Genomic DNA, 71,812 nt, shown 5'->3' with positions numbered 1-71,812 from the left:
GCCCCTCCAGAGGGCCCCGGTTGCCTGTCTCCAAGCCCTTCCAGAGGGCCTTCTGACCATCACTGCACCCTCCCTCCTGTCGGATGATGGGGGTGTTGCAGTGCCTTTTTTTCCTCCTCCAGCCCAGGGGAGCAGTGGCCAGCAGGGTTGTCTGTGCCTGTGTGCCCGATGCTGTTTGGAGTTATATGAGCTTGTGTCATGCAGCCCAGGACTTGCAAGGTGGTTCTTGCAGTGAAGGGAAGCCGCTGCAGTGGTGGAGGCTTGCCATATGTGATCTGCGGGTCCTGGCCACTCCGCATTCTCAGAATTCTGCTGCTCTGTGCAACATGAAGAAAGCAGAAACTGTTGGCTGCTACAGCAGAAGCAGGTGCCTCATCTCATGCACTAGCCAGGCCCAGGTAAGGGGGGCACAGTGGTGCCTTTTGGTTATCCTTACTATTGGGATTACTTGTGTGTGGTTTATTGTGCCTTCCTCTCTAGGTGTCAGGGTAAAGGAAGCCTGCTGCTGAAGTGCGCTACAGCTTGGGGGCAGCTTTGCATTGGTGAAAGTTCTCGGAGCTCCTTCCTCTCTCATCTATTTGCGGTTGATTTACCTTGCATGGGGAGCTTGGGTGGTCACATGGCGGGTGTGGGTCAATTGTTACTGGAGCCCACTTAAAATGGGATTGTATTTGTTTCCCTTTGTTATTGTTTAAGGTTAAAGCAAATGGAGCTCTCCTGATAAAAGGAAATTAAGAAAAAAAGCCACTTATAGTAGAACTACAAGCAAAACCTTCTTTTTGTATAGAGTAAGCCCATCAGGGGTGCCCGTGTCAGCCCTTCCAGAGTGCCCGGGTGCCGGTCTCCATGCCCTTCCAGGGTGCCGGTCTCCATGCCCTTCCAGAGTGCCCGGGTGCGTGTCTCTAAGCCCTTCCAGAGGGCCCTGGTTGCGTGTCTCCAAGCCCTTCCAGAGGGCCCTGGTTGCGTGTCTCCAAGCCAAAGAAACAGGGGTTCCCCTAAATAGGACTTTGAAGGCACATAAAAATGGTAAAATTGTATATAATAGAAAAGGTAATAAATTTTATTGAATACAAAAAACAATGGGTTAAAAAGACATGTACAAGCATGAAATAGACAGGGGGACAAAACTCATAACGCTAGAACTATGAAACCCGACATGTTTCGAAGCCAAAATGCTTGCTTCTTCTTCAGGGGTGGTTCAAAGCGGTACTAGAGTTAGGTCATAACTGGGCTTTCATTGCATGCACAAAGGTTAAAAACATCTGATTGGTGTGGATTTATCTGGCAATGTATGCAGCAGTATAGTTTGTGGATTGATCAAATATTTGGAACCCCGGAGGATCAGGTCAGGTAGGTGCCCCACAAATAGCTGGGCATCTGAAGTCCTCAAAGGGAGGAGCCAGGAGCAATCCCTTATGGTGTAAACAATCCAATGGAGGTACTGCCGATCTTGAGGATAAAGTTGGAAGGAAATTGGGTGTCCTCTCCACACAGCAACCGGCAGACAAGTGCCCCAGAGGGCCCCGGTTGCGTGTCTCCAAGCCCTTCCAGATGGCCCCGGTTGCCTGTCTCCATGCCCTTCCAGAGTGCCCGGGTGCCGGTCTCCATGCCCTTCCAGAGTGCCCGGGTGCCGGTCTCCATGCCCTTCCAGAGTGCCCGGGTGCCGGTCTCCATGCCCTTCCAGAGTGCCCGAGTGCCGGTCTCCATGCCCTTCCAGAGTGCCCGGTTGCGTGTCTCCAAGCCCTTCCAGAGGGCCCCGGTTGCGTGTCTCCAATCATTTCCAGAGGGCCCCGGTTGCGTGTCTCCAAGCCCTTCCAGAGGGCCCCGGTTGCGTGTCCTGCAAGCCCTTCCAGAGGGCCCCGGTTGCGTGTCTCCAAGCCAAAGAAACAGGGGTTCCCCTAAATGGGACTTTGAAGGCACATAAAAATGGTAAAATTGTATATAATAGAAAAGGTAATAAATTTTATTGAATACAAAAAACAATGGGTTAAAAAGACATGTACAAGCATGAAATAGACAGGGGGACAAAACTCATAACGCTAGAACTATGAAACCCGACATGTTTCGAAGCCAAAATGCTTGCTTCTTCTTCAGGGGTGGTTCAAAGCGGTACTAGAGTTAGGTCATAACTGGGCTTTCATTGCATGCACAAAGGATAAAAACATATGATTGGTGTGGTTTTTTCTGGCACTGTATGCAGCAGTATAGTTTGTGGATTGATCCAAATATTTGGAACCCCAGAGGATCAGGTCAGGTAGGTGCCCCACAAATAGCTGGGCATCTGAAGTCCTCAAAGGGAGGAGCCAGGAGCAATCCCTTATGGTGTAAACAATCCAATGGAGATACTGCCGATCTTGAGGATAAAGTTGGAAGGAAATTGGGTGTCCTCTCCACACAGCAACCGGCAGACAAGTGCCCCAGAGGGCCCTGGTTGCGTGTCTCCAAACCCTTTCAGAGGGCCCCGGTTGCCTGTCTCCAAGCCCTTCCAGAGGGCCCCGGTTGCCTGTCTCCAAGCCCTTCCAGAGGGCCCCGGTTGCGTGTCTCCAAGCCCTTCCAGAGGGCCTTCTGACCATCACTGCACCCTCCCTCCTGTCGGATGATGGGGGTGTTGCAGTGCCTTTTTTTCCTCCTCCAGCCCAAGGGAGCAGTGGCCAGCAGGGTTGTCTGTGCCTGTGTGCCCAATGCTGTTTGGAGTTATATGAGCTTGTGTCATGCAGCCCAGGACTTGCAAGGTGGTTATTGCAGTGAAGGGAAGCCGCTGCAGTGGTGGAGGCTTGCCACATGTGATCTGCGGGTCCTGGCCACTCCGCATTCTCAGAATTCTGCTGCTCTGTGCAACATGGAGAAAGCAGAAACTGTTAGCTGCTACAGCAGAAGCAGGTGCCTCATCTCATGCACTAGCCAGGCCCAGGTAAGGGGGGTACAGTGGTGCCTTTTGGTTATCCTTACTATTGGGATTACTTGTGTGTGGTTTATTGTGCCTTCCTCTCTAGGTGTCAGGGTAAAGGAAGCCTGCTGCTGAAGTGTGCTACAACGTGGGGGCAGCTTTGAATTGGTGAAAGTTCTCGGAGCTCCTTCCTCTCTTGTCTATTTGCGGTTGATTGACCTTGCATGGGGAGCTTGGGTGGTCACATGGCGGGTGTGGGTCAATTGTTGCTGGAGCCCACTTAAAATGGGATTGTATTTGTTTCCCTTTGTTATTGTTTAAGTTTAAAGCAAATGGAGCTCTCCTGATAAAAGGAAAATGCCCTTCCAGAGTGCCCGGGTGCCCGTCTCCATGCCCTTCCAAGGTGCCCGTCTCCATGCCCTTCCAGAGTGCCCGGGTGCCCGTCTCCATGCCCTTCCAGGGTGCCCGTCTCCATGCCCTTCCAGAGTGCCCGGGTGCCGGTCTCCATGCCCTTCCAGAGTGCCCGGGTGCCGGTCTCCATGCCCTTCCAGAGTGCCTGGGTGCCGGTCTCCATGCCCTTCCAGAGTGCCCGGGTGCCGGTCTCCATGCCCTTCCAGAGTGCCCGGGTGCCGGTCTCCATGCCCTTCCAGAGTGCCCGGGTGCCGGTCTCCATGCCCTTCCAGAGGGCCCCGGTTGCGTGTCTCCAAGCCCCTCCAGAGGGCCCCGGTTGCGTGTCTCCAAGCCCCTCCAGAGGGCCCCGGTTGCGTGTCTCCAAGCCCCTCCAGAGGGCCCCGGTTGCGTGTCTCCAAGCCCCTCCAGAGGGCCCCGGTTGCGTGTCTCCAAGCCCCTCCAGAGGGCCCCGGTTGCGTGTCTCCAAGCCCCTCCAGAGGGCCCCGGTTGCGTGTCTCCAAGCCCCTCCAGAGGGCCCCGGTTGCCTGTCTCCATGCCCTTCCAGAGTGCCCGGGTGCCGGTCTCCATGCCCTTCCAGAGTGCCCGGGTGCCGGTCTCCATGCCCTTCCAGAGTGCCCGGGTGCCGGTCTCCATGCCCTTCCAGAGTGCCCGGGTGCTAGTCTCCAAGCCCTTCCAGAGGGCCCCGGTTGCGTGTCTCCAAGCCCTTCCAGAGGGCCCCGGTTGCGTGTCTCCAAGCCCTTCCAGAGTGCCCCGGTTGCGTGTCTCCAAGCCCTTCCAGAGGGCCCCGGTTGCGTGTCTCCAAGCCAAAGAAACAGGGGTTCCCCTAAATGGGACTTTGAAGGCACATAAAAATGGTAAAATTGTATATAATAGAAAAGGTAATAAATTTTATTGAATACAAAAAACAATGGGTTAAAAAGACATGTACAAGCATGAAATAGACAGGGGGACAAAACTCATAACGCTAGAACTATGAAACCCGACATGTTTCGAAGCCAAAATGCTTGCTTCTTCTTCAGGGGTGGTTCAAAGCGGTACTAGAGTTAGGTCATAACTGGGCTTTCATTGCATGCACAAAGGATAAAAACATATGATTGGTGTGGATTTATCTGGCACTGTATGCAGCAGTATAGTTTGTGGATTGATCGAAAATTTGGAACCCCGGAGGATCAGGTCCGGTAGGTGCCCCACAAATAGCTGGGCATCTGAAGTCCTCAAAGGGAGGAGCCAGGAGCAATCCCTTATGGTGTAAACAATCCAATGGAGGTACTGCCGATCTTGAGGATAAAGTTGGAAGGAAATTGGGTGTCCTCTCCACACAGCAACCGGCAGACAAGTGCCCCAGAGGGCCCCGGTTGCGTGTCTCCAAGCCCTTCCAGAGGGCCCCGGTTGCGTGTCTCCAAGCCCTTCCAGAGGGCCCCGGTTGCGTGTCTCCAAGCCCCTCCAGAGGGCCCCGGTTGCGTGTCTCCAAGCCCCTCCAGAGGCCCCCGGTTGCGTGTCTCCAAGCCCCTCCAGAGGGCCCCGGTTGCGTGTCTCCAAGCCCCTCCAGAGGGCCCCGGTTGCGTGTCTCCAAGCCCCTCCAGAGGGCCCCGGTTGCGTGTCTCCAAGCCCCTCCAGAGGGCCCCGGTTGCGTGTCTCCAAGCCCCTCCAGAGGGCCACGGTTGCGTGTCTCCAAGCCCCTCCAGAGGGCCCCGGTTGCGTGTCTCCAAGCCCCTCCAGAGGGCCCCGGTTGCGTGTCTCCAAGCCCTTCCAGAGGGCCTTCTGACCATCACTGCACCCTCCCTCCTGTCGGATGATGGGGGTGTTGCAGTGCCTTTTTTTCCTCCTCCAGCCCAGGGGAGCAGTGGCCAGCAGGGTTGTCTGTGCCTGTGTGCCCGATGCTGTTTGGAGTTATATGAGCTTGTGTCATGCAGCCCAGGACTTGCAAGGTGGTTCTTGCAGTGAAGGGAAGCCGCTGCAGTGGTGGAGGCTTGCCACATGTGATCTGCGGGTCCTGGCCACTCCGCATTCTCAGAATTCTGCTGCTCTGTGCAACATGAAGAAAGCAGAAACTGTTGGCTGCTACAGCAGAAGCAGGTGCCTCATCTCATGCACTAGCCAGGCCCAGGTAAGGGGGCACAGTGGTGCCTTTTGGTTATCCTTACTATTGGGATTACTTGTGTGTGGTTTATTGTGCCTTCCTCTCTAGGTGTCAGGGTAAAGGAAGCCTGCTGCTGAAGTGCGCTACAGCTTGGGGGCAGCTTTGCATTGGTGAAAGTTCTCGGAGCTCCTTCCTCTCTCATCTATTTGCGGTTGATTTACCTTGCATGGGGAGCTTGGGTGGTCACATGGCGGGTGTGGGTCAATTGTTACTGGAGCCCACTTAAAATGGGATTGTATTTGTTTCCCTTTGTTATTGTTTAAGGTTAAAGCAAATGGAGCTCTCCTGATAAAAGGAAATTAAGAAAAAAGCCACTTATAGTAGAACTACAAGCAAAACCTTCTTTTTGTATAGAGTAAGCCCATCAGGGGTGCCCGTGTCCAGCCTATCAGGGGTGCCCGTGTCAGCCCTTCCAGAGTGCCCGGGTGCTGGTCTCCATGCCCTTCCAGGGTGCCGGTCTCCATGCCCTTCCAGAGTGCCCGGGTGCGTGTCTCTAAGCCCTTCCAGAGGGCCCCGGTTGCGTGTCTCCAAGCCCTTCCAGAGGGCCCCGGTTGCGTGTCTCCAAGCCCTTCCAGAGGGCCCCGGTTGCGTGTCTCCAAGCCAAAGAAACAGGGGTTCCCCTAAATGGGACTTTGAAGGCACATAAAAATGGTAAAATTGTATATAATAGAAAAGGTAATAAATTTTATTGAATACAAAAAACAATGGGTTAAAAAGACATGTACAAGCATGAAATAGACAGGGGGACAAAACTCATAACGCTAGAACTATGAAACCTGACATGTTTCGAAGCCAAAATGCTTGCTTCTTCTTCAGGGGTGGTTCAAAGCGGTACTAGAGTTAGGTCATAACTGGGCTTTCATTGCATGCACAAAGGTTAAAAACATCTGATTGGGGGGGGCGTGGCCGGATGAGGAACATGGCGAACGTCTAGGAGAAGAGCTCCGCCGGCTCCTTGCAATAATCCACCGCAATCCTCTCTCTATCCCCTCTCTAGAGGAGAATCCGCCACTCACATCAACTACCCTAACCCCTGGGGACCAGATAAACCTAAAATTTACAGCGAAAAAGCCGCCGAACACAGCCATCCAGCCGCGGCCTACTCGCAGGAAAAGCCTCGGCCTTTCCTAAAGTAGTATCCGGCCGCATCCGCTCTCCATCCCCTCTCCAGAGGACAATCTACCCTCAATACCGCCCACCCTATCACCCAGGGGACCTGATCAGTAAAAATTTGCAGAGTAGGCTGGAAGCGGACTGGAGAGGAGCGCCGCCGATCGCATAGCTAATCCGCGGCAATCCTCTCTAAATACGGACCTGAGCAGCGCATCTTTGCCCCATCCAGCCTCTCAGGACCCTGGGGGACACGATCATCCAATTATTTTCAAAATCGAGCCACCAGGAGCAGATTTACAATCGCGGCCTAGTTAGGCCTAAGAGGCAATCCACCATAATCTTGCTGCCGGACATCATCCTGAGCCCCATCACTCACCCCAGCTGCCCTATGGGAGCATAGGTATCGGCAGATGCCTATATTTTGCGGGGTTGATTACAAAAAAGGGGTTTGAGCAGGATCGGCAAGAGAGGAGCATCGCCTACCTTACTCCCCAATCTGCAGCCATCCGGCTCCCAGGATCACCTGGGTGGAGAGTCGGTGTACCCACAGCTAATCTGATCCTCCCTGGAACCTTCATCCTGCTTTTTGGTCCGAAATACACGCTGCAGGGAGGCAGACAGGTTTGAGGCCTAGCAGACACTGCATCCAGGACTTTTCCTAAAGGGACGATCCATATATCACGGTGGACTGGGTAGGCACTGAATTCTTCACTTTTTGCCATCCTTCACTTGCTTAAGCCCAGCCTATCCTGCTTTCTGCCTCAGCCACAATCTATCCTAAACAGCGGATCCCTCTCTCCTCAATCCACCTTTACAATTTGCCTTCCTGATCTCATTCAATATCATTTCTGAGCAAGCAGAAATTCTGACAAGCTTCACCCTGAGAGATCATAACGTCCTCACAGACTTATCTATGCCTCTAAATTGCATTCCAAATTAATGAATTACAGTCGATGAAACATATAAGTGATATCTTCTCAGTGCGCATGCGCGGAGCAGCGGAGATGGCCGCTTAGCTCCGAGGCTCCGTCTCGCCCCAGACCATCCGGCCCCATACAGCCACATTGAGCAGCGCAGCCGACACAGGACCCCACCATCCAACTCGGGGCACACCAAGGATCAGTTCTATGGCCTCGGGGACGGTCCGCAGGGATCTCTCCCGCAACCCGGGCTTCGGAGCGGAGGCTCCAGGCCTACACAAGATGGCGCCGCCCGCGCCGGAGGATCAAGATCCCGGGACGGAGGGGATGGAGGACAGCGACGGAGGGGGTCTCCCAACCCCCCATGCACTCCCGGAAGGCGCAGTGAGTACCAGCATCATCGCGGTCCCATCCCCTACCTCCACAGAGTCGCTCATCAGGCACACCCTAGGGGATTTACTCCACACCCCAGTCCGAGGCCTACAGTGCAGCCCCTCAGTATCCAACCTCTCTGAGCTTACTCCCCCTGCTCACTCTTTGGACTTTCATGCTATGATGTCGGCCTTCTCTAAGATGCTGTCTGATGGCTTAGCGCAGACAGCAAGCCAAATCACACACACCATTCAAGCAGACCTACAAAACCTGGGTTCCAGAATTGAAATCATGGAGTCCAAGATGGACCAAACAGTCTCCAGGACGAACCAAAACACTGACCGCATTCAGGATCTAACAGATCGCCTGGAAACCGCCATTTCCAAAATTGATGACCTTGAAAATCGCTCACGGCGTTACAACTTTCGCATTAGAGGATTGCCTGAAGCAGTTCAGGATGTCCATGACGCTGTCCAAGGATTTATTGCCTCCCTGATTCCCAACATCCCAGCACATAGGCTGGAGTTAGACAGGGCACACAGGGCCCTTCAAGCACCCCGGAAGGATAATCTCCCCAGGGACATTGTGGTAAAGCCACACTTTTATAAAGTGAAGGAAGAAGTCATGCGACTGGCCAGGTCCTCTGATCGTCTGGAAATTCAAGGACACCCGGTCCAAATATTCGCAGACTTATCGCCCCTGACGATCCAGAAAAGGCGTTCTCTTAAACCGCTTCTACATGCTTTAACCCAAAAGGCAATCAAGTACTGGTGGTCGTTCCCATTTCGTCTTTCTTTCGCCTACAAGAGTAAGACACTTGGTTTCTCTAGCTTTCAGGAAGGCGAAAAACTCCTTCTACAATTGGGCATCATCTCCCTGGAACTTTCACGTTCTACATCCCCGGCTCCAGCTGGCCCATCCAAAAGGCCTTCTCCAGCCAGCCCCATTGCCCAGGCGTGGGTGAAGAAGCAATCTAAGCGATCCAAGGACTCGCATGTCACCTGAACTGCTTTCCAGCCCCTTTTTTTTGTGTTCCAATTTTTTCTTCCACCTCCTCTCTCTGAGAAATGTTTTCATTTTTTTTTCTCAGATAGGGGACTCCTTGGACTCTTTTTTGAACTCTGTTCCCGGTTAATTTCAGGCCTGGGATCAGGCCGGGTGTGTTAAGTTGGTTAAATTCTTGCTATCTGTTGCTATTTTTTTTTTTTTACAGGTTGGCCGTACATTGAAATCTTGCTGTACGGCTCTTTTCTTGCTCGATATCCCCCATACCTCATCCTTGCGGTGGGAGTCACATTTTTGCTTTGGGGGGTTGGTGGACGACCTAGGGGTCGCATGGTTTTGTTGGCTGACACCCGTTGGGTTGGTATAGCCTCTGCCCGGGTCCTTCCACCACCTCCCAGAGGAAGTAGAGGGATTCATCACTCCTTGATTCATCATCCGGAATCACATACATGTTTGGAGGGTGGGGGGTTTGGGTCGGATGGTTGGCCCTGGTTCTCACCACAATGTTGTATTTAAGTTTATGTTCGTTATCATAGCATTTGGGTTGGGGCCGGGTAGGTCTGGGGTGCGAGCTTTGCGCCTCCCTCTGACCCCGTCCAGTGTAATATGCCCTGGGCGGCGTCAGACGTCTGTCTGCAACTTTCGCGGACAGGTAACTTTTGCTTGTCTCATGGTCTGGGCCTAGGCGGGCCTGGCCCGGACCTGGGGGGGGAGGGGGCTCCCCTGGCTTACATGCCTCAGGGGCCTCTGGGTTGGTCTTCCTCTTCCCCGTCTCTTTCTCTTCTTCTTTGCCTTTCTCTCTCTTATCTGTCTGCTTTCTCTTCAGATGCTGGAGTGGACTCTGTCTCCTCTTCAGACGGTGGGTGGACTGCTGTGATGGTGCTCCGATTCCTCCGACTTCCCGAACTCCTCGGAACTTCAGGTGGGTCCTTCATTGGCGTTATAGCTCCTCTCTGGATTTATGGCGGTTAGTAAACCATCTCTGGCTCCTCTAAAAATTGCATCGCACAATGTTCAGGGGATGAATTCCCCAGTTAAGAGACGGAAATATTTTCAACATGCACACTCCCAAAAATTTGAAGTGCTCCTGCTCCAGGAAACCCACTTCCCTGATACTTATTTGCCTAAATTCATACACTCCAAATTTCCACAGTTCTTCCTGGCTAACGCAGCTAATAAGACAAAAGGGGTTGGCATTTTCTTTTCTAAACACTTGGGCTTCTCCCCCACATCAGAAGTTAGAGACCCGGAAGGGAGATACATTCTGGTGTCAGGGACAATGGAGGGGATTTCCTACACGTTTGTGTCCTACTATGCCCCCAATCAGGGACAGGCTAGGTTTTTCACCAGAATGTGGGCGAAGCTTGAACCGTATTTAACGGGTACCTTGATAGTTGGGGGTGACTCCAACACGTCTTTTGATAAGATGTTGGACAAGTCCAGCCCTAGGCGCCCTAGGGTCTTGGGGCCACCCAAACGTGGTCTCACCATCGCTAAGCAACTTAACTCACTGGGTCTGATAGACATATGGCGGGAACTCAACCCTTCCTCCAGGGAATACACACATTTCTCTGCCCCTCATGGCACATTTGCCAGGATTGACCACATTTTCTTGTCATCGGCTGAGGTCCCTCTGGCCGTTAAAGCGAATATTAGGGAATCACCTCTTTCGGATCACTCCATGGTCATCTTGGACCTCCTGTCCCCTAGATTACGGGATGGGGTGCGCAGGTGGCGTCTGAACGAATCTTTGCTCAGTAATCCCTCTCTCTGCAATATGCTGGAAAAAGACATTACTGAATACTTTCATTTGAACGCTCAAAGCGGGGTCTCACCAGAAACCGTGTGGGCTGCTCATAAGGCTGTCATGCGGGGTAAGCTTATCCAGCTGGCGGCGAAACTTAAGCGGGAAAATCAAATTGATATAGCTAAACTGGAGAAGGAATTCCGGGAAGTGTCTAGGGCACATAAGAAAAAACCAACTCTAGCGTCGCGACAGTGTTTGGAAGCGGGTCGTCTGGCCCTGAACATGGCTCTTACCACCCGGGCAGAGAAAAGTTTACGTTGGTCCTCTGCACAGTTCTATTACCAAACCGACAAAATAGGACCCCGGCTAGCTGCTAAACTTTCCCCCAGGCCCAGATCCTATGCTTTTCCCAAAATTAAGACTTCGGATGGATCCATGTCTCAGAACCCACAAAAAATTATGACCGCTTTTTACAAATTCTACTCTCAGTTGTACACTCCTAGTGAGGGAGCGACCATCCAGGGCAGGACGGCCTTCCTGGATGGCCTGGCATTACCTAGTATTTCCGAGGCTCATATGAAATCCATGGAATCCCCCATCTCGGAGCTAGAAATCTTAGAGGTAATTAAGCATTTGAAAAAAGGTTCGGCCCCCGGGCCTGATGGGTTTTCCTCGGGTTATTATAAAGCGTTTGGTCCAGTGCTTGCCCCGCATTTGGCGCGTTTTTTTAATTCCCTTAGGCAGGGACAGCAATTAGAGGCTTCGGCCAATACCGCATACATTTCGGTTATCCCGAAGCCGGGCAAGGATACTTCTGACGTTAAAAATTATAGACCAATCTCACTGATTAATAACGATTTAAAAATTATGACGAAAATATTGGCCAATAGGTTGGCGGATTTTATAGGCCGCTATATTCACAAAGATCAGGTGGGGTTCATGCCGGGGAGGCAGGGACCTGACCAGATCCGAAGGGCTGTGGACATCATTTCTCTTCTGGGGGCCCCCTGGGATGGAGGGAGACCCCAACAGGGTTTCCTCCTTTCCTTGGACCTCCAGAAGGCCTTTGACACGGTTGAATGGCCATATGTGTTTGATGTCTTGAGCAGGTGGGGTTTTGGCCCCTCTTTCCTAAACACCTTAAGAGCCCTCTACTCTTCTCCTATTGCGCACGTGAAACTGCAGGGCCACTATTCGGACGCGTTTCCGATACACAGGGGGACCAGACAGGGCTGTCCACTGTCCCCCCTCATTTTTGCGGTGGCCATCGAAACGCTGGCTATAGCAATCAGAAGCCATCCTGATATTAAAGGGATTTCATGCGGGGGTAGAGAACACAAGTGCGCATTGTTCGCTGATGACCTTCTTCTTTTCCTCTCGAGACCGCTCATTACTAGTCCCAATCTTCTACGACTGTTGGATGAGTTTGGGAAAATCTCAGGCCTCCAGGTAAATCTCTCTAAGTCAATAGCCTTGAACGTCAGTCTCCCGCAATCAATGTTGCAGACCCTCCGGGAAAATTTTCCGTTCTCCTGGGCCACCACCTCTATCCCGTACCTGGGGGTCAATTTGACCGCCTCCATCTCCTCTTTGTACCAAGCCAACTACCCGCCTCTGTTCGCTAAATTGTCTACCGATATGGAACTTTGGGCCAGAGGGAACATTTCCTGGTTGGGAAGAGTTCATTCTGTTAAAATGAACCTTCTCCCCAGGATATTGTACCTTTTTAGATCACTCCCGATACAGGTAACTAAAGGGAAATTGCAGAGTCTTCAATCCAAGATGGTTCAGTTTATTTGGGGCACCAGAGGTCCCCGACTCCCGCGGAGGGTCCTCTTCAGAAGCCGCTTACAGGGGGGCCTAGGGGTCCCCCTGCTTTGGAGATACTACCAGGCAGCCCAACTGGCACAATTCTCGGTGGTATATGCTATGGGGGGCAGACCGGATTGGGTTGATATGGAACGACAATTGGTCCCTAATCACACCATAGATTACTTGGTTTGGGCTCCTCCAAGTAGGAGACCTCCTGTATTGGCACCTTCCCTCTCTCACTCATTAGCGCTGTGCGATAGACTATATACACATCCTACACTTATCTCGGCTCACAAACCCCTGACACATATTTTTAACAATCCGGACTTTGTTCCGGGACTAAACATAAGGGCTTTTCGATGGTGGACCAACAAGGGACTATTCAGGATAGGACACTTCCTCTCACCTCAGGGCCCCTTGTCAGTCGCACACTGTACGAGTAAGCTTGATATGCCTTCCTCAGAAAAATTTAGGTTGCACCAGATTAGACATTTCCTATCATCTATGGTCGCAGGTTCAGATGTTGAACCCCGGGCCACTTCATATGAATGCTGGTGTGCACAAGCTCAAGTCCAGAGGGGAGGTATTTCGTTGATTTACAGGGCTTTGATCGACTCACCTGACAAGCCCGGTTACGCCCTTTCCTGGGAAAGGGATCTGGAGCTATCGTGGGAACCGGACACCTGGAACTCCATTTTCCGGAGGGCTTTTAAAGGTATCTTGAATATATCTCTAGTTGAAGCTAATGTTAAGATTATTACGCGTTGGTACCTTGTTCCCACCCGTCTAGCCAGAATGTACCCGGGGACTGATCCTCTTTGCTTTCGCGAGTGCGGACATCAGGGTTCCTTGCTCCATATTTGGTGGGAATGCCCGCGTATCCGTAGTTTTTGGAATAAATTGTTTATTCTGATCCGCAAAGTTACCGGGCTTCCGGCTCCCAGGACCCCGGAAGTAGCACTGCTTCTTGGCTCTGGTGTAAAAGGGCCCAGAACCAGTTTGAAGCTCATGCATTTCATGTTGTTGGGGGGGAAGCTTACCTTGGCTCGGGCTTGGAAGTCCCCCTCGGTCTCAATGGGGGCGACCAAACGCAAAATCTCTTGGATCATGACCCAGGAGAAGATGGTCAGCATCTTCCGTGACAAGCAAGCGGAATTTGAAGCAGTATGGGAACCCTGGCGTCTGTACATCTCACCTCCCTCATCCTAATTGTCTGTGTTTTGTATTTTCTCCACCCGATCCCTTCTTGCATCCACTCCAGCATCTCCATCCTTTCTCCTATCCACTTTCTCTTCTTGTGTTCTTTCCTTCTTTTCCTTTCCTTTTCTTCCTTTCGGATATTCCATACTTCCTCCTTTCTTGTGGCTTATAGGGTATCTACCTCTCTCAGGACCTATATCTTCAGAGGGTGATTATATGCAACCCCAGTTCATAAGATTCAGGGGGGGTTCCCCTTCCTGGTTTACAGAGGGCATTTGTAACTTACATGGAGGTCCACGGTTATATTTTTCTGTGCCTTGCTTGCGGGCTGGGATTCTGTTCTGATCCTCAGACGTTTTAGTAATACTGTTTTAGTAACCATGCCTATCTCGTATTGCATTGTTGCCATTGTTATCATTACAAAGTCCCTTCCCGAGAGGGCTCTGTATATGACACATTGTATACCTTTCTTATGCAATATTTCCTGAGATTGTATGTTATTAATCTACATATGTCTTACAAAATAAAAAACTTTTGCAAGAAAAAACATCTGATTGGTGTGGATTTATCTGGCAATGTATGCAGCAGTATAGTTTGTGGATTGATCAAATATTTGGAACCCTGGAGGATCAGGTCAGGTAGGTGCCCCACAAATAGCTGGGCATCTGAAGTCCTCAAAGGGAGGAGCCAGGAGCAATCCCTTATGGTGTAAACAATCCAATGGAGGTACTGCCGATCTTGAGGATAAAGTTGGAAGGAAATTGGGTGTCCTCTCCACACAGCAACCGGCAGACAAGTGCCCCAGAGGGCCCCGGTTGCGTGTCTCCAAGCCCTTCCAGAGGGCCCCGGTTGCGTGTCTCCAAGCCCTTCCAGAGGGCCCCGGTTGCCTGTCTCCAAGCCCTTCCAGAGGGCCCCGGTTGCGTGTCTCCAAGCCCTTCCAGAGTGCCCGGGTGCCGGTCTCCATGCCCTTCCAGAGTGCCCGGGTGCCGGTCTCCATGCCCTTCCAGAGTGCCCGGTTGCTAGTCTCCATGCCCTTCCAGAGGGCCCCGGTTGCGTGTCTCCAAGCCCTTCCAGAGGGCCCCGGTTGCGTGTCTCCAAGCCCTTCCAGAGGGCCCCGGTTGCGTGTCTCCAAGCCAAAGAAACAGGGGTTCCCCTAAATGGGACTTTGAAGGCACATAAAAATGGTAAAATTGTATATAATAGAAAAGGTAATAAATTTTATTGAATACAAAAAACAATGGGTTAAAAAGACATGTACAAGCATGAAATAGACAGGGGGACAAAACTCATAACGCTAGAACTATGAAACCCGACATGTTTCGAAGCCAAAATGCTTGCTTCTTCTTCAGGGGTGGTTCAAAGCAGTACTAGAGTTAGGTCATAACTGGGCTTTCATTGCATGCACAAAGGATAAAAACATATGATTGGTGTGGATTTATCTGGCACTGTATGCAGCAGTATAGTTTGTGGATTGATCGAATATTTGGAACCCCGGAGGATCAGGTCAGGTAGGTGCCCCACAAATAGCTGGGCATCTGAAGTCCTCAAAGGGAGGAGCCAGGAGCAATCCCTTATGGTGTAAACAATCCAATGGAGGTACTGCCGATCTTGAGGATAAAGTTGGAAGGAAATTGGGTGTCCTCTCCACACAGCAACCGGCAGACAAGTGCCCCAGAGGGCCCCGGTTGCGTGTCTCCAAGCCCTTCCAGAGGGCCTCGGTTGCGTGTCTCCAAGCCCTTCCAGAGGGCCCCGGTTGCGTGTCTCCAAGCCCCTCCAGAGGGCCCCGGTTGCGTGTCTCCAAGCCCCTCCAGAGGGCCCCGGTTGCGTGTCTCCAAGCCCCTCCAGAGGGCCCCGGTTGCGTGTCTCCAAGCCCCTCCAGAGGGCCCCGGTTGCGTGTCTCCAAGCCCCTCCAGAGGGCCCTCGGTTGCGTGTCTCCAAGCCCCTCCAGAGGGCCCTCGGTTGCGTGTCTCCAAGCCCCTCCAGAGGGCCCTCGGTTGCGTGTCTCCAAGCCCCTCCAGAGGGCCCCGGTTGCGTGTCTCCAAGCCCCTCCAGAGGGCCCCGGTTGCGTGTCTCCAAGCCCCTCCAGAGGGCCCCGGTTGCGTGTCTCCAAGCCCCTCCAGAGGGCCCCGGTTGCGTGTCTCCAAGCCCCTCCAGAGGGCCCCGGTTGCGTGTCTCCAAGCCCTTCCAGAGGGCCTTCTGACCATCACTGCACCCTCCCTCCTGTCGGATGATGGGGGTGTTGCAGTGCCTTTTTTTCCTCCTCCAGCCCAGGGGAGCAGTGGCCAGCAGGGTTGTCTGTGCCTGTGTGCCCGATGCTGTTTGGAGTTATATGAGCTTGTGTCATGCAGCCCAGGACTTGCAAGGTGGTTCTTGCAGTGAAGGGAAGCCGCTGCAGTGGTGGAGGCTTGCCACATGTGATCTGCGGGTCCTGGCCACTCCGCATTCTCAGAATTCTGCTGCTCTGTGCAACATGAAGAAAGCAGAAATTGTTGGCTGCTACAGCAGAAGCAGGTGCCTCATCTCATGCACTAGCCAGGCCCAGGTAAGGGGGGCACAGTGGTGCCTTTTGGTTATCCTTACTATTGGGATTACTTGTGTGTGGTTTATTGTGCCTTCCTCTCTAGGTGTCAGGGTAAAGGAAGCCTGCTGCTGAAGTGCGCTACAGCTTGGGGGCAGCTTTGCATTGGTGAAAGTTCTCGGAGCTCCTTCCTCTCTCATCTATTTGCGGTTGATTTACCTTGCATGGGGAGCTTGGGTGGTCACATGGCGGGTGTGGGTCAATTGTTACTGGAGCCCACTTAAAATGGGATTGTATTTGTTTCCCTTTGTTATTGTTTAAGGTTAAAGCAAATGGAGCTCTCCTGATAAAAGGAAATTAAGAAAAAAAGCCACTTATAGTAGAACTACAAGCAAAACCTTCTTTTTGTATAGAGTAAGCCCATCAGGGGTGCCCGTGTCCAGCCTATCAGGGGTGCCCGTGTCAGCCCTTCCAGAGTGCCCGGGTGCCGGTCTCCATGCCCTTCCAGGGTGCCGGTCTCCATGCCCTTCCAGAGTGCCCGGGTGCGTGTCTCTAAGCCCTTCCAGAGGGCCCTGGTTGCGTGTCTCCAAGCCCTTCCAGAGGGCCCCGGTTGCGTGTCTCCAAGCCAAAGAAACAGGGGTTCCCCTAAATGGGACTTTGAAGGCACATAAAAATGGTAAAATTGTATATAATAGAAAAGGTAATAAATTTTATTGAATACAAAAAACAATGGGTTAAAAAGACATGTACAAGCATGAAATAGACAGGGGGACAAAACTCATAACGCTAGAACTATGAAACCTGACATGTTTCGAAGCCAAAATGCTTGCTTCTTCTTCAGGGGTGGTTCAAAGCGGTACTAGAGTTAGGTCATAACTGGGCTTTCATTGCATGCACAAAGGTTAAAAACATCTGATTGGTGTGGATTTATCTGGCAATGTATGCAGCAGTATAGTTTGTGGATTGATCAAATATTTGGAACCCTGGAGGATCAGGTCAGGTAGGTGCCCCACAAATAGCTGGGCATCTGAAGTCCTCAAAGGGAGGAGCCAGGAGCAATCCCTTATGGTGTAAACAATCCAATGGAGGTACTGCCGATCTTGAGGATAAAGTTGGAAGGAAATTGGGTGTCCTCTCCACACAGCAACCGGTAGACAAGTGCCCCAGAGGGCCCCGGTTGCGTGTCTCCAAGCCCTTCCAGAGGGCCCCGGTTGCGTGTCTCCAAGCCCTTCCAGAGGGCCCCGGTTGCCTGTCTCCATGCCCTTCCAGAGTGCCCGGGTGCCGGTCTCCATGCCCTTCCAGAGTGCCCGGGTGCCGGTCTCCATGCCCTTCCAGAGTGCCCGGTTGCTAGTCTCCATGCCCTTCCAGAGGGCCCCGGTTGCGTGTCTCCAAGCCCTTCCAGAGGGCCCCGGTTGCGTGTCTCCAAGCCCTTCCAGAGGGCCCCGGTTGCGTGTCTCCAAGCCAAAGAAACAGGGGTTCCCCTAAATGGGACTTTGAAGGCACATAAAAATGGTAAAATTGTATATAATAGAAAAGGTAATAAATTTTATTGAATACAAAAAAACAATGGGTTAAAAAGACATGTACAAGCATGAAATAGACAGGGGGACAAAACTCATAACGCTAGAACTATGAAACCCGACATGTTTCGAAGCCAAAATGCTTGCTTCTTCTTCAGGGGTGGTTCAAAGCGGTACTAGAGTTAGGTCATAACTGGGCTTTCATTGCATGCACAAAGGATAAAAACATATGATTGGTGTGGATTTATCTGGCACTGTATGCAGCAGTATAGTTTGTGGATTGATCGAATATTTGGAACCCCGGAGGATCAGGTCAGGTAGGTGCCCCACAAATAGCTGGGCATCTGAAGTCCTCAAAGGGAGGAGCCAGGAGCAATCCCTTATGGTGTAAACAATCCAATGGAGGTACTGCCGATCTTGAGGATAAAGTTGGAAGGAAATTGGGTGTCCTCTCCACACAGCAACCGGCAGACAAGTGCCCCAGAGGGCCCCGGTTGCCTGTCTCCAAGCCCTTCCAGAGGGCCCCGGTTGCCTGTCTCCAAGCCCTTCCAGAGGGCCCCGGTTGCCTGTCTCCAAGCCCTTCCAGAGGGCCCCGGTTGCGTGTCTCCAAGCCCTTCCAGAGGGCCTTCTGACCATCACTGCACCCTCCCTCCTGTCGGATAATGGGGGTGTTGCAGTGCCTTTTTTTCCTCCTCCAGCCCAGGGGAGCAGTGGCCAGCAGGGTTGTCTGTGCCTGTGTGCCCGATGCTGTTTGGAGTTATATGAGCTTGTGTCATGCAGCCCAGGACTTGAAAGTTGGTTATTGCAGTGAAGGGAAGCCGCTGCAGTGGTGGAGGCTTGCCACATGTGATCTGCGGGTCCTGGCCACTCCGCATTCTCAGAATTCTGCTGCTCTGTGCAACATGGAGAAAGCAGAAACTGTTAGCTGCTACAGCAGAAGCAGGTGCCTCATCTCATGCACTAGCCAGGCCCAGGTAAGGGGGGTACAGTGGTGCCTTTTGGTTATCCTTACTATTGGGATTACTTGTGTGTGGTTTATTGTGCCTTCCTCTCTAGGTGTCAGGGTAAAGGAAGCCTGCTGCTGAAGTGTGCTACAGTGTGGGGGCAGCTTTGAATTGGTGAAAGTTCTCGGAGCTCCTTCCTCTCTTGTCTATTTGTGGTTGATTGACCTTGCATGGGGAGCTTGGGTGGTCACATGGCGGGTGTGGGTCAATTGTTGCTGGAGCCCACTTAAAATGGGATTGTATTTGTTTCCCTTTGTTATTGTTTAAGTTTAAAGCAAATGGAGCTCTCCTGATAAAAGGAAAATGCCCTTCCAGAGTGCCCGGGTGCCCGTCTCCATGCCCTTCCAAGGTGCCCTTCTCCATGCCCTTCCAAGGTGCCCGTCTCCAAGCCCTTTCAGAGTGCTTGTCTCCATGCCCTTTCAGAGTGCCCGTCTCCATGCCCTTTCAGAGTGCCCGGGTGCCCGTCTCCATGCCCTTCCAGGGTGCCCATCTCCATGCCCTTCCAGAGTGCCCGGGTGCCGGTCTCCATGCCCTTCCAGAGTGCCCGGGTGCCGGTCTCCATGCCCTTCCAGAGTGCCCGGGTGCCGGTCTCCATGCCCTTCCAGAGTGCCCGGTTGCCGGTCTCCATGCCCTTCCAGAGTGCCCGGTTGCCGGTCTCCATGCCCTTCCAGAGTGCCCGGTTGCGTGTCTCAAAGCCCTTCCAGAGGGCCCCGGTTGCGTGTCTCCAAGCCCTTCCAGAGGGCCCCGGTTGCGTGTCTCCAAGCCCTTCCAGAGGGCCCCGGTTGCGTGTCTCCAAGCCCTTCCAGAGGGCCCCGGTTGCCTGTCTCCAAGCCCTTCCAGAGGGCCCCGGTTGCCTGTCTCCAAGCCCTTCCAGAGGGCCCCGGTTGCCTGTCTCCAAGCCCTTCCAGAGGGCCCCGGTTGCCTGTCTCCAAGCCCTTCCAGAGGGCCCCAGTTGCCTGTCTCCAAGCCCTTCCAGAGGGCCCCGGTTGCCTGTCTCCAAGCCCTTCCAGAGGGCCCCCGGTTGCCTGTCTCCAAGCCCTTCCAGAGGGCCGCGGTTGCCTGTCTCCAAGCCCTTCCAGAGGGCCCCGGTTGCCTGTCTCTAAGCCCTTCCAGAGGGCCCCGGTTGTGTGTCTCCAAGCCCTTCCAGAGGGCCCCGGTTGTGTGTCTCCAAGCCCTTCCAGAGGGACCCGGTTGCAGGGCCCCGGTTGCGTGTCTCCAAGCCCCTCCAGAGGGCCCCGGTTGCGTGTCTCCAAGCCCCTCCAGAGGGCTCCAGTTGCGTGTCTCCAAGCCCCTCCAGAGGGCCCCAGTTGCGTGTCTCCAAGCCCCTCCAGAGGGCCCCAGTTGCGTGTCTCCAAGCCCCTCCAGAGGGCCCCGGTTGTGTGTCTCCAAGCCCTTCCAGAGGGCCCCGGTTGCAGGGCCCCGGTTGCGTGTCTCCAAGCCCCTCCAGAGGGCCCCGGTTGCGTGTCTCCAAGCCCCTCCAGAGGGCCCCGGTTGCGTGTCTCCAAGCCCCTCCAGAGGGCCCCGGTTGCGTGTCTCCAAGCCCCTCCAGAGGGCCCCGGTTGCGTGTCTCCAAGCCCTTCCAGAGGGCCCCGGTTGCGTGTCTCCAAGCCCTTCCAGAGGGCCCCGGTTGCGTGTCTCCAAGCCCTTCCAGAGGGCCCCGGTTGCGTGTCTCCAAGCCCTTCCAGAGGGCCCCGGTTGCGTGTCTCCAAGCCCTTCCAGAGGGCCCCGGTTGCGTGTCTCCAAGCCCTTCCAGAGGGCCCAGTTGCGTGTCTCCAAGCCCTTCCAGAGGGCCTTCTGACCATCACTGCACCCTCCCTCCTGTCGGATGATGGGGGTGTTGCAGTGCCTTTTTTTCCTCCTCCAGCCCAGGGGAGCAGTGGCCAGCAGGGTTGTCTGTGCCTGTGTGCCCAATGCTGTTTGGAGTTATATGAGCTTGTGTCATGCAGCCCAGGACTTGCAAGGTGGTTCTTGCATTGAAGGGAAGCCGCTGCACTGGTGGAGGCTTGCCACATGTGATCTGCGGGTCCTGGCCACTCCACATTCTCAGAATTCTGCTGCTCTGTGCAACATGGAGAAAGCAGAAACTGTTGGCTGCTACAGCAGAAGCAGGTGCCTCATCTCATGCACTAGCCAGGCCCAGGTAAGTGGGGCACAGTGGTGCCTTTTGGTTATCCTTACTATTGGGATTACTTGTGTGTGGTTTATTGTGCCTTCCTCTCTAGGTGTCAGGGTAAAGGAAGCCTGCTGCTGAAGTGCGCTACAGCTTGGGGGCAGCTTTGCATTGGTGAAAGTTCTCGGAGCTCCTTCCTCTCTCATCTATTTGAAGTTGATTGACCTTGCATGGGGAGCTTGGGTGGTCACATGGTGGGTGTGGGTCAATTGTTGCTGGAGCCCACTTAAAATGGGATTGTATTTGTTTCCCTTTGTTATTGTTTAAGGTTAAAGCAAATGGAGCTCTCCTGATAAAAGGAAATTAAGAAAAAAGCCACTTCTAGTAGAACTACAAGCAAAACCTTCTTTTTGTATAGAGTAAGCCCATCAGGGGTGCCCGTGTCCAGCCTATCAGGGGTGCCCGTGTCAGCCCTTCCAGGGTGCCCGTCTCAATGCCCTTCCAGGGTGCCCATGTCAGCCCTTCCAGAGTGCCCAGGTGCCCGTCTCCATGCCCTTCCAGAGTGCCCGGGCGCCCGTCTCCATGCCCTTCCAGAGTGCCCGGGCGCCCGTCTCCATGCCCTTCCAGAGTGCCCGGGTGCCGGTCTCCATGCCCTTCCAGAGTGCCCGGGTGCCGGTCTCCATGCCCTTCCAGAGTGCCCGGGTGCCGGTCTCCATGCCCTTCCAGAGTGCCCGGGTGCCGGTCTCCATGCCCTTCCAGAGTGCCCGGGTGCCGCTCTCCATGCCCTTCCAGAGGGCCCTGGTTGCGTGTCTCCAAGCCCTTCCAGAGTGCCCCGGTTGCGTGTCTCCAAGCCCTTCCAGAGGGCCCCGGTTGCGTGTCTCCAAGCCAAAGAAACAGGGGTTCCCCTAAATGGGACTTTGAAGGCACATAAAAATGGTAAAATTGTATATAATAGAAAAGGTAATAAATTTTATTGAATACAAAAAACAATGGGTTTAAAAGACATGTACAAGCATGAAATAGACAGGGGGACAAAACTCATAACGCTAGAACTATGAAACCCGACATGTTTCGAAGCCAAAATACTTGCTTCTTCTTCAGGGGTGGTTCAAAGCGGTACTAGAGTTAGGTCATAACTGGGCTTTCATTGCATGCACAAAGGTTAAAAACATATGATTGGTGTGGATTTATCTGGCAATGTATGCAGCAGTATAGTTTGTGGATTGATCGAATATTTGGAACCCCGGAGGATCAGGTCAGGTAGGTGCCCCACAAATAGCTGGGCATCTGAAGTCCTCAAAGGGAGGAGCCAGGAGCAATCCCTTATGGTGTAAACAATCCAATGGAGGTACTGCCGATCTTGAGGATAAAGTTGGAAGGAAATTGGGTGTCCTCTCCACACAGCAACCGGCAGACAAGTGCCCCAGAGGGCCCCGGTTGCGTGTCTCCAAGCCCTTCCAGAGGGCCCCGGTTGCCTGTCTCCATGCCCTTCCAGAGTGCCCGGGTGCCGGTCTCCATGCCCTTCCAGAGTGCCCGGGTGCCGGTCTCCATGCCCTTCCAGAGTGCCCGGGTGCCGGTCTCCATGCCCTTCCAGAGTGCCCGGGTGCCGGTCTCCATGCCCTTCCAGAGTGCCCGGGTGCCGGTCTCCATGACCTTCCAGAGTGCCTGGGTGCCGGTCTCCATGCCCTTCCAGAGGGCCCCGGTTGCGTGTCTCCATGCCCTTCCAGAGGGCCCCGGTTGCGTGTCTCCATGCCCTTCAAGAGGGCCCCGGTTGCGTGTCTCCAAGCCCTTCCAGAGGGCCCCGGTTGCGTGTCTCCAAGCCCTTCCAGAGGGCCCCGGTTGCGTGTCTCCAAGCCCTTCCAGAGGGCCCCGGTTGCGTGTCTCCAAGCCAAAGAAACAGGGGTTCCCCTAAATGGGACATTGAAGGCACATAAAAATGGTAAAATTGTATATAATAGAAAAGGTAATAAATTTTATTGAATACAAAAAACAATGGGTTAAAAAGACATGTACAAGCATGAAATAGAAAGGGGGACAAAACTCATAATGCTAGAACTATGAAACCCGACATGTTTCGAAGCCAAAATGCTTGCTTCTTCTTCAGGGGTGGTTCAAAGCGGTACTAGAGTTAGGTCATAACTGGGCTTTCATTGCATGCACAAAGGTTAAAAACATATGATTGGTGTGGATTTATCTGGCAATGTATGCAGCAGTATAGTTTGTGGATTGATCGAATATTTGGAACCCCGGAGGATCAGGTCAGGTAGGTGCCCCACAAATAGCTGGGCATCTGAAGTCCTCAAAGGGAGGAGCCAGGAGCAATCCCTTATGGTGTAAACAATCAAATGGAGGTACTGCCGATCTTGAGGATAAAGTTGGAAGGAAATTGGGTGTCCTCTCCACACAGCAACCGGCAGACAAGTGCCCCAGAGGGCCCTGGTTGCGTGTCTCCAAGCCCTTCCAGAGGGCCCTGGTTGCGTGTCTCCAAGCCCTTCCAGAGGGCCCTGGTTGCGTGTCTCCAAGCCCTTCCAGAGGGCCTTCTGACCATAACTGCACCCTCCCTCCTGTCGGATGATGGGGGTGTTGCAGTGCCTTTTTTTCCTCCTCAAGCCCAGGGGAGCAGTGGCCAGCAGGGTTGTCTGTGCCTGTGTGCCCGATGCTGTTTGGAGTTATATGAGCTTGTGTCATGCAGCCCAGGACTTGCAAGGTGGTTATTGCAGTGAAGGGAAGCCGCTGCAGTGGTGGATGCTTGCCACATGTGATCTGCGGGTCCTGGCCACTCCGCATTCTCAGAATTCTGCTGCTCTGTGCAACATGGAGAAAGCAGAAACTGTTAGCTGCTACAGCAGAAGCAGGTGCCTCATCTCATGCACTAGCCAGGCCAAGGTAAGGGGAGTAAAGTGGTGCCTTTTGGTTATCCTTACTATTGGGATTACTTGTGTGTGGTTTATTGTGCCTTCCTCTCTAGGTGTCAGGGTAAAGGAAGCCTGCTGCTGAAGTGCGCTACAGCGTGGGGGCAGCTTTGAATTGGTGAAAGTTCTCGGAGCTCCTTCCTCTCGTCTATTTGCGGTTGATTGACCTTGCATGGGGAGCTTGGGTGGTCACATGGCGGGTGTGGGTCAATTGCTGCTGGAGTACACTTAAAATGGGATTGTATTTGTTTCCCTTTGTTATTGTTTAAGGTTAAAGCAAATGGAGCTCTCCTGATAAAAGGAAATTAAGAAAAAAGCCACATATAGTAGAACTACAAGCAAAACCTTCTTTTTGTATAGAGTAAGCCCATCAGGGGTGACCGTGTCGATCCTATCAGGGGTGCCCGTGTCAGCCCTTCCAGAGTGCCCAGGTGCCCGTCTCCATGCCCTTCCAGGGTGCCCGTGTCAGCCCTTCCAGAGTGCCCGGGTGCCCATCTCCATGCCCTTACAGAGTACCCGTGTCCCAGTCTCCATGCCCTTACAGAGTGCCCGTGTCCCAGTCTCCATGCCCTTCCAGAGTGCCCGTGTCCCAGTCTCCATGCCCTTCCAGAGTGCCCGTGTCCCAGTCTCCATGCCCTTCCAGAGTGCCCGGGTGCCCGTCTCCATGCCCCTCCAGAGTGCCCGGGTGCCCGTCTCCATGCCCCTCCAGAGTGCCCGGTTGCCCGTCTCCATGCCCTTCCAGAGTGCCCGGTTGCCCGTCTCCATGCCCCTCCAGAGTGCCCGGGTGCCCGTCTCCATGCCCCTCCAGAGTGCCCGGGTGCCCGTCTCCATGCCCCTCCAGAGTGCCCGGGTGCCCGTCTCCATGCCCCTCCAGAGTGCCCGGGTGCTGGTCTCCATGCCCTTCCAGAGTGCCCGGGTGCCAGTCTCCATGCCCTTCCAGAGGGCCCCGGTTGCGTGTCTCCAAGTCAAAGAAACAGGGGTTCCCCTAAATGGGACTTTGAAGGCACATAAAAATGGTAAAATTGTATATAATAGAAAATGTAATAAATTGTATTGAATACAAAAAACAATGGGTTAAAAAGACATGTACAAGCATGAAATGGACAGGGGGACAAAACTCATAACGCTAGAAATATGAAACCCGACATGTTTCGAAGCCAAAATGCTTGCTTCTTCTTCAGGTGTGGTTCAAAGCGGTACTAGAGTTAGGTCATAACTGGGCTTTCATTGCATGCACAAAGGTTAAAAACATCTGATTGGTGTGGATTTATCTGGCAATGTATGCAGCAGTATAGTTTGTGGATTGATTGAATATTTGGAACCCCGGAGGATCAGGTCAGGTAGGTGCCCCACAAATAGCTGGGCATCTGAAGTCCTCAAAGGGAGGAGCCAGGAGCAATCCCTTATGGTGTAAACAATCAAATGGAGGTACTGCCGATCTTGAGGATAAAGTTGGAAGGAAATTGGGTGTCCTCTCCACACAGCAACCGGCAGACAAATGCCCCAGAGGGCCCCGGTTGCGTGTCTCCAAGCTCTTCCAGAGGGCCCCGATTGCGTGTCTCCAAGCCCTTCCAGAGGGCCCCGGTTGCCTGTCTCCAAGCCCTTCCAGAGGGCCCCGGTTGCCTGTCTCCAAGCCCTTCCAGAGGGCCCCGGTTGCCTGTCTCCAAGCCCTTCCAGAGGGCCCCGGCTGCGTGTCTCCAAGCCCTTCCAGAGGGCCTTCTGACCATCACTGCACCCTCCCTCCTGTCGGATGATGTGGGTGTTGCAGTGCCTTTTTTTCCTCCTCCAGCCCAAGGGAGCAGTGGCCAGCAGGGTTGTCTGTGCCTGTGTGCCCGATGCGGTTTGGAGTTATATGAGCTTGTGTCATGCAGCCCAGGACTTGCAAGGTGGTTATTGCAGTGAAGGGAAGCCGCTGCAGTGGTGGAGGCTTGCCACATGTGATCTGCGGGTCCTGGCCACTACGCATTCTCAGAATTCTGCTGCTCTGTGCAACATGGAGAAAGCAGAAACTGTTAGCTGCTATAGCAGAAGCAGGTGCATCATCTCATGCACTAGCCAGGCCCAGGTAAGGGGGGTACAGTGGTGCCTTTTGGTTATCCTTACTATTGGGATTACTTGTGTGTGGTTTATTGTGCCTTCCTCTCTAGGTGTCAGGGTAAAGGAAGCCTGCTGCTGAAGTGCGCTACAGCTTGGGGGAAGCTTTGCATTGGTGAAAGTTCTCGGAGCTCCTTCCTCTCTTGTCTATTTGCGGTTGATTGACCTTGCATGGGGAGCTTGGGTGGTCACATGGCGGGTGTGGGTCAATTGTTGCTGGAGCCCACTTAAAATGGGATTGTATTTGTTACCCTTTGTTATTGTTTAATGTTAAAGCAAATAGAGCTCTCCTGATAAAAGGAAGTGAAGAAAAAAGCCACTTATAGTGCCCGTCTCCATGCCCTTCCAGAGCGCACGGGTGCCTGTCTCCATGCCCTTCCAGAGTGCCCGGGTGCCTGTCTCCATGCCCTTCCAGAGTGCCCGGGTGCCTGTCTCCATGCCCTTCCAGAGTGCCCGGTTGCCTGTCTCCATGCCCTTCCAGAGTGCCCGGGTGCCGGTCTCCATGCCCTTCCAGAGGGCCCCGGTTGCGTGTCTCCAAGTCAAAGAAACAGGGGTTCCCCTAAATGGGACTTTGAAGGCACATAAAAATGGTAAAATTGTATATAATAGAAAATGTAATAAATTGTATTGAATACAAAAAACAATGGGTTAAAAAGACATGTACAAGCATGAAATGGACAGGGGGACAAAACTCATAACGCTAGAAATATGAAACCCGACATGTTTCGAAGCCAAAATGTTTGCTTCTTCTTCAGGTGTGGTTCAAAGCGGTACTAGAGTTAGGTCATAACTGGGCTTTCATTGCATGCACAAAGGTTAAAAACATCTGATTGGTGTGGATTTATCTGGCAATGTATGCAGCAGTATAGTTTGTGGATTGATCGAATATTTGGAACCCCGGAGGATCAGGTCAGGTAGGTGCCCCACAAATAGCTGGGCATCTGAAGTCCTCAAAGGGAGGAGCCAGGAGCAATCCCTTATGGTGTAAACAATCAAATGGAGGTACTGCCGATCTTGAGGATAAAGTTGGAAGGAAATTGGGTGTCCTCTCCACACAGCAACCGGCAGACAAGTGCCCCAGAGGGCCCCGGTTGCCTGTCTCCAAGCCCTTCCAGAGGGCCCCGGTTGCCTGTCTCCAAGCCCTTCCAGAGGGCCCAGATTGCGTGTCTCCAAGCCCTTCCAGAGGGCCCCGGTTGCCTGTCTCAAAGCCCTTCCAGAGGGCCCCGGTTGCCTGTCTCCAAGCCCTTCCAGAGGGCCCCGGTTGCCTGTCTCAAAGCCCTTCCAGAGGGCCCCGGTTGCCTGTCTCCAAGCCCTTCCAGAGGGCCCCGGTTGCCTGTCTCCAAGCCCTTCCAGAGGGCCCCGGTTGCCTGTCTCCAAGCCCTTCCAGAGGGCCCCGGTTGCCTGTCTCCAAGCCCTTCCAGAGGGCCCCGGCTGCGTGTCTCCAAGCCCTTCCAGAGGGCCTTCTGACTATCACTGCACCCTCCCTCCTGTCGGATGATGTGGGTGTTGCAGTGCCTTTTTTTCCTCCTCCAGCCCAGGGGAGCAGTGGCCAGCAGGGTTGTCTGTGCCTGTGTGCCCGATGCGGTTTGGAGTTATATGAGCTTGTGTCATGCAGCCCAGGACTTGCAAGGTGGTTATTGCAGTGAAGGGAAGCCGCTGCAGTGGTGGAGGCTTGCCACATGTGATCTGCGGGTCCTGGCCACTACGCATTCTCAGAATTCTGCTGCTCTGTGCAACATGGAGAAAGCAGAAACTGTTAGCTGCTTTAGCAGAAGCAGGTGCCTCATCTCATGCACTAGCCAGGCCCAGGTAAGGGGGGTACAGTGGTGCCTTTTGGTTATCCTTACTATTGGGATTACTTGTGTGTGGTTTATTGTGCCTTCCTCTCTAGGTGTCAGGGTAAAGGAAGCCTGCTGCTGAAGTGCGCTACAGCTTGGGGGAAGCTTTGCATTGGTGAAAGTTCTCGGAGCTCCTTCCTCTCTTGTCTATTTGCGGTTGATTGACCTTGCATGGGGAGCTTGGGTGGTCACATGGCGGGTGTGGGTCAATTGTTGCTGGAGCCCACTTAAAATGGGATTGTATTTGTTACCCTTTGTTATTGTTTAATGTTAAAGCAAATAGAGCTCTCCTGATAAAAGGAAGTGAAGAAAAAAGCCACTTATAGTGCCCGTCTCCATGCCCTTCCAGAGTGCCCGGGTGCCTGTCTCCATGCCCTTCCAGAGTGCCCGGGTGCCGGTCTCCATGCCCTTCCAGAGTGCCCGGGTGCCGGTCTCCATGCCCTTCCAGAGTGCCCGGGTGCCGGTCTCCATGCCCTTCCAGAGTGCCCGGGTGCCGGTCTCCATGCCCTTCCAGAGTGCCCGGGTGCCGGTCTCCATGCCCTTCCAGAGTGCCCGTGTGCCGGTCTCCATGCCCTTCCAGAGTGCCCGTGTGCCGGTCTCCATGCCCTTCCAGAGTGCCCGGGTGCCGGTCTCCATGCCCTTCCAGAGTGCTCGGGTGCCGGTCTCCATGCCCTTCAAGAGGGCTCGGGTGCCGGTCTCCATGCCCTTCCAGAGTGCCCGGGTGCCGGTCTCCATGCCCTTCCAGAGTGCCCGGGTGCCGGTCTCCATGCCCTTCCAGAGTGCCCGGGTGCCTGTGGTATGGGTCTGCACTTGAAGCCCCCTGTGTCAATAAGGTTGACCATCGCTGCCTTAAATAATGCTCTTAAAAAGCTGGGGGTCTATTGGATTCAAGCTTCTGGTTCATGTGGTCTCTTCTTCCATTCAGCTCTTTCTGCAGTTCATCCATGGACCATGGCTGGAAGGTGTGTGTGCATGGACTTAAGAAGCATTGAACAAATATTGGCATTGAGCTCTTTGTTTTCATTCAGCATCAGGAATAATTAACCTTTTACACTTCCCCATTCGTCTATCAGGACTGCACCTGGAGAGAGTTGCTGAACCCAAATTCCCAGGAAACACCACAGCAAGCCTTTAAGTTCTACCTCTTCCACCATGCCCTTCTGTTATGGTGTTTCCTCCACTATGGAGGCACTGCAGGCAACTTTTGTAGTGGGGGCTATGCTCTCACTGAAGGGGGAGGGGGGGAGTGTTTTTTTACCCAGGTTTTTTTCTGTTCATCCCAGCACCCCCCTCCTGTCGGATGATGGATGTGTTGCAGTGCCTTTTTTCCTCCACCAGCCCAGGGGAGCAGTGGCCAGCAGAGTTGTCTGTGCCTGTTTGCCCGACGCTGTTCGGAGTTATATGGGCTTGTGTCATGCAGCCCAGGACTTACAAGGTGGTTCCTGCAGTGCAGGGAAGCCGCTGTAGTAGTGGAGGCTTGCCACATGTGAGCTCCGGGACCTGGGCACACCACATTCTCAGCATTCCGCGGCACTGTGCAACATGTAGAAACCAGAAACTGTTGGCTGCTACGGCAGAAGCAGGTGCCTCATCTCATTCACTAGCCAGGCCCAGGTAAGGGGGGTACAGTGTTCCTTTCGGTTATCCTTACTATTGGGATTTTTTGTGTGTGGTTTATTGTGCCTTCATCTTTGGGTGTCAGGGTGATGGAAGCCTGCTGTTGAAGTGCGCTACAGATGGGGGGCTACTCTGCATTGGTGAAGGTTTTCAGAGCTCCTTCCTTTCTCCTCTATTTGCGGTTGTTTGACCTTGCATGGGGAGCAAGGGTGGTCACATGGCTGGAGCCCACTTAAAATGGGATTGTATTTGTTTCCCTGTGTTTAAGGTTAAAGCAAATAGAGCTCTCCTGATAAAAGGAAGTGCCCTTCCTGGAAAAAGCCACTTAAAATAGAACTACAAGTAAAACTTTCTTTATGTATAGAGTAAAGGGGGGGGGTTAACCTCAATCAGATATTGATTCGCCATCTGTCCCATAACCGAGATTTTCCTTCACTTCCTGTCCCATAGCCAAACAGGAAGGGAAAAGAAATTCCTGCAGATTGAGGGACCTCCTTGGGGACAGCCAGGTCACCAAAAAAAGGTGTCCCTATTGGAATATTTCCCTTTTATTTCTTTTATGGGGACCACCCAAACTTTTTTTACTTTCAATGATACCACCTGTGTCCAGCCCCTCAGAGGGCCCGGTTGCCTTTGTCCAGCCCATCAGAGGGCCCGGGTGCCGCCTGTGTCCATCCCGTCGGAGGGCCTGGGTGCCGCCTGTGTCCAGCCCGTTGGAGGGCCTGGGTGCCGCCTGTGTCCAGCCCGTCGGAGGGCCCGGGTGCCGCCTGTGTCCAGCCCGTCGGAGGGCCCGGGGGGTGCCTTTTGTCCAGCCCGCCAGAGGGCGCCCGGGTGCCTTTTGTCCAGCCCGCCAGAGGGCGCCCGGGTGCCTGTGTCCAGCCCGCCAGAGGGCGCCCGGGTGCCTGTGTCCAGCCCGCCAGAGGGCACCCGGGTGCCTGTGTCCAGCCCGCCAGAGGGCGTCCGGGTGCCTGTGTCCAGCCTGCCAGAGGGCGCCGGGTGCCTGTCTGCAGCCCATGCCTCAAAGATTGTGTTAGGGTGTTTGCTTTCCAAAATGGGGTCATTTTGTGGGTGTTTCCATTGTCCTGGTCCTCCAGGGCCTTCAAAAGTGTGATTGGTTGTAATGAAATTAGATGTGCAATTCTCCTAGAACGCCTGAAGGTGCTACTTGGATGTTGGGCCTCTCACACCTGGTATCGCCTTACTCCGGAGGAGTAGCAGAATGTATTTTGGGGTGTAATTTTTGCTGTGTACATGCTATGTGTTAGGAATATCTTTAAAATTGACAGCTTTGTGTAGCTAAAATAAATAAATAAAAAATGTTTATTTTTCTTTCCACATTTTCTAAAAATTTGTGGAAAAAAATGACATAGAGAAAAGACTCATAATGCCTCATAGAGTATACATTGGGGTGTTTTTCAAATGGGGTCATTTTGTTGGTAATTCGATTGTCCTGGTGCTCCAGGGCCTTCAAAGTGTGTTGGGTCGTTATGAAATTGCGTGTAATTTATGCTCCTAGAACACCTGACGGTGCTCTTTGCATGTTGGGCCTCTGTATGTGGCCAGGCTGTGTAAAAGTCTCACACGTGGTATTGCCATATTCAGGAGGAGTAGCAGAATGTATTTTGGGGTGTAATTGCAAGTATGCCTATACTGTGTGTGAGAAATAACTTGTTATTACAATTTTGTGTAAAAAATAAAGTATTTATTTCCTCAAGAATTGTGGGAAAGAATTACAACTCCAAAAATCTCACTATGCCTCTTACTAAATACCCTGGAATGTCTACTTTCCAAAAAGGGGTCATTTTACTGTCCTAACATTTCAGGGCCTCAAGAAATTAGATGGGCCCATCGGTACATCTGATGTGATTAGGTGTGATCAATTTTTAATGATTGGCACCATAGACTCTATAAGGCCCCTTTCACACAGACGGACCGTTCAAATCCGCCTGTCAGTTGTTTTTGTGGATTTGAACGGACACCCCATGCATCTCTATGGGGCATCGGGTGTCAGCGGAGACATGTCCGCTGACATCCCATCAGATCCATCAAATCTGGACGGATGGAAACCCTATTTTCCATCCGTCGATCGGATGGGATCGAATGAGAATGGACCGACGGTCCGTTCCCATCCAATTCCCCCATAGAGTTGCATAGGGACCTGACAGCTGTATCTCCGCACACAGCGCGGAGAACAGCTGTCATCCGGCTGCTCAGCGGGGGATCGACGGATCGATCCCCCGCTGAGATAAACGGAGTCCGTTTGACGGAATCCTAGTGTAAAAGAACCCTAACTGTCACACATAATAATACCCAGTAATTTTGGGTTATTTTTACCAAAGATATGTAGCAGTTCAAATTTATGAGAAAAAAAAATTACTTATTTGCAAAATGTTATAATGGAAACTAAATAAAAATGTTTTTTTTTTTCTACATTTTCGCTCTTATTTTACTTTTTTCGCAAAAAAATTAATTACTCAGTGGTGATTAAATACCACCAAAAGAAAGCGCTATTTGTGTGAAAACGGATAAAAAATTTGGGTACAGCGTTGCATGACTGAGTAATTGTCATTCAAAGTGTGAGAGCGCTGAAAGCTGAAAATTGGCCTGGGCAGGGGGTGAGAGTGCCCTTGTATTCAAGTGGTTAAATAAGAGTTGCTTGTTCAATATTACTTCTGTAACTTTACCATCTGAGACTAAAATGCTGTCTTGCAGTGCATGAAAATGTTTAAATGCAAACAAAGCAATACATGTTCTTTTTGGTTGGCTAGAATTTCATGTGTCAAGGCATCTTGCGGTTTTGATAGAAGTAACATAAGAAAACATGGAGGCTTCCCTCATGGGTTTATTCAACTGGAGACTGCTGATTCTCTTGAAAAACTAAAACTTGCTATAGATGGATCACAATTCATGCAGTTCAGCAGGGACTGGGCTGCATTTTCAGCTAATCTATGGCTGTTCCTATTCCAGAAATGTAGATCTAATGGTAAGACTTCTCTCGAGCCAGCTTGTTCCTTTCAATAAGTGATGATCAGTGTAATCTGACAGCCGAGGAGTCTAAAATACATTAACAAAATTGGAAGGACATCTCCTTCCACCTTGTGTGGATGGGGAAATCTGTTCAGTTAAACAGTTCCATGTATGGCCAGCCTTAAAGTAACTAAACTGTGACATGTATTCAGAAAGAGTTGTAACTTCCTTAAGCTGGCCATACATGGATTAAAATGTGGCTGGTTCAGCAGGGCCCAGCTGAATTTCGATCCATGTGTGGCCAATGTGGTTTACAGAAGTCAGTATATTCCCGCTCGATCAGTGCAGTAGGCTGCAGAGCTGATCTGTATATTTTGACAGCAGGGGAGTCTCCTCGCTGTCAGAATACAATGCCACAGCAGGGAAGCCAGATTTATTATAACAACCATGCAGCAAGCATTTTAGGTTCAAGGCGAAAGTCTTTCTCATGAAATGGTTTACATTTTGTGTTTTTAACCCAAATCTCATATTTCATTATCTCTGAAAACATAGGCATGATGCCGTTGTAAATTTTATCTTTTCCATTAATAGGTGGAAACAATGAACAGCAAAGTGAGAAGCCATGAACACTCCAAGCAAAATGGTAAGCCATGAACACTCCAAGCAAGATGAAATCCCTTTCCTGCGGCATTGGCGGATGGTGGGTATCAATGTAACTCATGGCTTGGGTTAGCCTCTCAATTTTGTGGACTGAAAAATATTTAATGTTTTATGCTGAGTAAGGAAGGAGATGAACTGAGTTATGAGCTTTCATTCTAACTCGTTGCTTGGGTTTAGCCACTCAGTTTTGTGGACCCAAAGCTTAACATACTTTTATTATGCCATTATTATGCCATTAATTGTTGCTCATTTATATGCCCACCCTGGAGCAGTGTAGAATGCATTGCAAATGATTTCCCCTTGCGCATATGCTCTTTGTGGTCCCAACAAAGCAGAGTTCATAGGCAATGCATATAGTGATTGGCTGCTTTAATAGAGCCGTGTTTCATTCATCTGAAATGCAAATGATATGTTGTGTAATCAAGCCCTCTCTAGCATTGTTTGTATACAATGCCAGTAATTCCCCTTCCCTGCTGATTTATGCCCAGCCTCTTTCTAAATCTCTTTGCGGATCAGAATGAGCAGCATGGTTGGGCTCTGGCAAGACTTTGCTGTTTGGGTTAGTTTGGTAAATTGGTAAGCATACAATTTAGTCGTTGGAATATGCAACCTATGTTGTTTTTTATATTTAGAGGAAAATCTAGGAGGATCATGGGATATAAGGAAAGGGTACACACTTTTTTTTTTCCTGCAATAATATGTGCATTTTACGATTTTTTTTTTTTTTTTTTTTTTTTCCACCCTCAAGGTTAAACTTCGCTTTTAATTGTATGTGCGTCCCTTTGGTGGTGTGGGTCTGCACTTGAAACCCCCTGTGTCAAGAAAGTTGACCACCACTGCCTTAAATAATGTTCTTAAAAAGCTGGGGGTCTATTGGATTCAAGCTTCTGGTCCATGTGGTCTTTTCCTCCATTCAGCTCTTTAATAGGTTTCTGCAGTTCATCCATGGACCTCCTATGGTTGGAAGTGGTGTGTGTAAGGACTTGGAAGCATTGAACCAAATTTTGCACTTAGCTCTCCTTTGTTTTCATCCAGCATCGGGTATAATTAACCCTTTACACTTTCCCCAATCATCTTTCACGACTGCACCTGGAGAGAGAGTTGCTCCACCCAAATTCCCAGGAAACACTATAGCAAGCCTTTTTGTTCTACCCCTTCCACCATGCCCTCGGTTATGGTGTTTCCTCCACTATGGAGGCACTGCAGGCAACTGTTGTAGTGGGGGCTATGCTCTCACTGGAGGGGGTGGGGGGGGGGAGAGTGGTGGCCTTACACAGGGTTGTTTCTGATTTTCTGTTCATCCCAGCACCCCCCTCCTGTTGGATGATGGGATTGTTGCAGTGCCTTTTTTCCTCCACCAGCCCAGGGGAGCAGTGGCCAGCCGGATTGTCTGTGCCTGTGTGCCCGAAGCTGTGTGAAGTTATGTGAGCTGGTGTCATGCAGCCCAGGACTTACAAGGTGGTTGCTGCAGTGCAGGGAAGCCGCTATAGTGGTGGAGGCTTGCCACATGTGAGCTCCAGGTCCTAGTCACTCCACATTCTCAGTTTTCCGCTGCACTGTGCAACATGGAGAAAGCAGAAACTGCTGGCTGCTACAGCGTAAGCAGGTGCCTCATCTCATGCACTAGCCAGGCCCAGGTAAGCGGGGTACAATGGTGCCTTTTGGTTATCCTTACTATTGAGCTTTTTTGTGTGTGAAATTGTGCCTTCCTCTCTGGGTGTCAGGGTAAAGGAAGCCTGCTGCTGAAGTGCGCTACAGCTTGGGGGTTGCTCTGCATTGGTGAAGGTTCTTGGAGTTCCTTCCTCTCTCCTCTGTTTGCGGTTGTTTGACCTTGCATGGGGAGCTTGGGTGGTCACATGGTGGGTGTGGGCCAATTCTTGCTGGAGCCCACTTAAAATTGAATTTTATTTGTTTCCCTGTGTTATTGTTTAAGGTTAAAACAAATAGAGATTACCTGATTAAAATGAAGTGCCCTTCCTGGAAAAAGCCACTTAAAGTATAACTACAAGTAAAACTTTATTTCTCTGTCGCTCATTGACAGACGTAGTCTTCTTGATTCACAAGAACTGGGTTATGTTGTCTCTGCAGGAGTAGGACTAGGCAGAAAGAAAAAACGTTCTGGCTCCACCCTGGGGGCAGTCCCAGAGGGTATATCCTCCCTCTCTCTGCTACAAGGCATCAGTTTTTTTCTGTCTAGTCAGGAGTAAGGACCTAAGTTCCTTGCTGGGATCTCTGGTCCTGGCAAGATTTTTTTTTTTAGAAAAAATATTTTTTAGGTAGTTTTTTCTCCAGTGTTTTTTCCTGTGAGATCTTCAAGCAAATACGCCGGACTGGGCGACACTAGTGGTCACCCCAGCCGGCCTACGAGCGCGCGCAGACCATTGCATTGCGCTTGGTCGGCCGCGACACATTCAAGTAAGTATGCAGGGCCGGGTGACGGGCTGGATGTTGAGATCCAGTGGTCACCCCGGTTTCTGCCTACGAGCGCGTGCAGACCAGAGCTCCGCGCTGGGTCGGCCGCGACGGAGTCCCATTGGAGGGACTGACCTTGCGAGTTAAAAGTCTCGCTTGGACACCAGGAACCATAGAGTCGAGGCGTCCGGAGTGGTCCACAACCCCCCACCCCGGTGGAGAGGGTATTGTGAAGAGAGGGTGCCTGTCGGTTCGGTATGGTGAGTAAACGTTCCCTTTTTTCCTCGTTATGAGGCAGTATGAATTATGGGCCCCTCCATACATGGTCAGTATCTGTCTGACACTAAAAGTCCCCCTTGTAAATACAGCATGTGTTTGGTGGGAAGTGGACTTGGTTTGAGAGCTAACACTCTACCCAGCAGACTGTAGTATTACAGCAGACATAGAAGGTATAATCCTACCTTAATTGTAGTGTACCTCCTGCAGATCGATAAACCGCCATTTAGCAGAGATGCAGGTGGATGTGCTGGGAAAAACGATTTCGGCAGTCCGCCGCCATTTTGTCATAGACCGGGTGCATGAATGTCCTCAGATCACGCCGACCGCCATGTTTTTGGAGTCTATTGTCTCCTGTATGGGGGCGGCCATGTTTGATGAGCCCAGCTACCTCGTGGAGAGCTGGGAACGCCGGAAGGCGTACACAGGGGGCGGAGCCACGTCCTTCTACCCGGGAAAACTAACACAGCTCTTTCCAGTCTGTAAAAGACAGACGCTGACTGCAGTTGGTTGGAAACTTCTCTGCATCGGGTGGTGAGCCTTGAGGGTCCCTCTCTCTCTCTGTGGGGATCGAGAAGTAGGTACTCTGAGGGGAGCTGTTGCGCTAGGGGGATACACATAAAAAAAAAAAAAAAGTTTTTGTTTTTTCTGGCAGAGGTGTCCTGAATTAACATGGACCCTGCCACTCATGTATCTCCACCGGATCCCCTCGAGGTGTCTGCAGGATCCTCCAGCACCCCACTGACGGTTGAATCATTGTCAGCTATTATGGAAACTTTTGTGTCCCGGGTGGAAGTGGCTTGTCAGGGACAGGGCGCAAGAAAGCGACCCCCGCCTAACCCCTTATTATCTGAAACTTCGGATTCAGAATCTGAGCCTATTTCTGCAGTTGCAGGTACTTCATCTGGGATTGGTGTCTCGGGTACTGTCTCTTCAGAGGAGGATGTTTCAGCATCAGCCATAGCCCGAGAGGAAGCGTTGGTAAACGCACTCATTGTATCTGTTCAAGAAACCTTAAGATTACAGGGTATTCCGTCGGAAATAGCTGAAACTGAAATCCCCTTTGGGACTAAAAAACGCATCAAAGTAGCGAAGGTTTTTCCATTGCCCAAATGTTTTGGCAATCCAATCAAAGAAGAATGGAGTCTGCCAAAACGCACTTCTGCTATTTCTAAACGCATTAACAGGCGTTATCCGTTTGAGGAAACCCTCATTAAGAAATGGACAGAACCACCTGTGGTGGATTCACCAATTGCTAGATTGAATAAAGCCACGGTTATTCCTTTAGAAGACGCTCCGTCTTTTAAAGATCCAGTGGATCGCAAGATAGAAGCTATGTCTCGCACCATGTTTTCCTTGATTGGATCAGCTTTCAGACCAATAATTGCTATTGGACTGGTTTCGCAGACTGTAACTGAATGGACCAAGTGGTTGCGCCGGGACTTAGAAGAAGTCCCTCAGGTGGTATCAGATTTGTTGGAACAAATGATACAGGGGTTACAGTTTGTGTGTGATGCGGCGTTAGACGCCACTCCATTATTGGCGCGAGCATCAGTTTCAGCAGTGGTTCTCAGGCGTACACTGTGGCTAAAAGGTTGGTTAGCCGACCAAGGTTCCAAAAAAGCATTGGCTAATATCCCCTTTTTAGGAGAGCGTCTATTTGGAGCCAACTTAGATGAGATCATTAAGGATCTCACGGGAGGAAAGAGCACCTTTTTACTGCAAAATGTTAAAGGTAAAGGACCTCGTCAAAGACGAGGGCCTTCTTTCTCTGCTCACAAAAAGTTTTTTCGTCCCGCGGGTGAAAAAATTAAGTCCTCCAAAGCTCCTTCAGGAGGCTTCAGGGGACGTTGGTCGGGCAAGCAAAAGCCCGCCCCCTCCAGACCTGAAGATAAATCGTCCAAAGCCTGAAGGTGCGCCCCCACCCATAACTGGGGTGGGGGGACGTCTTCGCCGGTGTCCCGGATCCATGGCTTTCCAGAATCCCGGACAAGTGGGTTTGCGAAGTCATAAGGTCAGGGTACAAGATCGAGTTTCGATCTCTCCCACCGGCGCGATTCTTTCCTTCCAATATCCGACTATCCCCGGATCCTCTAGAAGATCTACGGAGAGCAGTCACGGATTTACTACAACAAGGAGTGGTAGTCCACGTTCCTTGGACAGAACGTTTTCAGGGGTTTTATTCAAACCTATTTACAATACCCAGGAAAGAGGGCAAAGTGCGTCCAATTCTGGACTTAAGGGCACTCAATTCCTTTCTCAACATAAGAAAATTCAAGATGGAATCCATTCGCACAGTAGCAGCCTTCCTGCATCCAGGGGATGTCCTAGCGTCCATAGACATCAAGGACGCCTATCTTCACATTCCCATTTTCGCAGGACATCAGCGGTTTCTACGCTTTTCCGTAGAAGAGAACCACTATCAGTTTGTGGCGTTACCTTTCGGTCTCGCCACGGCTCCTCGGGTCTTCACGAAGGTGTTGGCCCCAATGAGGCATATCGATTCTAGGTTACCTAGACGATCTCCTATTTCATGCAGAGTCTCCTCAGACCCTGCTACAAAACATAGAAATTACTATAATTTCTTTACAGGAATTCGGGTGGCTGGTGAACCAGCAAAAGTCATTTCTGGTTCCCACCCAGAGGCTCGAATATCTGGGTCTAATTCTAGACACAGTCAGGACAAGAGTTTTCCTTCCGGTAGGGAAACTCCGGAAGATTCAATCAGCAGTCCAGTTGTTACTATCCAACAGCTGGTCTTCTCTTCGAACTTGCATGAGGGTTCTGGGGTTGATGGTGGCTTCCTTCGAAGCAGTCCCATACCCGAATTCTTCAGCAAGAGATTCTTCTCAGATGGAATTGGAATCCGGAATCCCTGGACAATCGGATCCGATTGAGCAAACAGACCAGAGAGTCTCTGGTCTGGTGGCTTCGGTCTCCGATGCTCAGCCAGGGAAAGTCATTTCTGCCAATATATTGGACGATAGTGACCACGGATGCCAGTCTATCCGGATGGGGAGGAATTCTCGGTCAGTTATCTGTCCAGGGACTTTGGTCCCCGGAAGAATCCAGGTTGCCGATAAATGTATTGGAACTGAGAGCAATCAGACTTTGTCTGATTCACTGGACCGAGCAGCTCCAGGGCAGCCCGGTTCGGATCCAGTCGGACAACGCCACGGCTGTGGCTTATGTCAATCACCAGGGGGGCACCAAGAGTGTCCGAGCGGCCAAGGAAGTGGCTTGCATTCTTCGCTGGGCGGAACGTTTTGTTCCAGCGATCTCTGCGGTGTTCATTCCGGGGGTGGAAAATTGGCAGGCAGATTATCTCAGCCGTCAGACTCTGGATCAGGGGGAATGGTCCCTCCATCCAGAAGTTTTCCACCAGTTGTGCCTACGTTGGGGCACCCCGGATGTGGATCTGTTGGCATCACGATTCAACAGGAAAGTACAGAGATTCGTGGCTCGCTCCCGCGATCCTCTAGCAGAGACCGCAGACGCACTGATCGCCCCGTGGGGGCAATACCAGCTAATGTATGCCTTCCCTCCTCTCGGGTTACTGCCAAGACTTCTTCGCAGGATAGAGGAGGAAGGAATTCCAGTAATCCTGGTAGCTCCGGACTGGCCTCGCCGAGCGTGGTACGCCGACTTGGTCAGACTGGTGGCGGACGTCCCGTGGAGACTTCCCCTCAGGGAGGACCTACTGTCTCAGGGACCGATCTTCCATCCTGCTTTACGATCGCTGGCTTTAACGGCCTGGCTATTGAGACCCAGGTGCTGAAGGACAAGGGATTGTCAGCTTCAGTTATTCCTACTTTAGTTAAAGCAAGGAAAGCGACTTCCAGAAAGATTTATCATCGCACATGGAAGTCCTACATTGCATGGTGTGAACCTCTGGGGTTCCGTCCACGGTCTTATTCGGTTAGTCGAATATTAGCTTTTCTGCAACAAGGGGTTGAGCAGAAACTGGCCTTGAGTACTATCAAGGGTCAGGTCTCAGCATTAGCATCTTCTTTCAGAAGCCTTTGGCTACTCATTCCTTGGTGCGGAATTTCATCCAGGGGGTGCGACATCTGGCTCCGCCAGTGCGCGCGCCGTTACCACCCTGGGATCTTAATTTAGTATTGTCAGTTCTTCAGAAACCTCCCTTTGAAGATATTAGGGAGATTCCTCTACCTACGTTGTCCCAGAAGGTGGCCTTCTTGGTGGCTATCACTTCTGCACGCAGGGTGTCAGAACTGGCCGCATTATCTTGTCGTTCCCCATATCTGGGGGTTCATAGAGATAAGGTGGTTCTTCGTCCGAATCCATCCTTCCTACCAAAAGTGGTTTCAGAATTTCATCTGAATGAAGAAATTGTATTACCTTCCCTGTGTCCTAAGCCCAGTCATCCTCGGGAGTTTGCTTTACACTCCTTGGATGTGGTCCGGGCGATCAGGGTATGCTTGAAAACGACAGACTCGTTTCGCAAGACAGATTCACTTTTTGTGATCCCGGATGGACCCAAAAAGGGGTTGCCTGCATCTGCCACGACTATTTCCAAATGGATCAGACAGACGGTGGTACAGGCTTATTCTATTAAGGGTCGGGAGCCCCCGTTCCCTGTTAAGGCGCACTCCACTCGGGCACTTAGTGCGTCATGGGCCTTTCGCCATCAGGCGTCAGTGGTCCAGGTGTGCAAGGCGGCTACCTGGTCGTCGGTGCATACCTTTACAAAACATTATAAAGTTGATGTAATGGCATCGTCTGATGCCTCGTTTGGCCGCAAGGTTTTGCAGGCCGCCATTTGAGGAGACCAGTGGTCTACCTCGAGGGTTTTTTTTTTCCGTTGGAATTTTTATTTGAGTCTCATTCTTTGTTTATAATGAGCCTTTAAAACTTCTAGTTTGGCACCGGTTGGGCCTTCTAGATTGGATTTTGATTTCTGTCAATCCCAGCCCTCATTTGTGGCACTGCTTCTGGATGTCCCAGTTCTTGTGAATCAAGAAGACTACGTCTGTCAATGAGCGACAGAGAAAATCGAATTTTTGTAAGATCTTACCGTAAAATCCTTTTCTCTTAGCTCATTGACAGACGTAGTACCCGCCCCTCTATCATTGAGTTGGGTTGGGTTAAATTCTCTGTTGCTGCTTTGTGACAGAACTGATGCCTTGTAGCAGAGAGAGGGAGGATATACCCTCTGGGGCTGCCCCTAGGGTGGAGCCAGAACGTTTTTTCTTTCTGCCTAGTCCTACTCCTGCGGAGACAACATAACCCAGTTCTTGTGAATCAAGAAGACTACATCTGTCAATGAGCTAAGAGAAAAGGATTTTATGGTAAGATCTTACAAAAATCCGATTTTTTGTATAGAGTAAGGGGGGGGGGTTATATCCTCAGTCAGATATTTTTTCACCATCTGTCCCATTGCTGATGTTTTCCTTCACTTCGTGTCCCATAGCCAAACAGGAAGTTAGAAGAAATCCCTGCAGATTGAGGGATTTCCTTGGGAACCGCCAGGTCACCAGAACTAGTGTCCCCATTGGAATATTTCCCCTCTATTTCTTTTATGGGGACAACCCAAACTTTGGGATTTTTTTACTTTCACTGATACCACCTATCTCCAGCCCATCAGAGTGCCCAGTTGCCTGTCTCCAGCCAAGAGCATGTAACTATTTTAAGCAAATAAAATGCATGTAAAAAGGCAATTGTTCTCCTTTCATCCTTCCAGGACGGCCTACAATTGGGAGATTGTGGCTCCGCCTCACAGGAAACACAACTAATTTGCAGCTGTTTAAAAGGGTCCCACCCATCCTTAGCTCCAGTTCAGTTGGGTTTCCAACCTCACATCGAAACGTTTGTTTTTTTTTAACTAACCTGAGGCAAATAGCTGGCCAAGACGGTACCCCTGGAAGGCAGCTTCGGTCGGCCTAATAGCAGGTTCCTCCCTAGCTGTGTCCTTTGGAAAAATGAGCTTTCAGGTCACCAAACATACCAGGTAGTGCGGTTTGCCTCGTGGAAGGTCCCTCATACCTGAAGTCCTGCTAGTCTCTGAAGGAAGTCTCCTCCATTCACTTCGTTGGGCGGTAAGGATTTCAAATTTCCCGCCGAGCGGTGAGCCCCAAGCCTCGCTATGGAGACAGGAAGTTCCGGCGGAAGGGGCGGAGCGGCTGACTCCCGGAAGAAACCCAGCGTGGAGGAGACGCCGGATCGGAGCGAACTCGGTGATACCATGACTGACTCTCCGACTCCGAGAGGACGAAAGCCCCAAAAAGAGACACAAGCAGCCGCAGTCCTCACAGGGGAGAAAGCGGCAACGCAGGTGGCGACAGGATCGGGTAAGTGATACCGATGGTGGCCCACTGCTGTCTATTTGGACAGGTATGCCATGCCATGCTTTTCCTGTATGTTGCCGTAGTGATAGGCAAGAAGATTATGTTGATTCATGGTGTCCTCTCTTCTTGTTTTTTCATGTGTTGTCACAGGTACACCACCGGCACAGGAAGCCCCTGCCAGACCCCTATCCTCAACTAAAAAATGTGGGGAATGTGGGGTTAGGTTATCTAGGTCTTATACAAAGCCCTTATGCCAGACTTGCATTAACAAATTGGCAGGGCAGGACCTTATGAAAGATTTACTTAAATCTATGAGGGAGGAAATAGCAGCTGCTGTTCAAACCTTTAAGGCTCCAGCAGCCATCCCTCTAGTTCCAGCAATGGAAGGAGCAGACAATGCATCCTCCCAAGACGCTGAGGGGTCAATGGGACCCCCATCCCTCTGGGAAGATAATTTATCCATTCCCTGAACTCAGGTTAGGGAACAGGAGGATCCAGAAGAGGGTTCTAGTTGTTTAAGAGACTCTTCAAGTTCAGAGGATGACTCTGGAAATAACAGTGAAGGGGAAAAAGTTAAAAATCTTTTTCCCTTGGAATATATGCAAAATCTTCTCAAAGTGGTATATGACACTGAAGAGATTCCTATTCCAGCAAAAAAGTCTTCTTGCAAAGACAAAGTGTACAAAGGCTTGGGGAAAGCCCAGTACAGAACCATTCCCATTCATCAGTCATTAAAGGACATAATACATCAGGAATGGAAGGTACCTACACATGCCTTTTCCAGACCAAAAAACTGGAAAAGGTTTCCCTTTGAGCCTCAGGATTTTGAGGGTATTTACAAAAAACCCTAAACTTGAAGCTCCCCTGTCACAATTATCAAAAGGAACAGATTTGTCCTTTGAAAATGCCGGGCATATTACAGATCCCATGGATCGCAGGATTGAATCCGCATTAAGTAAAGCCTGGGATTCAAATGCATACAATACAACTGTAGCCTTAGCTGATACCTGTGTGGCCAGGAATACAGACTTTTGGCTTAAGGAACTATTAAAACGTGTCCGCAGTATGGCAGGATCACAAGATTTGATGAATTCCTTAAACCTGATTAGTAAAGCTGCGTCCTATCTAGCAGACGCAGCTGTGGAGTCATTAGCAGCATCTGCTAAAACAGCAGCATTGGTTAATTCTGCTAGAAGGGCGCTTTGGGTCAAAGCTTGGGAAGGTGATACAAACTCTAAAGTAAGACTTTGTGCCCTGCCTTTTGAAGGTTCATTGCTTTTCGGTTCAGGACTTGATGATACCTTGTCCAGATTCGCAGAAAAAGGGAAAAAATTCCCCACCAAGAGAAAGGATAAATCAGGAAGATATTCCTTTCAAAACTTCCAAGGCAAGAGTCAAAGACCATTTAAAGCCAGGAAAAAAGGCTCTGGGAAAGGAAAACAAGGGGACAATTTGTTGTTCCTTAAACCTGGGCCTAAACCCAAAGAATCTAACTGACGTCAGAGTCAGTGTTGGGGGCAGACTAACCCATTTTGCTTCCCAATGGGAAAACATCTCTGCCAGTCCCTACTTTCTGCATCGGGAAGGGTACCAATTGGAGTTGGTCTCCCAAGTGGTACAAAAATCAACTATGACTTGTCCCTTAAAAATAGAACAAAAGTTCTCCAGGGTGAACATGTTCATGGTCAGAAAAAATCTGTACCAAAATGTCTGTATGACAATGTTGGATGTAAGAAATGCTTACCTACACATTACAATGTGCGGGAAACATCAAGCTTTTTTCTCCTCCTTGCCTGATAGCAGAGCCAAGGATCTTTATAAAGATTTGGATCAAGGTAGTAGGGCCTCAGTACCTACTAGGCAAAAGGTGGGTCCCATCTCTGGACGATATGGGGACTCGGCTAAAATCAGCAGGTCTATTGGGAATCAGTTACCATCTCACCCAACAGGTAGAATGGGAACTGAACCCCACAATAGTCTAAAACCTGGTCCAATAAAATTGTCAAACAGGAGTGGACATGTTTGTCGCACAGAAGAGCCAAAAAGTAGAACAGTTCTTCCTTCTGATGGTACAGAAGGATATGCTGGGCTTGGAGGCCCCAGTACCACCTGGGCCTTTCAAGCAAACCTATGCCTTTCCACTACAAAATTTAATATCAAGAGTTCTGCAGAGTCACAAAGTATGGTCGCAAAAAACGATGTGATTTGCAACCCTGGTGTCTCTATTTGTGACAGTTCTTTGGAAAATACTGGAACGGTCACTACAAGGAACTCTGATTCACCCCAGATCAACAATCTGGATAGAGAACAACAGGTATTAAAAGAAAAAGGATGCTCAGACAGAGGGGTAGATAAGGGAGTGGCGGTGAACACCCTTAAAGTACAGATAGCGGCACTTTCTGTTTTTTTAGACAAAAGGTTAGCCCAAGAACCTTTAATTAAAAGATTTCTGTTCTCGTCTTTACGGCAGCCAAGATTGCCATAGCTCGCTCATGGCGATCCCTGGTAATATTATTTGAACTTCTAAAGGCTAAATTGACATGGATAATGGTGAACGAGCGAATGGTGGCGATCCTCCAGGACAAATTGCCTCTATTCGAGAAAACCTGGGACCCCTGGATGCGATATCTAGCGGGACCTCAGTAGTAAGTGAGGTTCTCCTGGGGAGCTCCCCTGGGAGCGCCTCCCCATGGCTATTCGGTTTCCTTGTGGCGGACCTGGACACCACCCTCCCCTTGCCCCCGTACCTTACTCCTTCTCTACCCCCTACCCCTTCTTTTCCTTCCCAGACTTTCTTATTCTCTCTCTCTGTTTTTCCTTTTTCCTTCCTGAACCTCTGTTGACCCTTATTTTTTAAAGACGCGGCCCCCTTGGGACCCCGTTGGGTTTGTCAGTGCCGCATAGAGCGACCTTACTAGGCACAATAGTTCTCTTATCTGGTATATTACTGTGGCTACAGAGCTCCCCTGAGGCCGGAGGTTGGTGTTCGGCTGGGATCTGGAAGACCGCCCCCCTCCATTCGGCGCAGTGTGTTCCCCTGCGGGGCGCTGGGAGGGGGTGGATCCGGGCCTAGCCCGGACCGACCGGCCGGTGACGTGGCAAACAATGTATCACTTGGAAGTATTGTATGCTATTATGTATCCCTCTGGGGACTGTGTCACTCGTTGTGTTTTAAGTTGTACCCATGTACTCTACAACGGACGTTCTCTGAACTGTTTTATTGTGTATCCTTTCCCTTTGCATTTAAAACAATAAAAATCTATTGAAATTTAAAAGATTTCTGTTGGCCCGGAGTAGGGTATCTCCAATAAACAGAAATATTGTTCCGGCCTGGAACTTAACGCTAGTACTAGAGGCGCTATCTAGTGAAGCGTTTGACCCCTTAAACAAAATTAGTTTAGACATTTTGTCTATTAAATTAACTTTTTTGTTAGCAATCACCACAGCCAGGAGAGTGGGTGATTTGCAAAGCTTATCCATGAAAGAACCCTTTATGAGAATTCTCCAAGACAGGGTGATTCTTAAACCAGATCCACTATACCTGCCCAAGGTAGTGTCATCTTTTCATAAGAATCAAGGGATGGTTCTCCCATCATTTTGTGAGAAACCTAAATGCGCAAAAGAAGAAAAATTCCATTGCTTAGATGTTAGAAGATGCCTTCTAGCATATCTAGAAAGAACCAAGAGTTTTAGAAGATCTAGTCACTTATTGGTTCTGCATTCTTTACCAAGGAAGGATTTACAAGCATAAAAACCCTCAATCTCTAGGTGGATTAAACAAGCCATTAGTATGTCATATAAGGTGTCAGGTACCCCCACACCAACAACTCTAAAGGCACATTCCACAAGGGGCATGGCAACTTCCTGGGCCGAAAAAGCCGGAGCATCCTGGGAACAGATCCGCCATGCTGCTACTTGGTCCAGTCAAGATACCTTCCTAAAGCACTATCGTGTGGAAGTACTGTCGCAACAAGACCTGGCCTTTGGCAGAAAGGTCTTACAGGCAGTGGTCCCGCCCTGAGGTAGGCCTGTATGGATTCCTTTATTATCCTCCCAATTGTAGGCCGTCCTGGAAGGATGAAAGGAGAAAACTTACCGTTAGTTCACCGGTAACGGCTTTTCTCTTCAATCCTTCCAGGACGGCCGGCCTACATCCCGCCCTATGTGGTGGTGAATTCTAAAAGAATATGTATAATATAAATGTATATGTATTTATATGTAGCTGTTTGATTGACTATATTCCTTAAGGTTCGGTTGGAAACTACTTTCCTATTAACTGGAGCTAAGGATGGGTGGGACCCTTTTAAACAGCGGCAAATTAGTTGTGTTTCCTGTGAGGCGGAGCCACAATCTCCCAATTGTAGGCCGTCCTGGAAGGATTGAAGAGAAAAGCCGTTACCGGTGAACTAACGGTAAGTTTTTTAAAGTTTGAAATAATGCTATGTTAATAGGAGCATCTAACAATATATAAAGTACATGTTACATTCCACTTTGGCTCCAAAAGTGGAAATATGCTTTAAGGACTGCTTTACAAATGTTTTGTCTCTAACCCTATACCTCTCCTCTTTTAGCTCCTGCCTTCATTTCAACGAGTCTGCCTAACTGGACTAGCAGTGCTTGTCAGCAAGGTCGAGGTGAACTGCAATCAACGCAAAGATCTCATCTTCATCAATTTTCCCGACTTGCTTCGCAATTTTGTTCTGTAATGTGCATGAAGATGTAGCCCCTTTCTGATGACTTGAAGGACTGTCCTCTACCATTCTTTATAACATGGAGTCATTGAATATAGCTAAAAAATAAATGTTGACCTGATTTTTAAACCTTAGTTATGTCTTCCCATTTTTTCTCTGTGTTTCTAACCTGGATCGTAGTATTAAGATGCATGCACTTTCAGATACCATTTGATCCATCAGAATAAAGCAGCCCATACACAATTTATTTTATTCGTTTCGATCAACTCTTCCCACACACTTAATGTGGATGGGGAAATCACTCCTGCTGAGGTATTGTATTCTGATGGTGGGGAAAGTTCCCTGCTGTCAGAATACACTGATCAGCACTGCCGGATATCACTTCAGTGTTGATCGTGCAGACTTTTTCAAATAGGCTATTGTACAACCAGCCCGCCCTTACATGGGTCGACATTTGGCTGGTTCCTGCTGAACCAGGGCCGGATCCAGGGTGGGGGGGGGGCGCAACTGGGCAATTGCCCCTCAAAAAAGTATTACTCCAGAGTACCAAGTCCAAACTGAGCGGAGCCTCCACCTTCCTCTTCCACCGCACGACTAGTGGGTGTTTGCTTCACCCACCTCCTCCCTTAAGCATCTCAAGGCTCCAGCACTGTGAAATATGAAAACATCTGTGTGATGCTGGCTGCCTCCTTATCTTAGTCTCTATTCCTCTTCCATGGGAGCCCCCCCACCAAAGCACCAAAGTATTACCTATAAGTGCGTACAATAATACATGTCTAATATCACAGAATACAGTCAGGTATGGATGCCATTAGTTATGAAAAAAAAGTGCTGCCCTTTTAGTATTGACATTATTGTCTAGTTCAATCTTAACCACTTAAGGACCAGGTCTATTTCTGACACTTGTTTACAAGTTAAAATCAATATTTTTTGCTAGAAAATTACTTAGAACCCTCAAAACATTATATTTGTTTTTTTTTGTTTTTTTTTTTTTAGCAGAGACCCTAGAGAATAAAATGGAGATCCTTGCAATATTTGTCACACCGTATTTGCACAGCGGTCTTACAAATGCAATTTTTTTGGAAAAAATACACTTATGTGAATAAAAAAATATGAAAACAGTAGTTGGCCCAATTTTTTTCTCTAATGTGAAAGAGAATGTTACGCCAAGTAAATTGATACCTAACATGTCATGCTTCAAAATTGCACACGCTCATGGAATGGTAACAAAGTTTGGTACTTAAATGTCCATAGGCGTTGCTTTAAACATTTCTACAGGTTACCAGTTTAGCGTTTCAGAGGAGGTCTAGTGCTAGAATTATTGCTCTCGCTTAAACAATCGTGGCGATACCTCACGTGTGGTTTGAAAACCATATAAATATGTGGGCGCGACTTGTGTATGTGTTCGCATTTGCGCGCAAGCACAGAGGGACGAGGTGCTTTTTTTTTTTTTCTTATTTTTTCTTCTTGTATTTTTTTACACTGTCCCTTTAAAAAGTTTTTCTCTCCCCATCTTCCAGGACGGCCCAACAGTGAGAGATGAGAGGCTCCTCCTACCGGAAACACAATCAATTAAGATTAGTTAAAAGGCCCCACCCTTCCCTCAGGCCCTCAGTTTAGATTGCGTTTCTTCCTACAAGATACGTGTGTTATTACTAACCTTCAGACTTATGGAGTCGAAAGGGAACCCTGTGAGCCAGGTTCAGCGGAAGGCCACGGGTTCCCCCTGGGGGACCCCACGAGCGGAGCTTTACCTGCTGCCCCGTCCAGGCTTCTCGCAGGTCGCCCAATGTGGTGCAAGCCCTCGGTCACCTGCGGGATGTTTCCAGGTCTTGCGATCCGGTGCCAGCAGCTCTCCTCCACCGAAGGTTTTTGAATTTCCCGCCGGACAGGCACTTCAAGCCTCATCTTCAAAACTGGAAATTCCGGCGCAAAGTCATACACGCGCGACACGGGAAAGCGGAAGAACGTGGAGGAGATGCCGGAGCCACTTACGAGCGGCAAAGCAGAATCCAAGGCTATCGGAGCTCGGATGTCTGCTGTGGAAATGAAGCCCTCCATGACTCATCCTCCGGGGAAGGAAGAGGAGAGGCAGCTCCAGGTGTCGGCAGCCAAACCCAGGCCTGAGCAGGGTAATTGCTGAACATGTAACCCTTATTGGGTCTATGCATTTTTAAAGACTGCTGGTTACCGACATAAAAAATACCTGGAAGTTGTATCATTTCCTTGAACTTATTGGAACCCACCATGTTCTTTCTATGGTCCTCAAAAGTGGACAAGGGGTCCCCCTGGGTTGCGGGATTTTAGCGGTGATACACTTCCACAAGAAAGTAAAATTTAAATAATTTTAGTAAAAAAAATATTAAAATCGATCTGTAAAAGATCTAGAATGTAGACATATTACAATATATACAGAGTGTGTATGGATGTAAAACCAGGACAATAAAGATGATAGTGGTACATATACTCAGTGGCATATGTTTGCTTTGAAGGAAATCCTCCAACCCGACACGTTTCAGGCACGCAGGCCTTTCTTCAGGGGTCTGGATGCGGAGAGATTTTGATTTCCTACATAACATAGCAGATAGTAGTTTTGTAGTTACACAGGTTGTGGTATGTTAAATATATGTTCATATACAGATATAACAGAGTAGTTAATTCCTGATGAAGCAAGTTCTGTGCAATCAGTCTGAGAGAACTTGCTTCATCAGGAATGAGGGCAATATATTCATCTTCCGATACTTTAATAATATAAAGAAACACAACAATAAGTTATGAGGCAGTACATAATGACCAAATAATTTCACTCACATGCCTTATACAATTCCAATTCTTTTTCTTCAAATATTATAACAGCTTACCATTAGGGATGATCGAACGGTTCGGGTCGACCATCGGTTCGACCCGAACATTGGCTGTTCGAGGTTCGGCCGAATTTAGAACTTTTTGAACAAAAAGTTCGGAATTCGGCAACCAGAACCGACCAAAATGCAATGGGACAGCAAGTGGGCTTTAAAAGCCCATGATTGGACCAGAACCGTTAGCAAAAGCCAATTGAGGGGGCAGGAGAATGCTAGGAATGTGATTGGAGTGACTAGGGGGTCCATAGACCAATCATTAGTGAATACGCCCCCCAGTATATAAGATAGCCCCCACCAAATTCCTAGCATTGTTATACAGGGACATGGAAGAGAGTGGAAGCAGTTCGTGGACTACTGCTACAAAGTGTCATTTAGCATTTATTAGTGTGAGGAAAGGGATATCTAGTGTAGTTAGGGTGCTCTTTTACACTTTAGTTAGCTTTAATTTATTCTGTTTCTGTAGGGAAAGTGTTAAGTGTAAGGGGACCGTAGTGTAGTGTAGGGTTATCTGACAGTGACTGCTATGGCAGGGTGAAAAAACCCTTCCATATCAGGGTGACCGCTATAGAGAAAAGCTAGTTTCTCTGAAGTCACTTTCGCTGCAGTAATATGGCTTCGTCCCCGTCAGCATTCTTTTTGGCTGCAGGCGTCTATAGGGATCTTTTGAGCACATGTTTGGAGTCAGACATGACATCTGAACATGTGTATAGGGGGTATATATACACACCCATGTATGTATATATACACCTGCACATATATAGGTGTGAAAGGAGCAGAAAAAACTACTTGCGCTAATGAAATAATTAACACCAATATAGTTACGCTCCTATCACACCTATATTTGTCTAAGTGTAAAATACATATTAGTATGTGTGTATATATACCACTATACACAAGTTCAGATGTTTCACCTGCCTCCAAAGAACCCAAAAAAATGCCCAAAAAAACGCTAGCGTCAAAAAAAAACAAAAAAAAAAACGCCCAGGTGTGTTGTTGCAGGCATTTTTTGGGGGTTTTTGGAGGCAGGCAAAACATCTGAACTTGTGTATAGTGGTATATACACACACATACTTGTATGTATTTTACACTTAGACATATATAGGTGTTATAGGAGCGTAACCATATTAGTGTAAATGATTTCATTAGCGCAAGCATATATTTCTGCTATCACACCTATATATGTCTAGGTGTGTATATACATATAATACTCCTGACGCTGTTCACTGCCCTACTGACATAATCCACTGCCCCCCAGGAGCACTGTGAAAAAAGTGTTTCAACATAAATTAAATAAAAAATTTAATTGTAAAAAAAATGAATAAATAAAAACTACTGACACCACTGTTCAGTGCCTACTGAGACCATCCACTGCCCCCCTCCCAGGGGCACTTTAAAAAACGAAATTACATTATTTTTTGAAAATATATTAAAAAATAAAACTGTAAAACATATTAGAAGATAAAATAAAAAATATATATACTGACACTGTCCACTGCCCTATGGACAATGTTTGCCCTCCCCCCCCCCCCCCCATAGCATTGTGAAAGTAATATTAAAAACAAATTGTAATAAAATTCTAAAAATGTAAAAGTGTAAATAAATATAAAAATAATATAATAAAAATAAAAAACTACTGATACCATCCACTGCTCTACTGATAATGTCCAATGCCCCCCCCCCCCCCGATTTTTTTTTTTAAAGCATATATATATATAGTATAAATTATAGAATTGTTAAATAATAAAAAAATAAAATAATACAATTCTGACACTGTACACTGCTCTACTGAAACTCTACCTTATCCCTATGAATCACTAAGTATGGGGACTGGCATGATAATGCAGCCAGTTCTGACACCCTGCGTGCAGAAGTGATAGCCACCAAGAAGGCTACCTTCTGGGATAAAGTAAGCAAGGGAATCTCCCTGATGTTTTCAAAGGGAGGTTTCTGTAGAACCGACAAAACCAAATTAAGATCCCAGGGCGGTAAGGGCGAGCGGACTGGTGGAGCCAGGTGCCGCACCCCCTGGATGAAATTCCGCACCAAGGACTTGGTAGCTAAAGGTTTCTGAAAGAAGATAGCTAATGCTAAAACTTGACCTTTGATGGTGCTCAAGGCTAGTTTCTGCTCAACCCCCTTTTGCAGAAAGGCCAATATTCGAGTCACGAATAGGTACGTGGAGGAATCCTTAAAGATTCGCACCACGCGATATAAGTCTTCCATGTGCGATAATAGACCTTGCTGGAAGTCGCTTTCCTTGCTTTAATAAGGGTAGGAATAACTGAGGCTGACAACCCTCTGTCCTTCAGTACCTGGGTCTCAAGGGCCAGGCCATTAAAACCAGCGACTGTAAAGCACGATGGAAGATTGGTCCTTGAGACCGCAGACACTCCCTGAGACGAAGTTCCCAAGGAACGTCCGCGACTAGCATGTCCAAGTCGGCCAGACCGGCTTGACGAGGCCAGCCTAGAATTTCTAGGACCACTGGCGCTGACTGGATCTGAACCAGGCGGCCCTAGAGCTATCTGGCCCCGACCATCCGACAAAGTCTGCTCGTTCTCTGTTCCCACACATTTATCAGACACCTGATTCCTGTCAGGAACGGTGATCTCTCCTGGTTGAACCTCAGGGACCGAAGTCACCTGGCTAGAGGCTTCTTGGTCTGTCTGTTCAACCGGATCCGATTCTTGTGGGGAACTGAGACTAATCTTTGGAAAAGGTAAAGAAAAAGATCTGTTCAGGGAACGGTAACTGCCACTCCCTGTAGTACTTAAATGTTGGAAGGGAAGAATCGCACCGGTAGCAGTGATTGATGCTCGATCTAATGCCCTGAATACCGGTGAAGACGTCCCCCCACCCTCAAACCGGGTGGGGGCGCACCTTCAGGCTGTGTAATCCTTTGCTTCAGGTTTGGCTGAGTCGGTCATTTGTTTGTCCGACCAGCCCTTCTTGAACCCTCCTGGAGGAGCCTTGCCTTTCCCACTTGTTCCAGCCGGGCGTACGAACCCTTTATGGGTGGTAAAGAAAGGTCCTCGCTTGTTACGAGGTCCCTTAGCTTTAGCAGCCTGTGGCAAGAAAGTGCTCTTGCCCCCAGTGGCATCCTTAATGATCTCATCTAGGGTGGCCCCAAATAGGCGATTCCCCTGAAAGGGGAGATTCGTCAAGGTCTTTTTGGAACCTAGGTCCGCTGACCAGCATTTTAACCACAGCACACGTCTGAGGATAACCGCTGACATAGATGCATGCCCTAATAGGGGGGTAGCATCCAAGGCTGCGTCACAGACAAACTGTAGCCCTTGTATAATCTGTTCCATCAATTCAGATGTTCCCTGGGGGATATCTTTCCCCCTCAGGTCCTGGCGTACCAATCTAGCCCATTCCGTAAGTGTCTGGGAAACCAGACCAATGACAATTACTGATCTAAATGCTGACCCTATCAGGGAAAAGATAGTGCGGGACTCCGCTTCCACCTTCCGATCCACCGGATCCTTAAAGGACGAAGTGTCCTCTACTGGAATAACAGTGGCTTTATTCAGTCTGGAAATAGGTGGTTCTACCACTGGTGGTACCGTCCATTTCTTAATGAGGGATTCCTCAAACGGATAGCGTCTAGCAATACGTTTGGAAATAGTAAAGGTACACTTAGAATGCTCCCATTCTTCTTTAATTTTATTACCAAAACACTTGGGTACAGGAAAAACCTTCACCGTTTTGGTGGGTTTGTTAGTACCAAAGGGAATCTCTGTTTCAGTTGCCTCTGCCGGTGAAACCTCAAGTCTTAAGGTTTCCCGAACCGCCACAACTAGTGCGTCCACCAATGCTTCTTCCCGAATTATGGCGGAAGTATGAACGTCCTCCTCACTGTCTGAAGGAACTTTACCCGAGACAACAGCCCTTGCAGAGGGACCTGCAGCTGCAATGACCATCTCAGACTCTGAGTCTGAAGTGTCAGATGATATAGGGGTAGACGGGGGTCGCTTTCTTGACCCCCGTTCCTGACAGGCCGCCTCCACCCGAGCCACCATAGACTCCAAAACTGCTGTAAATGCATCCATACTCTGTGCACCGGCGGGTCCCGTGGCCCCCTCGAGGGAAACAGGTGGGGGTACTTGTGTAAAAAAAATTTAAAAAATAAAATAAAAATATAAAACTTTTGAGAAAAGCATTGTTCAACTGACCAATTATTTAAAAAAAAAAAAAAAAAAAAATGACACTGTACATTACTCTACTGACTCTGATGATTACCTTACTGGCACCATCCAATGTCCCTAAAAGCATTTTTTAACCACTTTACGTACGCTCACATTGCTGCTGCTGCAGCAATGTGGCTCGTTATCGACCAGCGACGTAGACCTACATCGCTGGACTCCTCCCCTTGCGTTCAGTCACAGCGGGAGTCGGGCCAGGGGAGGAGCGGCGGTGATCACCGCCGCTCTTCCCCGATCATCGGGGAATCGGGTGTGGAGATCCGCCCGCTTGTGTAAACAAACCTGAACCTGCGATCTGTGCCTGTGTCACTCAGCCACCTCCCCCCACACACGTTAGTAAGCACCAGGCATACATTAACCCCTCCCTCTCCAATAAAATTAACCCCTTCCCTGCCAGTGTCATTTTTACAGTAACAGTGCATATTTATAGCACTGATTACTGTAGTAATGTCACTGGTACCCCCAGTGTCAAAAATGTCAGTCAAGGGTCCGATCTGTCCACCGCAATGTCACAGTCCCGCAAAAAAAAAAAAAAAATCGCAGATCGCCGCCATTACTCGTTAAAAAAAAAAACACCAAAATGACAGAAATTTTGCGCAAACCAATCAAAATCCTCTTATTGTGATTTTTTTTACCAAACATAGGTAGCAGAAAACAAATTGGCCAAAAATGATAAAAAAATTTGATTTTTACATTTTTTGGGGGGGAATTTCATAAAAAAATGTGAAAAATATTGTTATTTTTTCAAAATGTTCCCTCTTTTTTGTTTATAGTGCAAAAAGTAAAAATTGCACAGGTGATCAAATACCACCAAAAGAAAGCTCTGTTTGTGGGAAAAAAAGGACCTAAATTTAGTTTGGGTACGGCGTTGCATGACCACGCAACTGTCAGTTAAAGTCACACAGTGCCGAATCACAAAAAGTGGCCTGGACGTAAGACAGCTAAATCCTCTGGTGGTAAAGTGGTTAAAAATGCAACAAATACAAAATGTAACTATAAAATAAATTAGATTGTAAGAAAAAAAGATTACAGTAAACCCCCCTCCATTGCGGGGGTTACGTTCCGGACCCAGCCGCGAAAAGTGAAATTCCGCGAAATAGAAAAACCCTATTAAAATGCATTGTAGGCATGATTTTTTTTACTGTCACTGTACGTGTAGAAGCATTTTAAGGTCTTTAAACACACTTTTAAAACAATAGAAACTCATTTAAACACATAAAAGATACTTAGAGACAGAGCAAGAGCTATGAAAAACACAAAAATCTTTCATTTTTAATGATTTATATAGTAAAATAACATTACAAAAAAAACCGCGAATTACCGGGACCGCAAAAACTGAACCGCGATGTAGCGGAGGATTACTGTATAGAAAAAATAACATAAAATGAAAGAACAACTAACAATGTCCACTGCCCTAATGACATGATCCACATCCCTAACAAAAAAAAAATGAAATGTAAAAAAAATACATTTGTATTATAAATAAAACAATTAAATGACAATTAAAAAAAATACTTACACTGTCCACTGCCCTACTAACATGATCCACTGCCCTTTAAGAAGCACTATAAAAAAGCATTTAAAAAAAATGAATAATAAAATTGAAATTTAAAAGAAAAAATACATTTGTAAAAAAAAATGAAAAAATGAATTTACTGACACCATTAACTGCTCTACTAACACTGCTAAGTGCCCGGCTAAGGCTATCCAGTGCACCACTCCTAGAGGCACTGTAAAAAGAAAATATTAAAAAAGAAATTAAAAAAAATAAAAATATAATTTTTAAAAATATTAGAAACTAAAAAAAATAAAAACAGCAATTCTACTGACACTGTCTACTGCCCTACTGACACCCGTCACTTTCTAAACCTCCAATAGCAATGTGAAAATAAATAATAAAAATAAAAGGTAATAATAAAAATTAAAATAGTTAATAATTATAAAAAAATCGAAAACTATTGACAAATATATTTTTTCTACTACTCCATATGCACTGCTCCCCCAAAATGTTTGTGAAAAACTTCAAAGACAGACCGACTGGTCCCAGCACCCAGTCATTGTCATATTGGAGTATGGGACTTTGTAGGAATGGATGCAAATAAGTAATTGAGGTAAGCAAGAGCGATAAAATCCAAAAATGTATTACAAAAAATACATGTTAAAATTCAACATGATAAGGACATGCGTGATAACAAATACAGTACATATCAAATTGGATGAATAACAAACAGATGCCCTTTCATTCACCGCATTTATCAGACTGATTGCACAGAACTTGCTTCATCAGGAATGAGGGCAATATATTCATCTTCCGATACTTTAATAATATAAACACAACAATAAGTTATGAGGCAGTACATAATGACCAAATAATTTCACTCACATGCCTTATACAATTCCAATTCTTTTTCTTCAAATATTATAACAGCTTACCATTAGGGATGATCGAACGGTTCGGGTCGACCATCGGTTCGACCCGAACATTGGCTGTTCGAGGTTCGGCCGAATTTAGAACTTTTTGAACAAAAAGTTCGGAATTCGGCAACCAGAACCGACCAAAATGCAATGGGACAGCAAGTGGGCTTTAAAAGCCCATGATTGGACCAGAACCGTTAACAAAAGCCAATTGAGGGGGCAGGAGAATGCTAGGAATGTGATTGGAGTGACTAGGGGGTCCATAGACCAATCATTAGTGAATATGCCCCCCAGTATATAAGATAGCCCCCGCCAAATTCCTAGCATTGTTATACAGGGACATGGAAGAGAGTGGAAGCAGTTCGTGGACTACTGCTACAAAGTGTCATTTAGCATTTATTAGTGTGAGGAAAGGGATATCTAGTGTAGTTAGGGTGCTCTTTTACACTTTAGTTAGCTTTAATTTATTCTGTTTCTGTAGGGAAAGTGTTAAGTGTAAGGGGGCCGTAGTGTAGAGTAGGGTTATCTGACAGTGACTGCTATGGCAGGGTGAAAAAACCCTTCCATATCAGGGTGACCGCTATAGAGAAAAGCTAGTTTCTCTGAAGTCACTTTCGCTGCAGTAATATGGCTTCGTCCCCGTCAGCATTCTTTTTGGCTGCAGGCGTCTATAGGGATCTTTTGAGCACATGTTTGGAGTCAGACATGACATCTGAACATGTGTATAGGGGGTATATATACACACCCATGTATGTATATATACACCTGCACATATATAGGTGTGAAAGGAGCAGAAAAAACTACTTGCGCTAATGAAATAATTAACACCAATATAGTTACGCTCCTATCACACCTATATTTGTCTAAGTGTAAAATACATATTAGTATGTGTGTATATATACCACTATACACAAGTTCAGATGTTTCACCTGCCTCCAAAGAACCCAAAAAAATGCCCAAAAAAACGCTAGCGTCAAAAAAAAACAAAAAAAAAAAACGCCCAGGTGTGTTGTTGCAGGCATTTTTTGGGGGTTTTTGGAGGCAGGCAAAACATCTGAACTTGTGTATAGTGGTATATACACACACATACTTGTATGTATTTTACACTTAGACATATATAGGTGTTATAGGAGCGTAACCATATTAGTGTAAATGATTTCATTAGCGCAAGCATATATTTCTGCTATCACACCTATATATGTCTAGGTGTGTATATACATATAATACTCCTGACGCTGTTCACTGCCCTACTGACATAATCCACTGCCCCCCAGGAGCACTGTGAAAAAAGTGTTTCAACATAAATTAAATAAAAAATATAATTGTAAAAAAAATGAATAAATAAAAACTACTGACACCACTGTTCAGTGCCTACTGAGACCATCCACTGCCCCCCTCCCAGGGGCACTTTAAAAAACGAAATTACATTATTTTTTGAAAATATATTAAAAAATAAAACTGTAAAACATATTAGAAGATAAAATAAAAAATATATATACTGACACTGTCCACTGCCCTATGGACAATGTTTGCCCTCCCCCCCCCCCCCCATAGCATTGTGAAAGTAATATTAAAAACAAATTGTAATAAAATTCTAAAAATGTAAAAGTGTAAATAAATATAAAAATAATATAATAAAAATAAAAAACTACTGATACCATCCACTGCTCTACTGATAATGTCCAATGCCCCCCCCCCCCGATTTTTTTTTTAAAGCATATATATATATATAGTATAAATTATAGAATTGTTAAATAATAAAAAAATAAAATAATACAATTCTGACACTGTACACTGCTCTACTGAAACTCTACCTTATCCCTATGAATCACTAAGTATGGGGACTGGCATGATAATGCAGCCAGTTCTGACACCCTGCGTGCAGAAGTGATAGCCACCAAGAAGGCTACCTTCTGGGATAAAGTAAGCAAGGGAATCTCCCTGATGTTTTCAAAGGGAGGTTTCTGTAGAACCGACAAAACCAAATTAAGATCCCAGGGCGGTAAGGGCGAGCGGACTGGTGGAGCCAGGTGCCGCACCCCCTGGATGAAATTCCGCACCAAGGACTTGGTAGCTAAAGGTTTCTGAAAGAAGATAGCTAATGCTAAAACTTGACCTTTGATGGTGCTCAAGGCTAGTTTCTGCTCAACCCCCTTTTGCAGAAAGGCCAATATTCGAGTCACGAATAGGTACGTGGAGGAATCCTTAAAGATTCGCACCACGCGATATACGTCTTCCATGTGCGATAATAGACCTTGCTGGAAGTCGCTTTCCTTGCTTTAATAAGGGTAGGAATAACTGAGGCTGACAACCCTCTGTCCTTCAGTACCTGGGTCTCAAGGGCCAGGCCATTAAAACCAGCGACTGTAAAGCACGATGGAAGATTGGTCCTTGAGACCGCAGACACTCCCTGAGACGAAGTTCCCAAGGAACGTCCGCGACTAGCATGTCCAAGTCGGCCAGACCGGCTTGACGAGGCCAGCCTAGAATTTCTAGGACCACTGGCGCTGACTGGATCTGAACCAGGCGGCCCTAGAGCTATCTGGCCCCGACCATCCGACAAAGTCTGCTCGTTCTCTGTTCCCACACATTTATCAGACACCTGATTCCTGTCAGGAACGGTGATCTCTCCTGGTTGAACCTCAGGGACCGAAGTCACCTGGCTAGAGGCTTCTTGGTCTGTCTGTTCAACCGGATCCGATTCTTGTGGGGAACTGAGACTAATCTTTGGAAAAGGTAAAGAAAAAGATCTGTTCAGGGAACGGTAACTGCCACTCCCTGTAGTACTTAAATGTTGGAAGGGAAGAATCGCACCGGTAGCAGTGATTGATGCTCGATCTAATGCCCTGAATACCGGTGAAGACGTCCCCCCACCCTCAAACCGGGTGGGGGCGCACCTTCAGGCTGTGTAATCCTTTGCTTCAGGTTTGGCTGAGTCGGTCTTTTGTTTGTCCGACCAGCCCTTCTTGAACCCTCCTGGAGGAGCCTTGCCTTTCCCACTTGTTCCAGCCGGGCGTACGAACCCTTTATGGGTGGTAAAGAAAGGTCCTCGCTTGTTACGAGGTCCCTTAGCTTTAGCAGCCTGTGGCAAGAAAGTGCTCTTGCCCCCAGTGGCATCCTTAATGATCTCATCTAGGGTGGCCCCAAATAGGCGATTCCCCTGAAAGGGGAGATTCGTCAAGGTCTTTTTGGAACCTAGGTCCGCTGACCAGCATTTTAACCACAGCACACGTCTGAGGATAACCGCTGACATAGATGCATGCCCTAATAGGGGGGTAGCATCCAAGGCTGCGTCACAGACAAACTGTAGCCCTTGTATAATCTGTTCCATCAATTCAGATGTTCCCTGGGGGATATCTTTCCCCCTCAGGTCCTGGCGTACCAATCTAGCCCATTCCGTAAGTGTCTGGGAAACCAGACCAATGACAATTACTGGTCTAAATGCTGACCCTATCAGGGAAAAGATAGTGCGGGACTCCGCTTCCACCTTCCGATCCACCGGATCCTTAAAGGACGAAGTGTCCTCTACTGGAATAACAGTGGCTTTATTCAGTCTGGAAATAGGTGGGTCTACCACTGGTGGTACCGTCCATTTCTTAATGAGGGATTCCTCAAACGGATAGCGTCTAGCAATACGTTTGGAAATAGTAAAGGTACACTTAGAATGCTCCCATTCTTCTTTAATTTTATTACCAAAACACTTGGGTACAGGAAAAACCTTCACCGTTTTGGTGGGTTTGTTAGTACCAAAGGGAATCTCTGTTTCAGTTGCCTCTGCCGGTGAAACCTCAAGTCTTAAGGTTTCCCGAACCGCCACAACTAGTGCGTCCACCAATGCTTCTTCCCGAATTATGGCGGAAGTATGAACGTCCTCCTCACTGTCTGAAGGAACTTTACCCGAGACAACAGCCCTTGCAGAGGGACCTGCAGCTGCAATGACCATCTCAGACTCTGAGTCTGAAGTGTCAGATGATATAGGGGTAGGCGGGGGTCGCTTTCTTGACCCCCGTTCCTGACAGGCCGCCTCCACCCGAGCCACCATAGACTCCAAAACTGCTGTAAATGCATCCATACTCTGTGCACCGGCGGGTCCCGTGGCCCCCTCGAGGGAAACAGGTGGGGGTACTTGTGTGGCAGGGTCCATGATAATTCCAGTTACTACCCGGAAAATTCAATCCAAAATAAAACTTTTTTTTTTTCTTTCAGACCCCCAGCGCCACAAAGCCCCTCAGTGTTACCTGCTAGGGATCCCTATCGAGAGAGAGAGAGAGAGATAGACCCCCAGGCTCACCACTTGATGCTCAGAGTTCACTGCAACTAGTCTCAGCACTGTCTCGAACAGACAGGAAGTCTCTTGGCTGGCTGCCCGGGAAGAAAGGAGGCGGCTCCGCCCCTCTGTACGCCTTCCGGCGCCTCCCCTAGCTCCACGAGGTGTTTGGGTCACCTCAAACATGGCCGCCCCCATGCTGAAGACACGAGGCTACGCCAAAATGGCGGCCTCGTGCGATCTACAGCGGTCTGTTACAGAATAGCGGCATGACTGCAGAGTATCTCGGCATCACAAAACTTTCTCTTCATGGAGATCAGCTTGGCCGGCGGTACCGGACCCTGGCGGACCGCGTGGCCGTCGGGAGGCATGCTATAGCTGGAGGAATGACCTGGAAAGCCGCATACATGTCCTGTGGCTTCTGACAGGTAGGATACTTTCTCTTATCACAGTAAGATTCCAGTACTGCCACTGATTACAATCATTTAAACATACTTGCAATTAGATTGTCAGCTCCCAAACCAAGCCTCCTGGCTTTTTGTACAAAATAGGGGGATCTGTGCCATGTTATAGGATAGAGGGGAACCCATCCTTACCATACAGAGAGGGGCCCGCGTTCACTACAGGACCCGTCAGGGGAAATGGGGGAACATACTACTCACCGTACCGGAACCAGGCGGGCGCCAACTCCTGACAGTACCCCTCTCCACCGAAGTTGGAGGGCTGTCGACCAATACGGGCGCCGTGACTCATGGTCTTTGGCGTTTCAGCGAGACGTTTAACTTGCAGGGTCAGTCCCCGTCCAGTGGGACTATGTCGCGGCCGACCCAGCGCGGAGCTATGGCCTGCACGCGCTCATAGGCTGAACTGGGGTGACCACTGGATCTCAACATCCCGCCCGTCGCCCAGTTCAGCTTTCTTGCTTGAAGATCTCACAGGAACACTGGCGAAAAAAAGCTGTCTAAAAATCTTTTTAAGAAAAAAATCCTGCCAGGACCGAAGATCCCAGCAAGGTATCTAGGTCCTTACTCCTGACTAGACAGAAAAAAAAATGATTTGCTGTAGCAGAGAGAGAGAGAGGATATACCCTCGGGGACTGCCCCTAGGGTGTGGCCAGAGCATTTTATTTCCTGTCTAGTCCTACTCCTGTGGAGGGCAGCATAACCCGAGGGTGTTGAATCACCGAGGACTACGTCTGTCAATGAGCGATAGAGAAAATCATTTGTGTCCGGATAGAATTGAGGGACAGGTCAGAGTGTGTTAGGCAGGGCGAGTTGTAGGGCATTTTAGGGCGAGGCTGCTGATTTTTAGGGTCAGTGTTCTACAATCGATATTGCTGTGTGTGTGTGGGGGGGGGGGGGTTTGCAGTGACCGATCTTATCAATCCTTTTAGGGAGAGGCTGGAGATAGGCAGGTGTCAGTGGTCCACATCGATTTTGCTGTGTGTGGGGTGCAGTGAACACAATCTTTTTTTGCCCACTGAGGAGGAGGGAGAAAAGTCTTTTTCTATCAGTCACTGTGTGCAGCGTTTTTCCTTCAGTGCTGTGCTGTGCTGACTGTGATAATACACTGCTGTGTTCAGTGTTCACATGTGCTATTATTGAGAGATTTCAAAAGTTATACACTTTTTTCTATTCCACTATTCAATATACACCCTTGGGTTAAAAAAATTAAATTGTGGCATAGTCTGTACTAATCTAGTTAAAAATTACAAACTTAAAAGGGGAATTTTTTATTTCCCTCCATAGCCTGCAGCAGAGCTGAATGATATAAGACACTGCTGTTCACATGTGTTATTGATAAATCACACCAATTTTATATCATATTTTCTATTCCGCTATTCAATAAAAACCTTTGGGTATAAACAATTAAATTGCGGGATAGTCTGTGTTGGTACATGTGAGATACACCTTTCCAATTTTTGGGGCGCATCTTATACTTCTGAAGATTTGAGGGTGCTGCCTGTTACGAACTCCTCCTACTCATCCTGCCTTTGGGGGTACAAAAAATAGTAATTGGGGCCTAGTCAGGTTCTGCACGTGTGAGATACATACACCTTTTTTTGATAATATTTTCTATTCCGCTATTTAATCTACACCTTTGGGTAAAAACAATTAAATTGCGGGATAGTCTGTGTCGGTACGTGTGAGATACATACACCTTTTGATATCATATTTTCTACTCCGCTATTCAATCTACACCTTTGGGTAAAAATAATTAAATTGCGGGATAGTCTGTGTCGGTACGTGTGAGATACACCTTTCCAATTTTTGGGGCGCATCTCATACTGCCGAGGATTTGAGGGTGCTTCAGTCTGCCTCCTGCCTGTTCCGAACTCCTCCTACTCCTCATCCTGCCTTTAGGGTACAAAAAATTGTAATCGGGGCCTAGTTTGTGTTTGTACGTGTGAGATACACCGTTTTGTAAAATTTGTCCTATTCCGCTATTCAATATACACCCTGTTTGAGTGTAAAAAATTAAATTGCGGGATAGTCTGTATTGGTACATGTGAGATACACCTTTTTAAATTTGTTTCGCGCATCTCCTTCTACCGCCGAGGATTGCAGGGCGCTTCAGTTTGCCTCCTGTTCCCAACTCCTCCTACTCCTCTTCCTCATCCTGCCTTTAGGGTACAAAAAATTGTAATCGGGGCCTAGTCTGTGTGTGAGATACACTGTATTATAAAATTTTTCCTATTCCGCTATTCAATATACACCCTTTTGGGCATAGTTTGCATATTTGACTGTGAGATACACCCGTGCGATACTGTTGTTGTTTTGTTCCGCTATTCAATAAACACCTTTCTAGGGCAAGATCATAAATTACAGAAATATGAGGAGACCGTCAAATAGGGGCCGTGGCCTGGGTCGTGGTGCTGCTGGTAGAGCTCCTGTTGCAAGGAGAGGACGTGGTCAATCTGTGCCAGCTACACGCACAAGTGAAACACCTTCCTCAAGTGTGAGTAGGCGACAGAACCTGCATCAGTATTTGGTAGGGCATCATACGCCTCTAGAAGTGATGAGACCAGAACAAGTAGAGGCGATAGTAGATTGGTTTGCTGCTGACAGTGCCTCCAGTTCCTTCACATTATTTCCCACCCAGTCTACTGCAGAAAGGTCAGAGTTGGCACCTGCAGCCAATGTCCAACCGTCTTTCACCTCACCCCCTTGCAAATCAGGCAAGCAGCCTGAGCCCCAAGCCATACAGCAGTCTCTTCTTTTTGATGACTCTGTCAGCAGGGTTTCCCAGGGCCATCCACCTAGCCCTGCCCCAGAAGTGGAAGAGATTGAGTGCAGCGATGCCCAACCACTTATTTCTCAAGATGAGTACATGCAAGGACCATTGCAGCACGTCTCCGATGATGACGAAACGCAGGTGCCAACTGCTGCGGTGTTCAGAATTGTGGAGACCGACAAGGAGGGCAGGGGTGAAGACTGGGTAGAAGATGATGTGGAGGACGATGAGGTCCTCGACCCCACATGGAATGAAGGTCATGCAGGTGACCTGAGTAGTTTGGAGGAAGAGGCGGTGGTCGCACAGACCCACCAGCACAGCAGAAGAGGGAGCAGGGTGCAGAAGCGGAGCGGCCGTGCCCTACACACTACGCCTGCTACTGCCCAACGCAGCAAGGGAACAAGCGCAGCAAAGCCAGCTCAAAGGAGTTCTCTAGTGTGGAAGTTCTTTAGAAAATGTGCTGATGACAGGACACGAGTGGTTTGCACCCTGTGCAATCAGAGCTTGAAGCGAGGCATAAACCTTCTCAACCTGAGCACAACCTGCATGATCAGGCATCTAAGTGCAAAGCACGAGCTGCAGTGGAGTAGACACCTTCAAAACCAAGAAACGTCTCTGGCTCATCCTGCTTCCTCTTCTGCTGCAGTCTCGGCCACTCCATCCACATCTGTAGTGATACCGGCCGGCACCTGCCACCCCGCAAACAGACGATCTGTCAGCAACACCACCACCTGGGTCACCAACCATCTCCACAATGTCCCGTGGAAGCGTTCAGCTTTCCATCTCCCAAACACTTGAGAGGAAGAGGAAGTACCCCCCTACCCACCTGCGATCCCTGGCCCTGAATTCTTGAGGCCAAGAAAAAGGCCAAAATTCTTGGCCTTTGAAATGCTGTCATTCCGTCTGGTGGAGACGCACAGTTTTAAAAACCTTATGTTGGTGGCTGTCCTACAGTATGTCGTGCCCAGCCGCCACTACTTTTCCAGGCAAGCCATACATTCCCTGCACAACCAAGTGGGGGAAAAAAATCAGGTGTGCACTGCGCAACGCCATCTGTGGCAAGGTCCACCTAACTACCGATACGTGGACCAGTAAGCATGGTCAGGGGCGTTATATCTCCCTAACGGCACACTGGATAAATGCAGTGGCGGATATGCCTGAGGCGGATAGCAATTTGGCGCATGTCCTTCCACCACTGAGGATTGCAGGGCGCTTCAGTTTGCCTCCTGTTCCTAACTCCTCCTACTCCGCTTCCTCATCCTCTACCGCCTCCTCATCCGGACAGCGTAACACCTTCACCACCAACTTCAGCACGGCTAGGGGTAAATGACAGCAGGCAGTTTTAAAACTTGCCTGTTTGGGGCAAAAACCACACACTGCGCAGGAGTTGTGGAGGAGCATGGAACAGCAGACAAATGAGTGGTTGCTGCCAGCGAGCCTCAAGCCCGGCCTGGTGGTGTGCGATAACGGGCGAAATCTCATAGCAGCTCTGGGCCTAGCCGGTTTGACGCACATCCCTTGCCTGGCGCATGTGCTGAATTTGGTGGTGCAGAGGTTCCTTAAAAACTACCCCGATATGTCAGAGCTGCTGCAGAAAGTGCGGGCCGTCTGTGCGCACTTTCAGCGTTCTCACCCTGCTGCTGCTCGCCTGTCAGCGCTGCAGCGTAACTTCGGCCTTCCCGCTCACCGCCTCATATGTGACGTGCCCACAAGGTATAACTCCACCTTGCACATGCTGGAAACACTGTGCGAGCAGCAGCAGGCCATAGTGGAGTTTCAGCTGCAGCACGCACGCGTGAGTCGCTCTGCGGAACAGCACCACTTCACCACCAATAACTGGGCCTCCATGCGAGACCTGTGTGCCTTGTTGTGCTGTTTTGAGTACTCCACCAACATGGCCAGTGCCGATGATGCCGTTGTCAACTTAACTATCCCACTTCTATGCCTCCTTGAAAAAACTATTTGGGCGATGATGGAAGATGATGTGGCACAGGATGAGGAGGAGGAGGAGGATGAAGAGGTAACATTTCCAAGGCTTTCAGGGTAGTCATTCACAAGGGGCTCCGAGGGTGGGTTCCTGCACACACAAACGCCAGGGACACAATTGTCCAGCAGGGGCACAGTTCTGGAGGATGAGGAGGAGGAGCTGGAGGAGGAGATGGAACCATGTTCACAGCAGGGTGGCACCCAGGCCAGCTCATGGCCATCACTGGTGTGTGGCTGGGGGGATACAGAGGACACAGACGATACACCTCCTACAGATTACAGCCTTTCGTTGCCTCTGGGCAGCCTGGCACACATGAGCGATTACATGCTGCAGTGTCTCCACAACGACCGCCGAGTTGCCCACATTCTAACTTGTGCTGATTACTGGGTGGCCACGCTGCTGGATCCCCGTTACAAGGACAACGTACCGTCCTTAATTCACTCATTGGAGCGCGATCGCAAGATGCGCGAGTACAAGCGCACGCTGGTAGACGCGATGCTTCTGGCATTCCCACCTGACAGCGGGGCCACAGTGGAAGCACAAGGCAGAGGAGGAGGAGGAGGAGGAAGAGGTCGCCAACGCAACCAGGGCACCGCCAGCACCTCAGAAGGCAGGGTTAGCATGGCCGAAATGTGGAAAAGCTTTGTCAGCACGCCACAACAAACAGCAGCTCATATGGAACGTCTTAGCAGGAGGCAGCATTTCACCAACATGGTGGAGCAGTATGTGTGCACACGCCTAGACGTACTGAATGACGGGTCTGCCCCCTTCAACTTCTGGGTCTCCAAATTGGGCACATGGCCTGAGCTTGCCCTTTACACCTTGGAGGTGCTGGCGTGCCCTGCAGCCAGTGTATTATCTGAACGGGTATTTAGCACGGCTGGGGGCGTTATCACAGACAAGCGCAGTCGCCTGTCCAGAGACATTAACATGAACCAAGCATGGATCCCACGGGACTTTTGCGTACCTTGTGCAGAATAGCGATGGATACCGACCTAACCCAGCCATTGTTCTATTTTTGCTCTTTCTCACTCTTTTGGGGTGTACCCTCATTTAAAATTTCTGAAAAAAAGCAGTATTGGCTACCTCGTCCTCCTCAGGGCCAGATTAACATAGGGGCTATTGGAGCTGCAGCTCCAGGCCCCTACCTTAATATAGGCCCCGGGTTGGCCATATTCACTGTTACCGCTCTTCTGTCACTTGTAAACACAGAAGTCTGGCTTCTATGCTCGCTTCCCCAGGCAGCTCCCTCAGAACCTCCCCACACAGCACGAAGGCCGGACAAGGAGGGACAGTTGCCGATGCATGGATGTGTTTATGGGCTTCAGAGACAGCATCCCATGTTGAATTAGGCATGCATGGCTGCACCCTTCCTCCTCTGGGTGCATGCCAAGCCACGGCCCTTAAGGCCCTTCAAAATCCTCAGCACCAAGCCCATGATGCTCTTAATCCAGCCCTGGTCCTCCTCCACCGCCGCTTCCACCTACACCGCCCATAGGTGTGCGCAGCCTATTGCATTAGGGTGTGCACCCCAAAGTTTAAATACACATGCATGTGTTTGCCTACATGTACATGGCCCCGATACATTACTCTCCCTGCTGACAAAGTGAAATAGAGCAGAGTAGGTCCGAGGGAGATCTTTCCCATCTCCTTACTGGCAAACAGAGCGATAATGCTATGTGCCCTAGGTGATTGTGCGCACGCCTATGACACCGCCACATCCACCACCACCTCAACCTCCCTCCTACTCCATATGGGCCTCGTCCTTCAGAGATGAAGAACATTGTTTTATTTTTCTGTTTTTTTTTGTTGTTTTAAGTTATTTCCCTATCCACATTTGTTTGCAGAGCACTTGCCATGCTCTTAACTACATTTTGCTGCCATTTGCAGCACTCTTGCCCTTTCCATTGGTGTTTTAGAGCCATTTTAGTGCCTGAAAGTTCGGGTCCCCATTGACTTCAATGGGGTTCGGTGTTCGGCAAAAGTACGGGACACAGACCCGGACTTTTTTTTCAAGTTCGGCCGAACCCGCCAAACACGGACATCCAGGTGTCCGCTCAACTTTACATTGCGCCTTTTTTGCAAAATGGTGAAAAATGAACGTACCCAAAAATTTCTCTAAAAATCTGGAGGTTTTCATAGTTACATAGTTAGTGAGGTTGAAAAAAGACACCAGTCCATCCAGTTCAACCTATGATGAGTGTGTGTATAAGTTACTATGTCAATAGTACATTGTATACCCCTGTATGTTGTGGTCGTTAAGGTGCCCATCTAATAGTTTTGCACCGCTTGTGGAAGAGAATTCCACATCCTTACCGCTCTGATGGTATAGAACCCTTTAGGCCACAGGTGGCAAACAAAAGGCCCGTGGGCTGAATCCGGCCTGCCGGGTATTGTGATGTTGCCCGCGGAGCGGCCGCCAGCCGCTTTCTGCTGTCACGGAACAAGTCTCCTTGGCAACAGGAGTAAACACACTCTCCTGCACTCTCCTCCTCCTCCTCTCCCTGGCTGTGTGTAGCTGAGCGCATGATGCTGTTGATTCAGCATAGTCTGTCAGTGGCAGAGGTACCTGGCGGCTCCAGTGGCTGTGTGTTCTAATCTGCATCAAGCAGCTGCATCTTGAGGGCGGGATTTTGAGGACTTGTAGCAGTAGTGGCCATGAAAGCATTCTGTAAATGCCATCTTAAATCAGGTAGGAGAGAGTACAGATGTGTGGTTTTCTTTGGAAGGTGGGGGGAGGGGGGAGAGCTAAAGAGGTGTATAGAAAGATGTGTTTATAGGTGGGGGGATGGGGCAGAGTGCTGGGTGCGGATGTCCGAACCCAGGATCAGCAGTGGAAATGAGATGTTGCACAGTGGGCACAGCGCACCTCAGAACCCTGCACTCTGTACATAGTAGACCCCTGAACCCTGCTGTCTGTACATCGTTACCCCTGAACCCTGCTCTCTGTACATAGCGCACCCCTGCCCTCTGTACATACAGTGGGTACGGAAAGTATTCAGACCCCCTTAAATTTTTCACTCTTTGTTATATTGCAGCCATTTGCTAAAATCATTTAAGTTCATTCTTCTTCCTCATGAATGTACACATAGCACCCCATACTGACAGAAAAACACAGAATTGTTGACATTGTTGCAGATTTATTAAAAAAGAAAAACTGAAATATCACATGGTCCTAAGTATTCAGACCCTTTGCTCAGTATTTAGTAGAAGCCCCCTTTTGATCTAATACAGCCAGGAGTCTTTTTGGGAAAGATGCAACAAGTCTTTCACACCTGGATTTGGGGATCCTCTGCCATTCCTCCTTGCAGATCCTCTCCAGTTCTGTCAGGTTGGATGGTAAACGTTGGTGGACAGCCATTTTTAGGTCTCTCCAGAGATGCTCAATTGGGTTTAAGTCAGTGCTCTGGCTGGGCCATTCAAGAACAGTCACGGAGTTGTTGTGAAGCCACTCCTTTGTTATTTTAGCTGTGTGCTTAGGGTCATTGTCTTGTTGGAAGGTAAACATTCGGCCCAGTCTGAGGTCCAGAGCACTCTGGAGAAGGTTTTTGTACAGGATATCCCTGTACTTGGCCGCATTCATCTTTCCCTCGATTGCAACCAGTCGTCCTGTCCCTGCAGCTGAAAAACACCCCCACAGCATGATGAGGCCACCACCATGCTTCACTGTTGGGACTGTATTGGACAGGTGATGAGCAGTGCCTGGTTTTCTCCACACATACCGCTTAGAATTAAGGCCAAAAAGTTCTATTTTGGTCTCATCAGACCAGAGAATCTTATTTCTCACCATCTTGGAGTCCTTCAGGTGTTTTTTAGCAAACTCCATGCGGGCTTTCATGTGTCTTACACTGAGGAGAGGCTTCCGTCGGGCCACTCTGCCATAAAGCCCCGACTGGTGGAGGGCTGCAGTGATGGTTGACTTTCTACAACTTTCTCCCATCTCCTGACTGCATCTCTGGAGCTCAGCCACAGTGATCTTTGGGTTCTTTTTTACCTCTCTCACCAAGGCTCTTCTCCCCCGATAGCTCAGTTTGGCCGGACGGCCAGCTCTAGGAAGGGTTCTGGTCGTCCCAAACGTCTTCCATTTGAGGATTATGGAGGCCACTGTGCTCTTAGGAACCTTAAGTGCAGCAGAAATCTTTTTGTAACCTTGGCCAGATCTGTGCCTTGCCACAATTCTGTCTCTGAGCTCTTCAGGCAGTTCATTTGACCTCATGATTCTCATTTGCTCTGACATGCATTGTGATCTGGAAGGTCTTATATAGACAGGTGTGTGGCTTTCCTAATAAAGTCCAATCAGTATAATCAAACACAGCTGGACTCAAATGAAGGTGTAGAACCATCTCAAGGATGATCAGAAGAAATGGAAAGCATCTGAGTTAAATATATGAGTGTCACAGAAAAGGGTCTGAATACTTAGGACCATATGATATTTCAGTTTTTCTTTTTTAATAAATCTGCAACAATGTCAACAATTCTGTGTTTTTCTGTCAGTATGGGGTGCTATGTGTACATTCATGAGGAAGAAGAATGAACTTAAATGATTTTAGCAAATGGCTGCAATATAACAAAGAGTGAAAAATTTAAGGGGGTCTGAATACTTTCCGTACCCACTGTAACGTGCTGCTGACCCCTGAACCCTGCTCTCTGTACATAGCGGACCCCTGAACACTGCTCTCTGTACATAGCGGACCCCTGAACCCTGCTCTCTGTACACAGCGGACCCCTAAACCCTTCTCTCTGTACGTAGCGGACCCCTGAACCCTGCTCTCTGTACGTAGCGGACCCAGGAACCCTGCTCTCTGTACGTAGCGGACCCCTGAACCCTGCTCTGTGTACGTAGCGGACCACTGAACCCTGCTCTCTGTACATAGCGGACCCCTGAACCCTGCTCTCTGTACGTAGCGCACACCTCTGAACCCTGCACTCTGTACATGGCGGACCCCTGAACCCTGCTCTCTGTATGTAGCACACCCCTGAACCCTGCTCTCTGTATGTAGCGCACCCCTGACATCTGTACATAGTGAGCTGCTGAACCCTTCACTCTGTACGTAGAATAATCCTGAGGTAATACTGAACTCTGCACCGTGTACATAGTGCAACCCAGCTACAACTGGCCCTTTGATGGCAAACGCATTGCTGATGCAACCCAGCTACAACCGGCCCTTTGAGGGCAAACGTATTGCTGATGTGGCCCATGATGAAATTGAGTTTGACACCCCTGCTTTAGGCAATTTAGGTTAAACTGCTTTTCTTCTCATTTTACCAAATGGCCGTGAGTCCTTTTATATTCCCTTTCACTGAATAGTTTGTCGCCAGTACTGTATTTGTACATTGATATCATATCTCCTCTCAAGTGTCTCTTCTCCAGAGAGAATAAGTTCAATGCTTGTAGTCTTTTCTCAGAGCTGTGATCCTCCAGTCGCTTTATTAGCTTTGTTGCCCTTCTCTGGACTCTCTCCAGTTCCAGCTCATCCTTCCTGAGGAGCGGTGCCCAGCATAGATGAAAGTCTAATGGCCTACAAGGGAAGGCTCAGCTGGGTGCAATACATTGCATCAAAGAGGGCAAGATTTGGCGTAAAAATCCTACATGCTATGCAAATCGTCAATGGGCTACATTTGGAATTCAGTGATATACACTGGAAAAGGAACAAAATTTGATGAAAAATACAGCAATTATGGAATGGCAACATCTTCTGTTCTTTCACTAATTGAGCCATTGCTAAATCAACGGAAAACTTTTATGTATCTCCTGAACTTTATGAGGTTCTACAGTTACATAGTTGCATAGTTACATAGTTAGTGAGGTTGAAAAAAGACATCAGTCCATCCAGTTCAACCTATGATGTGTGTGTGTGTTTGCTTTTAACCGTACATTGTATACCCCTGTATGTTTTGGTCTTTAAGGTGTCCATCTAATAGTTTTTTGAAACTATCAATGCTCCCTGCTGATACGACTGCTTGTGGAAGAGAATTCCACACCCTTACCGCTCTTACAGTGAAGAACCCCTTACGCACTTTAAGATTAAACCGCCTTTCCTCTAGTTTTAGTGAGTGGCCACGTGTCTTATTGTATCTCTTTTCACTGAATAGTTTGTTCCTTATGCTCGGGTCACCAGTACAGTATTTGTACATTGATATCATATCCCCCCTCAATCGTCTCTTCTCCAGAGAGAATAGGTTCAGTGCTTGTAGTCTTTCCTCATAGCTGATGTCCTCCATTCCCCTAACTATTTTTGTTGCCCTTCTCTGGACTACATTGATATCATATCCCCCCTCAATCGTCTCTTCTCCAGAGAGAATAGG

This window comes from Pelophylax lessonae (assembly GCF_965119305.1).
Source record: "Pelophylax lessonae genome assembly, chromosome: 8".
Lineage (NCBI taxonomy): Eukaryota > Metazoa > Chordata > Amphibia > Anura > Ranidae > Pelophylax > Pelophylax lessonae.
The sequence above is the reverse complement of the archived record's forward strand: the minus strand, read 5'-3'. Positions refer to the sequence as shown.